Source organism: Hemitrygon akajei, chromosome 18, assembly GCF_048418815.1.
Source record: "Hemitrygon akajei chromosome 18, sHemAka1.3, whole genome shotgun sequence".
NCBI classification, from domain to species: Eukaryota; Metazoa; Chordata; class Chondrichthyes; order Myliobatiformes; family Dasyatidae; genus Hemitrygon; species Hemitrygon akajei.
Window position 1 is genome coordinate 44,600,760 of NC_133141.1, and position 72,089 is coordinate 44,672,848.

General features: G+C 42.6%; 1 long non-coding RNA gene across 2 annotated transcripts; it reads left to right on the forward strand.

Annotated features, from left to right (window-relative positions):
• The first annotated feature begins 4,575 nt into the window (after positions 1-4,575).
• Positions 4,576-56,911, forward strand: LOC140741588 (uncharacterized). Of its 2 annotated transcripts, XR_012102084.1 has the most exons (4): positions 4,576-4,661; positions 12,497-12,568; positions 24,326-24,425; positions 56,713-56,911. It is a non-coding gene; the product is annotated as an uncharacterized lncRNA (long non-coding RNA). The 2 variants fall into 2 exon arrangements; XR_012102085.1 differs by lacking the exons at positions 24,326-24,425; positions 56,713-56,911 and adding an exon at positions 22,577-22,988.
• Positions 56,912-72,089: the final 15,178 nt, after the last annotated feature.

Here is a 72,089-nt window from a genome sequence, read left to right on the forward strand (position 1 = left end):
GCTAGTAAACCCTTCTTTGTCCCTTCTCCTGTCAGTAGAAATGGTTCTGCCAAGCTTAGTAGCTAAGTCACACGTAAAGGCCAAGAGCTGGACTTGGTAGTCAGAGGCTATTTGAAACACACACCATTAATAACTATTAAGCATTTAATTGTTATTCCCACTACCTCCCCAGCTATGACAACCTTAAGATTCAAACGTTAGCTAGAAATCTGGAGGTACTTCCTCTGAGCATCTTGTATGTCCTATTGCAAGAGAAGTTGGGATGGTCTTAACTCCTTCCATCCTGCATTTGAACTTAGGCCAACATTTTTGTGTTCAAGCCTTTGAAATGGGATTTGAATTCAGAACTTCTTGACTTGAGGCAAGCGGATTATTGACCTTGTTATGACTGCCGAACCCATACACTATCCGTATAACCCTGCTAATATTTCCTCGTTGTGTATTTATCTCATGCAATGGAATATGTTTCCACCATCTATTCAGCTTGTGCATTTCTGATTACTACATAATATTGCACCCTTGTGTAATCCACAGTTCGTTAACTAATTATTTTAAATATATGCAAGACACACAAAATGCTGGTGGAACTCAGGAGACCAGGCAGCAGCTATGGAAAAGAGTAAACAGTCGACGTTTCAGGATGAGACCAGACCCGCTGAAGGGTCTCTTTTCCATAGATGCTGCCTGGCCTGCTGAGTTCCTCTAGCATTTTGTGTGTGTTGCTTGGATTTCCAGCATCTGCAGATTTTCTCTTGTTTGTGATTTTAAATATATGTCTTCTGCCACTGGAAGTAGTTTAGTATTTATTGCCTTTATTGATGTCCTTCTTATTTTTAATTAACCTCTATCAATTCTAGTCTTAGTTTTCCCTCCTTTAAGAATAAACAATCTTCTTGTCTCTCCACATTAGTTCTTTCTTGCATTTATACTGAAATGTAAATTGGTCAGTTCAAGAGCTTATATACAGCCAAATTAAGCAGAACCCTTTCTAGCTACCAGCTGGCTTCCCTGATGGTGCCTTTCGACACCTACTGTTTATACAAAAATGATGCCAGAGTACAAAAAAAGGTCACACGTGATAGTCAAAGAAAATATCAAAAAGTGTGTCAGAGCTGAATACACTTCATCTGCTTAATTGTAGAGGCAGTCATTGATATGACCATTGCCTAAAATTACCACCCTGACAGCTCTTACTAGGAGTGCAAACTGGTTGTGGAGAATGGGAGGAGTTTTATATTTGAGAGACTAATCGAAGATGGCTGTTTTTACAGCACAGATTATATCTGTTCTCTGGAGGTGGGAGGTATAGTCAAGACTAGGGCTGCAACAGATATCTATGCAGTCACAATTGGGAATTTCCTGTGAAGCAGATGGCAGTTGTAACAAATGCTAAATGCCAGCTGAGGAGCTGAGAAGATGATGAGTAGTTTGTAATCCGTTAAAAGGGCACTAAAATCTAGGCAACAGTAACTCTGAAAACACTGGAAAGAGATACAGTGGATTCTGGTTAATTGGGACACACTGGGACCAGTACATTTTGGCCTACTTAAGTGGCTGCCCCAATTAGCTGAAGTTTCATGGAAATAGTTTAAAAAGATATAAAGAAGTCAAGCTACTATTTGACTGATTTAAATGAAATACAGAGCAAATTTTAAACATTACCTATATTACTACATTACTATAAAAATTGCATTAGTTCCTAATATTTATCGACAGAGGAATTAATCCAATGTACGCTGCTGTGTTCTTTTGATAGACTGTAAATGAACAAAATTAGTGCAGGCACCTAGTGCAGGTAATGGACTTCCTTCAGACAGTGCTTTCGATTATTGCATCCTCTGAATCTTCACTTTCATTGTAACATTCAAGATGATTGTTAATATATTCAAACTCTTCGTAGTGCTTAACTTGTTGAAGTACTGAAATCATTTCATTTTCACTGCCGGCTGTTTCTGGCATCTCCAAGCCTGAATGCTTGAAACTGCAGTGGACTAAACAGTTCTGAATTGCCTTGCTGCTTATTTCTTAGCAACTATCAGTGACAAAAGTCACTGCATTTCAAACATAAATACATCAACTGATGCTACTTAAAAATAGTTCACTGTAAGCACAGAATTGTGTCTCACACCCACACAAATGCTGACATTGTAAGAAACTGTCTCAAATATGTGGCTGCCCTGATTAAGCAATGGTCGAATTAACTGGAATCCATCCATTGATGGAGCAACGGGATCTTCATGTTGCAAAATAAAATCAGAAATAAGTGGAAGCACTCAAGAAGTCTGGCAACATATACTGGTAAAAGGTCATTGACCCAAAACATTTACTCTGTTCTTCTCTCCGCAGATGCTGCCTAACCTGCTGAGTAGTTTCAGCATTTTATATTTTTTTACCCATTAATCTCAACTCTGTTTCCAGTTCATTAGCTAATGCCCTACCTATGCTAGTTTATTCTCTTCAATGTCACAAGCCCTTGCCTTAACTCCATTTCTCTCTGCACAAATATTGCCTGATGTGTTGAGTATCCCAAGCATCCTCTGGTTCTGTTTCCCACAATCAGCTTCTGCAGAATTTTAGTTTGATTATTGCTTATGTGTTGCGTTGTGAAGATTATTCACAGTCAGATCATAGGGGTTCAAGGAAACAGTTTGTTGAATTTCAATTTAAGAGAGGTATAGAGCAATACAGCATGGAAGATAGCCTATCATCCCAACTTGTCCATGGTGCCCACCAAGCTTGTCCCCTCTCTCTCTCTGTTTGGTCTTTCCTATCAATCTACCAGTCCAAATGTCTTTTGAATCCTATTATCGTACCTGCCTTAACCACTTCCTCTAGCAGCTTATTCCATATACGCATCTCTGAGGGAAGAACTTGACCCTAAGACCCCTTTGAAATCTTTCACCTCTCGCCTTAAACCAATGTCCTCTAGTTTTTTGTTTCTCTGCTCCCGAAATAAAGACTATGTGTATTCATCCTATTTCTGTCTCTCATGATTGTATGCACCTTTATAAGGGCACTGTATAGCCACTGTTTTCCATTCTGATTGTGGCAGTGTCCTTTGCTTCACAGCCCATTTAAAAGTTAATTAGCAAACCCATTGGTTCCTTATGCTGCATTGCGATGTTAAGATTGGTCAGGTTTATGTGTTAAAGACACAAAACTGCCTTTACAATGTGGTCAACTTTCCATTATGTGTCAAATTGCTGTGGATTTGGCTACAGATATAAAATGGTGAAATCAAAGACAGAAGTCAAATGCCAACTATAAATTTGCTGATGACACCACTGTTGGTAGAATCACAGATGGTGATGAGGATGCATACACGAGCGAAATAGATAGGCTTGGTCGAGTGGTGTTCCAATAACAACCTTGCACTCATATCAGCAAGATCAAGGAAATGACTTTAGACTTCAGGGAGGGGATGTTGGGAGAACACACACCAGTTCTCATTGAGGGGTCATCAGTGGAAAGGGTGAGCAACTTCAAGTTCCTGGGTGTCAATATCTCAAAGGATCTATCCAGGGCATCATAAAGAAGGAATGCCAGCAGCTATATTTCATTAGGAGTTTGAGGAGATTTGGTTTGTCACCAAAAGCTCTAGCAAATTTTTACACATGTACTGCGGTGAGCGTTCTGACTGGTTGCATCACCACTGGTGTGGAATTTATTCCAATCATCCCCATCCTGACAATATGCCCTCCTTCTCTCTTCCATTATCTCTTTGAATCTGATTATTGATTCTTCCCATCCCACGTTTGTCCTGAAAGCGTTCAAGTTCAAGCTTAAGCTCAAGCTTATTGACATTCAGCTCTACATATGTATACAGCTAAATGAAACATCATTCCTCTGGGACCAACGTGCAAAGCACAGTACATACAGTCACACACAGCATATATAGTTAGTTATAATCTAGCACATCCTTTCTCTCTCCAGTGCCACAACTCTCCTCTTTGGTCCATGATCTTGATCTCCTCCATCCTCAACTGCTTCCATGCTCAGTAATATGCTCCAAGTTTTCCAGGAATAATCTCCCATTCATTCAGCAACAGAGCTGAGCGAAATGGCTTAAGTGCAGTGGTACCACTTCTGCTGGATTTCTACACACATTCTTGCAATTTTTCTCCAGACTACCAGGAGCCTCTGACTTGTATCTGGTGACTGAATGGACTCTTGAGGTTCACTATCATAATTTATGTATCATGAGACAATGGAGTGTCTTACAGCATTTCAACACCTATCCAGTTCACACTGCTTTAAAGTTGTGACAATCCCCTTTTACTTAGTTCTATAGTTTAATTAGAAAATTGGAAGTACATATCTTGTATTTAATGTACTTAATGAGAACAAATTGTAGTTTCCATTTGCACAACAGTGAGAGATCATTGCAAAGGAATGCTGACAGCTCATTCCAAAGAATTCCTGCGTCATTCGGGTTCTCCTTTAGAAATGCTTTCTTCACTTTAAAGTAGGTTGCGTTTGGGCAATGACAAGAAGTGGCATGAAAATAGGAGAGGCAAACATGTAGGCTTAGGTCAATTGCTGATCAACTGCAATTCAATTGCATAACTCAAGACGTTTCAAGTGTGCATTTGAAAATTGAAAATCATCCGATCAAACAACCAGTAAGCGGAAAGGACTGTCATATTGCAGCCGATCTAAAGGTATTTATACTCTGGGTCTTGATTTTAGTAGAAGAGTGGATTTGGATGTCAGATACTATAAGTTTCAAAAGGGGAGTCGCACAGGGACACCCATTTGTTAAAACTAGTGGAACAGAGCTGGAAATAGTATTCCTAATGGTTTCATAGGATTATTATTCATGGAGATCAGTCAGTTAACAGGGAAAACTTACATTGATGAACTTTATCAAAGAAAAACATCTAAAGACACATGCAAAATAAAATCAGACAGACATTTGCACCAAACCACACAGCGAACTACTGATCCTTTGTCAGAGAGTCAGTCTTTAAGTAACATCAAAGTTGACTAAAAGTGAGAACGGTATTGGAAGTTCAGTTCACCACTGCATTGTTGTATTGCTGTGATGTCCAGTGGAATTCAAAAACCTGAGACTGTGAAATGTGAATAGACTTATTGTTCATGTTCTCAGTATTATTTATTTATCTATTATTATTATTATTGTGCTTGTGCAGTTTGTCTCTTTTGCAAATTGGTTGTCAGTACTTGTATGCAGATTTTCATGGATTCGATTGTTTTTCTTTGTTCTACTGTGAATGCCTGTAAGAAAGTAAATGTCAAGGTAGTACTTTGATAATGAATTTACTTTGAACTGTGCTCTCAACACCCACACACTAAGCTCTTGATCCATTTGGATAATCACAAGCAAAACTTACTAAACGATTCTGTAAAATATTTTGTTGGTGTCCCAAAACATTGAAGTAAAGCACCTAGCTGGCAACTGTGGCTGTAAACGCTGTTAAAGTGATATCTTCTCACTCTCTGAATTTGAGATGACTACATCAGTATCGGGTTTCCGAAGATCTAACAAGTGTCTTTCATAGTATAAAGACAACTCTTGATAATATGCGGTGCATTTATCGTTAAAAGTTCCAGTCTTAAACAATCATTCAATGCTTCTTTTATTAGAGCTAAAGGACACATCATTAACCACATTAATGAGAAATGAAGTTACACAGCCGGGAATTTCTTCTTCATTATCCTCATTTTGTTTGAAGCTTACAAATTCTCTCCTGTGTGTTGAATTATGGTTATAATGAGAATGCAGATAGCTTTAATGGAGCTAATGTTAATGTTATTTGCTTGGATATTTAGCAACCTGAGAGTGATTTGATTTTCTTTTCCTGAAGACAATATTATGAGCTGCTTCTTCCCATTGCTAATCTCTGCAGTGACATTAACCGCTGTGGTTGTTGATGCTGCATGTTGCTGGCTGGCAGGGAGCTCTTTACTGAGGTTTCTTTCTATTTGCTGTTTCCTCCACCTTTGTGCTGATAACTCGGTTCTTACATCTTGGACAGGGAATTAATTGGAAACTGATAGAAACCTTTCCCTCCTTTCCTCTCCCATGTCAACCAGTTATTTCCCAAATGTTCCCTTTCACTCTGAAAGAATGGTGACTAAGTACCTTACATGATGGATTCGGTGAAATTAGGATCATCCAGTACTCTCCCCAAGCAGCTGCAATTAGTAAGTGAGCAGTATAGAATGAGGTCGACATGATAATAATGCAAATATGTTTCATTAGAAGATAATGAAACATTGGATGATGGGAACAATGTGCACCCACTACTAATTTGCATAAGTGGCTATTGATGGCTTTAGATCCTTACATAACAGAAGGACCTCATCAGTCCATCATGTCTGTACTAGCTTTTTGAAACAGCTAATGTAATAGAGTCATAGAGCACTACGGCACATAAACAGGCCCTCAGCCAATTTAGTCCATACTGACCTGTTATTCTGTCTAATCCCATTGATTCACAACCAGACCATAGCCCTCCATACCCCTCCCATCCATGTACTTATCCAAATGTAACACTTACCCAACAGGCTGGTATATGTCTAGGGGAAAAGGAGATTCAGTCACTCACCAACCCCGCCTCCCGTACACGCAGGTGCTGTGAGAATCGCGTTTATGCCTCGTGCCCACCAACAGTATCAAACCCACAACAAATACCGGTATGAAATACACTTTAAAGAGTTTACTAAAATTAAAAGAGTATTAGGCAATACAATATATATATATATATATATATATATATACAAGAAAAAAACAAAAGGCGCCAACTTATCAAAGTTCAGTCAGTTTAGTGCACTCGTTGGAGCTCAACCAGCGAACCATTCAACCCCTCGTCGCTTGCCTCCGACTTCCACGTCTTCCACCTCGGACTCCCGGTGGTCTTCCGAGCGCACGTCCTCCTTCCTCGGCGTCTCCCTCCCGACTCCCTTCACCCCCAAGCCCGCGCAACCCCTCCCCCAAGTTCCCAGCCTCACAAAACACAATAACATTCCCCATTGATTAACAAATGAATACAATTACCATATCAGCCATTCTAAAGTGAAACAACGGCGAGAGAAACATTTAACAGACAAAGAAACATTCCTACTCGTAACAAACCAAAGAAGCCCTTTTTAGTAACATACACAGGACATTGTACACAAACTTCTCTTAAATGTTGAAATAGAACCTGCATCTGCCACTTCCTCTGGAAGCTCATTCCACACTCACACCACCCTCAGGCAAAGACGTTCCCCATCAGGTTCCCCTTAAGCATTTTACCTTTTACATTTAACCCATGACCTCCAGTTCTAGTCTCACCCAAACTCAGTGGAAAAGGCCTGCTTGCATTTACCCTATCTATACCCCTTACACTTTTGTATATCTCTAACAAGTCTCCTCTCATTCTCCTACACTCCAGGGAATAAAGTCTGAACCTTTTCAAACTTCCCCTCAAGTCCCAGCAACACCCTTGTAAATTTTCTCTGATAACACTTTCCACCGCTATTCCCCCGGTCCTGCAATTATCTTTTTAAGTAATTCTCCAATTCCCTGTTGACAATTTCTGTTGAAACTGCTTCGGCAGCTCTTGCAGACCTTCCAACTACTCCTCCTCCTCTCCCCTCTGTACCCTTTGGCAATAATTTTAAATCCATGCCTTGTGTTTATTAACCTTCCTACAAGTGACAATGGCTTCATTTTACTTATTCTGTCAGAGCTCTTCATAATTTTCAACACTGCAATTATAAATGCTCGAAAGGGGGTTCTTTCAGATCATTTAGTTCCTCAGTATAAAGCAGTTGTCCCTTCCTTAGCTGGACTGTTGGACTTGCTAGCATCATATCCTGGGGGAGCTTGTGGAACTGGGATGCGTCTTGTCCTGTAGAGTGGAGTCAGAAAGCTCTATAGCTGGCAATATTTTCACAGATACATAGGCTCCAGAGGCTGAGCCTATTAGACATGCTTGTTGCTTGCAGAATGCTGTATGATCCAGCTGTGTGTGTGTGGGAGTGTGGTCTCCTTGGAGTGGACCAGGCTGCACACTTTTGAATACTCTTTATTCATGAGAAAGGGAGACTCTGATTTCCTTAAGATATGTGTTTATTTTTATAGTGAACCCAATTTTCACTTCCTGGTGTTAATGGGCATTCCCAGAATTTTCTTGATTAACAAAGTCATCATGGTTAGGAACCTATTCGCCTGTTGGGACAAGAAAATATGACTTGTTTCTTGATTCACGATTTACAGTGAAAGCAATTTCTTCAGTCACGCTGGTTAATAATGAGAAGGGAACTTCACTTGAATCCAAGTGAACAACCTTGATCCAAAGTGTTGACTAGCCTTTTCCCTCCATAGGTAATGCTTGTCCCCATTGAGTTCTTCCAGCACTTTGTATGTAACTTCACTTGAGCGGTACCCTACATCAATTAAGGCTACTTATTGCAACTTCATAGCTTAAAATCAACTTAAGTTGCAGTTTAATTAATTTTAAAGTCCCTCACATGTTCTATATTGCAATTGGCTGGCTGGATGCCTACACTGGTACAATATCAAATAATTATTATAAAAGCATCATCTCATCTCAGGCTAGGCATTAAATCTTGTTTGTACTTAACGATAAAGTATGATAAGAAAACCATCACAACCATTATTAAATTGCATTAAATTAAATGATTTTCTTTAAATGCTTATTTGAGTGCAATCTAAAATTTCAATCAATATGTGCTGGACAGACAGTTTGGGAGAATCAGCTCCAGGTTGTTTCTTGATAAGGTCATTATTAGTGATGTCAAGGACATTAATTGACATACCCAAATGTCATTCTGCGTCAAGGACATTGGATTCAGCCACGACTGACGTGTTCTTAGAATCAATGCTTGCCCAATATCCGAATAAAACTGAAACAATGTATAAATAAAGATTGAACTGTCATGATTTGATGTCACTCAAGCATTTATCATTTTTAAACAATACAAAAGAGCATTCAATACAGAACTGGAACAATAAGAAGCACAGAGTAGAATAGCCAGCATAGGGAACTCCAAAGAGTTACACAATGTAACTTGAATTGAATTCTGTGCTTGGAAGGATAAACCAGACAGAGATTATTGAATTCAGAACAAGCAGCCGAGTAAGGGCAGATGGATCCCAAAACCTAATGTTTGACAAACTCTAGATTAACACTGGGGAATAGCCTTAAAAGCTAATGTACACTCAGTGGCCACTATATCAGGTACACTTATACACCTGCTCATTAATGCAAATATCTAATCAGCCAATCATGTGGCAGCATCTCAATATATAAAAGCATGCAGACATGACCAAGAGGCTCAGTTGTTCTGACCAAACATCAAAATGGGGAAGAAATGTGATCTAAGTGACTTTGACCATGGAATGATCGTTGGTGCCAGATGGGGTGGTTTGAGTATCTGAGAAACTGCTGATATCCTGGGATTTTCACACACAACAGTCTCTGGAGTTTACAGAGAATGATACGAGAAACAAAAAAAAAAATCTAGTGAGCGGCAGTTCTGTGGGTGAAAATGCCTTGTTAATGAGAGAGGTCAGGGAGAATGGCCAGACTGATTCAAGCTGACAAGAAGGCGACAGTAACTCAAATAACCACACTTTACAACAGTGGTGTGCAGAAGAGCATCTCTGAATGTACAACATGTTGAACCTTGAAGTGGATGGGCTACCACAGCAGAAGACCACAGACACTCTGTGGCCACTTTATTAGGCACAGGAAGTACCTAATAAAATGGCCACTGAGTGTATTTTCTGTATTGGATTTCAGACCATTTCATACTGATGGGCCAGAGATTCATTTCTCTACTGGCTGTAAAACTGTTGAATAATTTAAACCCTATATCAAAGGACATGGATAACTGTACATCCTACTTTTAAGTTAATATAACATGGAAATAAACCTACAGATCCACTTAGAAATACCAAAAAGGTGGATGTTGCAGGAACAGTGCTTGTGAGATTGGCATCGGAGTATATTATTGGAAAAAGGAAGGAGATTTATTCAATATTCAAACCTGATTAATTTGTTTGGTATTTACATCTTGCATTTGGAGCAAGATTGTCTACATTGGCTTCTTTCAACTTGTCATACTTCTGACATGAATAAAATGAACAGCGTGACAAGGTGATCTTTTGGTTCTAGAGCGCAAATGCCTGATTCCATCTGGTCTTGCAAGCTAAGCAAGCTCAGGCCTCCCCCTCGCTTTGTGACAGTGTCCATATGTTCCAGATTCTCTTGTCAGTGAAAACATCTACACCTGTCATGCCAATAAGATTAGCCTTGTTTCATATAAACTCCAAAAAATATAGATCTTATCTTTTCTTCCCAGCAATTAGCCTAGTGAATCTCTCTTGGATTGCCTCCAATGCCAGCATATTCTTTCTTAATGAAGGGACCAAAACTGTGCACAGTATTCCAGATCTGGCCTCACTAGTACATGGAAAATAGAACAGGTCAGCAGAGGAACAGCCCTTCGGTTCACAATATTGTGTGGATCTAATAAACCTAGTAATTAAATAACTAACTAAACTAATTCTTTCTGCCTATGCAGTGTCTATATCTCTCCATTCTATGCACAATACCCTGTTTAATTGTAACAATACCTTTCTATTTCTAAACTCCAACTCTTGTGCAATAGAGGCCAAGGTGCCATTTGCATTCCGAACCATTTGCTGCATTTACCTTTTCCTATTTAACTAACAGTTTGCCTTTCAATTCCACTTACTGAAGTGCACAAACTCACTTTCTCATGTTAAACTCCATTTGCCATTCGTTCAATCAACCCATCTACTGTATATCCAGTTGCAGAGATTTAATATCCCACCATAATATGCCCACTCATTGCACCAAATGAATTAATGGCGGTTATACAAAAAGAAGCTATCTAAATTGCAAATAACCACCTGAAAAACATATTTTCATAGGATGATTATTAAAAGTGAGGGGATAAGAATTTGAAATTCAGATAGTGTTCTTGGCCTTCGCCTGACAATAATACCTCCCCAGTGACTATGCCTATGCTTTTCTTCATTAATTTATTTTTTTCAAAGTGTGCAGCAAAAATGTTCTTTCTATGTGGCATTCAGAGAATGTGAGAACATGCCTAACAGATGCAGTTCACCCAAGTCTGACTAATTATTTAACAAAAATCAGTCACGCAGCAATAAGGTTGGGTCTATGCCAGTTGATAGCAAGGCCTCATGGGCCTATTGTGACTTTAGCAAGACAATGAGCTGTGACTACAGGAGAGTAATTGAGCGGAAGAGATGCTTATGCTGCTTCACAGCATACAGACCGGTGGCAGCCAACACAAATGTGGCAAATTACAGTTTTATTTTCACTGGAGCTGTGGTCATTTTTCTTTTATTTTAAACATCCGATTTCCAGAACACTCACACTCCCATTAACCTTATGCATCATGAACATGTTGAGCAATGATGCCTTGCTTGGCCTTTCCTCTCTCCTCAAGGTACTGACTTATGCTGGGGTTCGGATACACTCTGCCATCTGCTCCCTCAACAATTTTGTCATTCTATGTGTGAGATTGTTGAGAAGTTGTTCGACCATGGAAGGGGGTGGGGAAAGGGAGAGGGCACCATAGCTGAGCCCAATCTGTCCTTTGGAAACACTCACACAGCAAAATTTGCAACAATATTTCAATGACTATCAGTGAAAGCACTTCTTTCTCATTTATTTACCCCTCTCCACAATTTGTGTGTGCTTCTGTCAGTCAGAGCAACGTTTCAACAGAAATCAACTAACTCAGTCTGGCTGGGACTGAACACAAAATGCTGGAAATGCTCAACAGGTAAGTGGAGAGAGGGAGAAGCACAGTTACCATTCCAGCTCCATCAGTCTTGTTTATTTTGTTATATTCCACATTCTTTACCCTGGGAAAGTAATGCTAACATCTCATTAATGTAGGAAATACTTTTTCTCACTTTACATTTAGTAATTTTATGCCGCTGTTAGTTATATCTCCACCACATAAAATTGCGCATTAAAAACAGCGCATAGAATTCACCATTCATTTAACTTCTAGAAGTGTGACAGTGACCTGATTTCACCTGTTCGTAGTTGCCTGGGCTTCATTCAGTATTTATGTAACCAGGTGACCATTGAATATCATTTTTTATTGTTAAAGTGCTTGTGTATTCACCCTGGTAATACTAAAATAGCTGCCTGTGCCTTTAAGACAAAATGGTGATGTCATTATGCATGGGTGGAGTAGAATGAAGAGTTGCAAGGTTCTAGAATGACATTGAATGCTAGTCATATGGCGGGGAAAGATTTTCGCGAGTAAGGTGTTGGCACTGAATAGCGTGGTTGTGCGAAGGGCCAAGTAGGTTAGTCTTTTTAGTAATTTAAACTCCAAGGCAATATATCGTAAAAGTTTTGGTAGAAGTTTATTTTTGTCTTTCTTTATTGTTTCATGACCGAATGCGAACATGATGGAGTAATGTGAATGTGTTAATCTCTGTTTACAGAGCGTGAGTGAGGAGAACTCGTTTCAGGGTCTAGCCTATATGTGTTTGGAAGTTAAGCATGTGTGTGCCAAAGTGAGTATATTTCTTAATTAAGATGAGATGTATTTACTCATATTTTTGATGTTGTGTATAAGGTAAGGGGTTGGTGGGATTCTAATGTTTGCATTGTGTTTTTTAGAATTGCCACTACCATATTGGTTTTATATATTTTGTTTTATTTATTTTCATACTGCATATGTAACAAGGGTGTGGGCCGAAATTAAGCTGCAATTGTAACAGCAGGATCTGTGTTTCTCTTAAATTCACTTTGTCATTTTTATTTTGATACCCTCTTTCTGCATTAAAACATCCAAAACAGAGAAAGGAATTAAAGACCCAAAAAAGTATTTGTTGTCCTGCGTGTGTATTTTTCCCCAGGCTACAAAATTTATCAAAGCTATATCATAGCTTTATCATAGGCAACAACCTATGTTCACACACCCGGGAAAAGCATCTCAAGGTACATTATAGAGGCTTGAGGGGAAACAAATGCTAAGCGAAAGAAGAATTGGCGAACAAAGACTTGATTAAATAGGTGACTTGATTAAATAATGAGAGAGTGATGAGGACACAAAGTGATATTGGAAAGGCAATCCAGAGAGAAGAAACAAGGCTGTTGACAGCATGGTAAAGGAATCGGTGGGATGCATAATCAATCACTGTAGATTTGGAAAGCACAAGGCTACAGAGGATTCTAAGGACAAGAGTGACAGTTTCAAATTTTTTGCATAAATAGGTAGAAATCAAAATAGTTATGTACAACCTATTAGCTATCCTATTAGACTGTAGTATAGCATGCCACTAAATAATGTGTGTCACTTTTGATATAGTTTTCCTTTCCAAGGGCAATGGGACAAGAAAATTAGGTCAAAAGCAATCATTATAAAGGGATATACAAATGTAACTTCCCTCTAATTAATTTGCAAATTAGATCTTTTGTTTACTCTGTAGTGTAATTGTCTTCAATCCAGGGGTGCCCTTAGTTAGAAAAGATGACACTTTGGAGAAAATGTGTTCATTGGGCAACTATTACGTTTTTCAAAATGGAAACAGAAAAAAAAGATTCTGATGCGGCAAGATGGTTCAGTTATTTATTCTTGTACGTGATGTGCAGCAGGGCCTTGAGCTCTAAGATCTAGGCTGGTAATCCAGTTCAATACCAAGGGAATGTTATGCTCTTGGAGATGCAATTGTTCAGATGAGATGTTAATTGGAAGCCTTGTCCACCCTGCAGATGGATGTAAAAGATCATTTGGCACAGTTATGAAGAAAAGCAGCTGTCTGGCTGATCTGCTGCTTGACAATACTTAAGCAGATGTCATTATCAACTGCTGTTTGTGGGAGCTCCCTGCCTGCAAATTGGCTGCCTTATCTTCTACATTAGCACAGTGACTCTTCACCAAGCTACTTCGTTAGTGCCAAAACGCTTTGGGAGAACATAGCGCTATTTAGTCCAAGTCTTTCTTTCTTTCCAATTCTCTTTTGGTTGAATAGTTTGGCAGCTCCTTCAGCATAGGAGGAAAGTAAACCTAATGGAAAACAAGATTGACTGATTGTTGTGAGATACAATGCCAATATTCCAAGAAAAATAGAAATCATCCCTTGACTATTTTTACCTTCCTTCATGACTGCACATTCAAATCAATATACGTACGCACAAACATAAATGTAATCTTGATATATCCAGACAAGCTCATACATGCAGAGGCCAGAGTCTGACAAATGAACTTTGCATGCTTCAATAAAGGCTGTCATTTAAACATACCAGTGCTGTAAGTGGGGTTCCACAGCAAACACATTCAGCCAGCAAAGGAATCAAAACTACCTTATGCCTTTGAAAATCTAAGAAATTTCTTGCAAGCTTAAATAAATTGGGTAGGTCAAAGGGATTAATCTCCCATTCCTCTTTCAACAAGAACAGAGAAAGAAGTCTGATTGAAATTATCATCAGGGAGCAGACTGCACACATATTGACTGCCGCAAATCATGAAATGATCAAATTTTTATACCAGGTCTATCTATAAGCTTCTTTACACTTCTTGGTTCAGGATACTTCCTTCTAGTCTTTCACCAGTGATGCTGCATTGCTGGAAACATCTATTGAGTGGTTGGAATTACACTCTTTCTCTTCCACTTTGCTTTCTGGAATAGCGCATTATTCTTCTCCAATATAATGAAACCAATTTCATTCTCCTGTTATCTGGGATCTGGAATTTCACAAGACTACCTCAGGTTTAAAAGAACCATTGTGTTTGGAGTAAACTTGAAATCAGGTTGGCATGACAAGTCATGAATACAAACAATTTTAAACACACATGTAAGGATGGAGTAGATATGAAGTCTGATGCCCTTTCCAAAGCACTGAATGTGAGTGTCACTTTTTAAATGAAAGGAATTACTATACCATTATCTTTTAATAAGAGGAGTAAAATACTTAAACATGCTTGTACATATAGTGTTTGCAACTGTTCATATGTCTCTGTGAAGAAAATGAAACATACTGCTCTTTTAGTCTACACGATAAAATACAAACAGTATATAAATATTACTTCTGCCAGTATTTACTAACATCTTTATGATAAAATTTTGCATCCATGTTTATAATAGAAACTATGTCAACCGTTCATCTAATGGCATTCTGCAGTTTGGTTTCAGTACTAACACATCAAAGATGTCACTGCAGCACAGAGTCAATCTCAGCAGAAGAGATAGATTGAATTTTTTTGGCAACTGAAGTCAAAATTCTCAAAATATGATTCATGCAAGTTGTGCAAAGCATTTCAACTAACCTTTAACATGTTGACAAATAAATGTAAGGAATCGTCTGGATGAAGAGAAAGGATTCCATCTGGGCCCCCAAGTGAGTGAATGGCATCTAGGGGGTGAGCCCGGGACGCCGGGATTCACTGCTGAACCCTCTGGAGGTGTCGTGGGCCTATCAGCGAAGAGGGCGCCCACTTGATAACCCAGAAGATGCTACCGCTCACTTGGCTACCCTGGAGAGTCTAGGCAGCATGTATCAGGAGTGCAAATAAGGGATATTTGCTACGGTCAATTATGGATAACTCTGAACATCCTGTACATAGCACCATCCAGAGACAGAGAAGCAGTTTCAGCGACAGGTTACTATCGATGCAATGCTCCTCAGACAGGATGAAGAGGTCAATACTCCCCAATGCCATTAGGCTTTACAATTCTACCGCCAGGACTTAAGAACTTTTTAAAAGCTATTATTAATGCTTTTGAGATAGTGATTTAGATGCATATCATATTTTTTTTTACTGAGTTAAGTATTTATGTAATTAGTTTTGCTACAACAAGTGTATGGGACATTGGAAAAAAGTTGGAATTTCCCCATGGGGATGAATAAAGTATCTATCTATCTATCTATCTATCTATTAGCATCTAGTCCTACATGACATACCTGATCATTTGGTGAACCAGTGACTGCTGTGAAAGAGCAGCTGACAACTAGGGAAAGACCTTGTGACAGCATGGAAAGACAGCTGGCAGGAGGGAACAGACCCCTCTGGGGCTTCCGCGGGCTAGCTACCCGGGGCAGCGGGATCCAGCGCGCAAAGGTGTGTGGTTACCACCCACCCTTGGCTGCGAAAACTTGTAAGAAGAAGATACCCCCTGAGTCAGTGAGAGCAGGGGTGGAGGATAACTCATTGATAGACAACCCAGCAACTGTCACAGGAACGGAACAGACAATGAGTTGGATGACCAGCATACCTGAGGCTACAGCAGGACACAAACTCCAGACCTGCATATGTGGCTGGGCAAAGGTTACTTCCACTACAGGCCTGAAAACACATCAGGGCAGGAAAGGATGCCTGAAGAAGGGGAAACAGGGATCTTGCATCGACAGCTACTTTTTGAGAAGCAGGCCGAGTCAGTCGGCTGAAGTTCAGCAGCAGGACAAAACCCAAAGTCTGCATGACATCAATGTCCCTGTCCCAGCGGAGGAAGAGCAACCCGAACCCAGCCTGTTACAACCTGCAACCGAAAAGAAGACCTGTTGATCAAGTGGCCACAATCCTGCAAGAAAGCAATCTGGGAGGAGGTCAGTGCTGACCTCTGCAACATCTTAGAGATGCTCAGAGGTACCACCATGAAGACGTTGGAAAGAATGGGGGAATTAATTTATAGGTATGGAGCAGAACGTTTTGGAGTGCTAGAGAGGAAGAAAACTGCACCGATGATCTCCACTAAGTCCAGGAGGCAGAAGGAAATAGATTGTCTAGTCAGAGAGAGGAGGCAGCTGAAGAAACAATGGAGGAAGGCCACAGAGGAGGAGAAGGAAGGCATAAACCTGTTGCAAGCAGACATCCGGAGCAGGCTTGCAACACTCAGGAGAGCTGAGAACCTGGTAAGGAAATGCAGGAAGAAGGAGCACACAAGAACAAGCTTCTATAAAGATCCCTTTAAACCTATGAAGGGTCTCTTCACAGGAGAGAAGAGTGGAAGTCTCTCAGTGTCAAAGGCAGAACTGGAAAAACATCTGGAAAAATTCTACACAGACAACCGACGCCACGAAGAGATTACTCTCCCACCTGACATGCCACTAATTCATCCACCGGAACACCAACTAGATATCAGCCCACCTAGATGGAGTGAGGTGGAGAAAATTGTGCACAGAGCAAGGGCCACATCAGCCCCAGGTCTCTGCGGAGTGCCATACAGGCTCTACAAAAATGCACCAGGTGTCCTGCAGTTCCTCTGGAGGCTCATGAAGGTGGTATGGTGTAAGCAGGAGATACGAACATCCTGGCGGAGAGCCGGAGGAATCCTGATTCCAAAGAAAAGGGTTCATCAGAAATCGCCCAATTCCGCCAGATCGGTCTCCTAAACGTCGAGGGCAAAGTCTTCTTTAGTGTGGTGGCTCATCAGCTGTCAAGATATCTGCAGAGAAACCATCTGATTGATACATCAATCCAGAAATCAGGGATCTCGGGCTTCTCTGGCTGTCTGGAGCACACTTGCACCATCTGGCATCAGATCCAGGTCACCAAGAAGGAGGGAACAGATCTTCATGTGATGTTCCTGGACCTCGCAAACGCCTTCGGCTCAGTCCCTCATAACCTCCTCTGGACTGCTTTCGACTGCTTCAGGGTCCCAGTGGCCCTCACAAGCCTCGTTAAGGCCTACTTCCAGGATGTGCAGCTATGTTTGACAACAGCGGACTACACCACAGTGTGGAAACATCTGGAAGTGGGAATCATGGCCAGTTGTACCATCTCCCTGCTAGCCTTTACCATAGCCATGGAGGTGATCATTAGAGCCGCCTATCAAAGCATATATGGACAATCTCACAACGCGCACCATGACTAAGGCTTGTACTGTACGCCTGTTGAGAAAGCTTCAAGAGAATATCGAGCAGGTTCGGCTGAAGATCAAGCCGAGCGAGTCCAGAAGCATCTCCATTGTCAAGGGGAAGCTGGTAGACCAAAGCTTCTACACGGGCGATGAGACGATTCCAACAGTCTCAAGAAGCCTGTGAAGAGCCTAGGTCGGTGGTATAACACATCCCTCAAAGACACAGAGCAGGTAGATCAGCTCAGGAAGGATGCCGTCAGTGGCCTTGAGAGCATCAACAGAACCACACTCCCTGGCAAGTTGAAGCTCTGGTGTCTGCAGTCTGGGCTCCTTCCACGTCTCATGTGGCCACTAACCCTGTATGAAGTTCCAGTCTTGAAGGTGGAAAAGCTGGAGAGACTGATCAGCTTATATGTAAGGAAGTGGCTTGGTCTTCCCAGGGGCCTCAGCAGCAAAGGGCTCTACGGCAAAGGAGTCCTCGAGCTACCCACTTCCAGTCTTTCAAAGGAGTACAGGTGCGCCAAAGTAAGACTGGAGATGATGTTAACAGAGGCGAGTGATCCACTTGTAGCACACGCTGCCCTCATCCTGGATACTGGGAGGAAACGGACTCCATCAGAAGCAACCGAGCAAGCAAAGGCGGCACTCAGGCACAGGGACATCGTGGGCTGAGTGCAGCAAGGGAGGAGTGGTCTTGGCCTTGGGGACAGTACACCAGCCTGGAACAAGGCTGCTCCATCTCAGAGATGCAGGCTCGTGACGCAGGAGATATGTCGGCAGGAGGCGGTAGCAATGTGCGCAAAGGCCATCGCTCAGGCAGGGCAAGGGCAATGGGTGAGATGAGAGGGAGTGGAGAAAAGAGAAATCTCCTGGAGGGAGCTGTGGGAGATGGAGACATTCAGAGCAAGCTTCACCATCAGGGCTGCCTATGATGTCTTGCCGTCTCCCATGAATCTCAGCCAGTGGTACGGAGAGGACCCCACGTGCTCCCTCTGCCTAACTTCAGCCACACTAAGACACATTCTGGTGGGCTGCAAGACTAGCCTCACTCAAGGCCGATACACCTGGTGGCACAACCAGGTGATACGGTGTCTTGCAGCAGTGCTGGAAAGTCGGCGGATGAGCGTCAACACTCTTCCTCCCCCTTCATCCCGCCGGCCATTAACAGCATTTGTCCGGGAAGGTGAGGCCAAGCCAGATTCACCACATCAAGACCAGACGCCGGGCGGCTAGGCGGGGCACGTGATTGGAAGATGGTGGCAGACTTAGGCCAGAGGATCTGCTTCCCAACTGAAATCACAGAAACCAACCTCAGACCAGACCTTGTGCTATGGTCGGCCTCACTCCATTTTGCTTACATCATCGAGCTTACAGTGACCTGGGAGGATGCAATGAGCTGAGGTACGCTGAGCTCGCAGCCGATGTACAGCAACGAGGCTGGAAAGCAAGGGTGCGACCGGTCGAAGTAGGCTGCAGCGGATTTGTAGCCACATCAACATCAAGGCTACTCTGGGAGTTGGGAGTGCGAGGGAAGACAAACCGACAAGCAGTCAGAGACCTCTCCAGAGCTGCTGAAAAGGGTAGTCTCTGGCTCTGGATGAAGAGAAAGGATTCCATCTGGGCCCCCAAGTGAGTGAATGGCATCTAGGGGGTGAGCCCGGGATGCCAGGATTCACTGCTGAACCCTCTGGAGGTGTCGTGGGCCTATCAGCGAAGAGGGCGCCCACTTGATAACCCAGAAGATGCTACTGCTCACTTGGCTACCCTGGAGAGTCTAGGCAGCATGTATCAGGAGTGCAAATAAGGGATATTTACATCTAGTTCTACATAGCATAACATGTTGACAAATGTAAGGAATCGTCAAATAGTTTAAATTGGTGACTCATAGTTTAACTTGTATATGTGATGGAGACAAAAAGATTTTAAAGTGTCTGTCTGGATTACCAGATAAGTAGTATGCATAGTAGGCAATCATTCCTCTTATCTCTGTTCAGTACATTCTAGTTGAAACCAGTAGGAGCTGTTTGATGCATAAACATTACAGGAGACTTAATCTGGAGGCGTCATAAAAGTAACAAGAGAAAATGATGACAAAAAACACGTAGACAACTCAGAAAAATACACTACTAAATTGTAAAGAATTACAGATTTGACAGGGTCTGACCATTCTTGTCATAATATAAAGCAATTATGTGCCCTCTCCTTGTGTACACTAAAATTGGCCATGCAATTTTCTAATTAGTTTTGATTCTTTGCATATATAATATATAATTGAAAATTAAATCCTATTTGTACTCTGGAAATACCAGTTATCAAATTTGTGCCAAGTGTGGATTGTTGGTTGAGTTTGCAACCCTCCAAGACACATGCTGTCTTTCCACAGGTGGGTAATGGATGTATTTCAGTTTCATTGTAACAGTTTCACTTCCTCCCGTGATACTCTAACAGTACTTCCACTCACTTTTGTCCTCAAACGTGTTCCCCCGTGATGAATTGACATGACATACACATTGCAATTTTTGATGCAGCATTTTTGAACTTGCATTTATGAAGTCAATGGTTCACTCTGGGAATGGTAATGGTAGAACTGTGAGTCAACGAGACTTGCGATGCTATAAGGTAAACATTCATTCCATTCCGGCTTCTGATCACAAGTCAACTGGTTAAGAACGAATATGGTGAAATTAGGTGGATGGATTTAAAATTGGCTTTTGGGTTCTCTGTGAACTCATCTTGGACGGTTTCAGTCTAATTCCTTGCTGATATACAAAGTGCCTTAATGTCTGTCAGGGAGACTACAGGAAAACTGGTGTGGGAAATAGCCGTGCAACAGAAGCTCTTTATTCTGAGATAGGTCAAGCATGCAGTATGGGACCTGCTTTTTGTATCCCACGCTACTGTTTTTTCTCAGTTTTGTAAACAAAAATTTATTAATAAGTAAAGAAATATCCATATAATTCAACATAAATCTAAAGTGGACCTAACAAATTGCCAGATCATTTCACATTCTGTTTTTCATCCTTGTCTTGTTACATTCATTTGAAGAATCTTATTAGATGTGTCTTAATTATTCATGATTTCATTGTTCAGGATGCCAGCCTCATTTTGCGTATATGTCACTTTTCAGAAAAGGGTACTCCTAAAGGTTTATTAGGGTAAAAACTGCAATCAATCATAGTAGAAGAATCATAGTAGTACAAATATTTCATTTGATTTTAAAATCAAAACTCTTGATTCATACAGTTTGATTGTAACAAATTTCTCTCTCTCTCTTGTTCTCTCTCTCTTTCCTCCCTCTTCCTTCTCTTCCCCTCCCTCTCACTCCCTCCTCTCTCCTCCAATCTCTCTCCCCAACTCTCTATCTCTCCTCTCTCCCCCTCTCCCCCTCTCTCCCCTCTCCCCCTCACCCCCTCTCTCCCTCTCTCTCACCTTGCTCCCCTCTCCCCCTCACTTCCTCTCTTCCCTCTCTCTCCCTCTCACCCCCCTGACTCCCCCCTTTCACTCCCCCTCTCCCCTCCCTCTCCCCCTCTTTCCCCTCCACCCTCTTCCCTCTCTCTGCCCCTGTCTCCCCTCTCTGCTCCCCCCTCCCCTTTTTTCACCTTTCTCTCTCCCTCCTCTCCCTCTCTCATTCACACACACACAGATGCACATAAACACACGTTAACCCGAATGTGCACGTAGACACACGTTGTTCAGCACATAATCATGGCAACATATATTCTAGCAGAGTATTGTTTTAACTTTTTGAACAGGAATGAGTATGTAATAGAAGAGAAAATGTCTGTGTACTCATTTACTCCTCTTTCTCACCATTTCTACCCACTCCTGGAGATGAGCAGCTGGACTGTTCTAATTGGCAGTGCAAGCTACCCACTCGTAATTTAATAGAGTGGCCTATCTACTAGTAAAAACAAATCTGCTGTTGCTGTTAAAATATTCTTTGCACACTAATGATTCTCTGGACAACATAATATTGTTTTAATCAATCTGTGCCACCCTTTAATTTTCTTCTGCCCCTTTAAGCTCTGTGGAAAAGCAACCAGATTTTCTTTCTCCACCATCTTCAGAAGTCGCTCAGAAATAGTTGGGCAAGAACAGATCAAATGAGAGTCATTCATAGGAGTCAGACCATGAAAGTGATTGGGGCATCAAACCGGTTGTGTATTGGCCTAGTAAACCCCACCTTCCATCAGATATAGCGGATCATATGAAAATCTAGCCTATCGGTCCTGCCAAATCATTATGAGGATGAAGGCATGAAGATGCCTAGTCAGTCATATCCAGAACTATACATTGTCAAAGCACATACACAGTTCCATAATGCTCCCTGCTCTGGAACTGGGAGAACATGTTTGAAAACTCTATAAAGTTCACCTATTAACGTCAATGGACAGAAAAGCAAGGATGTGTAAGTATGCTCTCAAATACAATTCAGTGTAGAAAATTGAACAGCGGTATTTTCAGGTACATTGTTCAAAAAGATCTCCTGTAAAATAGCAATTTTAATAAAAATAAAATAAAAATTACATCTATATATCAGTTATCCAGATCATATTTATTGATTAATTAATTAATTATGTTCTTAATTGGATTTAGCCCTTCTGATGCAATGAAAGCTAAATTAATGCTAAAAGAATGGCAACACAAAATCTGCCTATGCGATAAAGCACACTGATGATTCTAGACTAAAACAACAAAGAATTCCTTGCCTTTGTTTTACAGATACACTGGGGAAACCAAGGTGGTCTGTTGTCTGAAGTATGAGAACAAGCACCAGGTGGATTGAAACTGATCTTTTTATGATATAATGTAATTGAGTTGTGACGGTTGGCTTGGTACCAGAATTCTGATTATTGAAATCTTCACAAATAAAATTACCTCCCTGGCACCATTAGAACCTTAATCCATGTCATTAGAAGTGGATGAAAGCACTATTATTCCTGTTTGCTTTAGAATTATATTTGAAAATGTATAGGCCATATTGGACCTAGTTTTCATTACTGGGGTAATATTGTGGGAAAAAAAAAGCTTGAGACTTATATCTGTGCAAATAATTTTGTAAGAGGTCATGTTGTTATCTTGCACTGAGGTGTTTCTGTATTGTCAAGAACTGGAGCTGTCGTTAACCACTTCTCTGTTTGTCCAGCCCTCTGACCCAGTTTTGCTTCATATTCAAATTGACATGATGGTGAAGGGAGGAGATGGTACTGTGTTGAAATATCACTTGAATCAGAAGTATTTCCTATGCACCATTTTAAAGAAGCTGTCATTTTGAAAATGACATTATTTTTCATAGGGATTGAGATTATCATAGACACAACCACAATTCATGTTGTGTCGTTGTGGTGAACTACATATACCTGTCTGGACTGCTCCTGTGGCTCCTCCCACAGACCCCTGTATAAAGGCGACTGAGGCCTGTTGCCCAGCCTCATTCCCCAGGATGTAGTGTTGTTCATTCTTCCAGTCAATAAAAGCCGATACCTCGCTTCCTACGTCTCAGAGTGAGTTATTGATGGTGCATCAGTCGTTAACCTTTCCATTCTATTTAATGCTTCTTAATAACATGGTCTCTTTAGTAGGTAAGATTACCTCCCAATCTCAAACAAGAGAATATCTGCAGGTGCTGGAAATCCAAGCAACACACACAAAATGCTAGAGGAACTCAGCAGGTCAGGCAGTATCTATGGAGAAACGTACGGTCGACGTTTCATCAGTCAAGACCCTTCAGCAGGCCTGGAACAAAACAGATGAGGAGTCAGAGTAAGAAAGTGGGGGGAGGGGAAGTGATGGGTGGAACTGGGAGGGGGAGGGGTGAAGTAAAGAGCTGGGAAGTTGATTGGTAAAAGGGATACGGGAGGGAGGGGGCATTATGGAAGTTTGAGAAATGTCGACTGTACTCTTTTCCGTGGATGCTGCTTGGCCTGCTGAGTTCCTCCAGCATTTTATGTGTGTTGCTTACTTCCCAACGTAATCTGATTGAGCACTGACGTGACAGCTAGAAGAATTGCCAGACTGACCCAAACCGTACATGATGGTACTGAACAGAAGTACAGAATTTAAACGCTTTGGTTTGTGGGACGATACGGTAGTGTAGTGGTTAGCTCAGTTGTTTTACAGCACCAGCAATCACCCATCGGGGTTTGATTCCCGCCACTGTCTGTAAGGCGTTTGTACGTTCTCCCCGTGACCATGTGGGTTACCTGCGGTTCCACCCACAGTCCAAGGACATATGGGATAGGGAGTTGTATGCATGCTATGTTGGCACTGGAGCACGGTGATACTTGCGGGCTGCCCCCAGCACATCCTCAGACTGTGTTGGTCATTGACACCAAACGACACATTTCACAGCATGTTTCGATATTTTGATGTCCACGTGACAAATAAAGCTCATCGTTAAACACAATCAATAAAGAAGTTCTCAATGAAGGAACTTGACCTGAAATATTGACTGTCCATTTCCCTTCACAGATGCTGCCTGACTCCCTGAGTTCTACCAGCAGCTTGGTTTTGGCTCCAGATTTCAGCTTCTGCAGTTTCTTGTGCCTCTAGTTGTGGAATTTGCAGTCAGGTAATTAAATCCAATAATTAAAACAATAAATGATGATGAGTACAAAGCCACTAGTTTGGTGTAAGAGCCCAGCTGTTCATGAAAGCCATCTCCACACAGTCTGACGTATATGTGACTGCAGACAAGGTACTCTGTTCCAGGACAGTCAGGGACAGGAGATAAACGCTGGCCTTGCCCGTGTTGCTTAGATTTGAATGAATAAAAAAAAAGCTGGATCTGGGTTGCTGAGTTCAAATCTTGCCATGACAACCAATTAAACAAACATTAAAAAAAATACTGGTGATTGTTAAACAGCTGGAGTAACATTTAAAAAATTCTACTATTTCAGTTTACTACTGAGCCATCTGCCAGTCTTACTTAATCTGCACGTGACTCCAATTCCCACGGCAATGCAGTTGATTCTTACTGGCTCTCCTGCTCAGATGGATGAATGGATTAAACAAAAGGATAGTAATTGATAGAAACAATATACCTTGGCTCTCTGATCCCACAGTGTGGTGGCAAGCTTCTACCCTACTGTTATTAGACTATTAAATAGTGCAATAGTGCGATAAGATGGACTCTTGACTTGCGGTCTACCTTGTTATGATCTTCCATCTTATCCTCTGTCTGCTTTGCAGCTGTTATACTTTACTCTGTATTCTTTTATTGCTTTGCCTTCCACAACTTTAATACACCGTGTCATGAAGTGGCCCACATTTACAAGATCGCAGGAGGGGTAGCCATTGAGCTAGAGACTTCGGGTTGATAATTCTGTATGGACAAGTTCAGGAACCATCACTGATCCCCTCACTGGGGCACTCGAGAGGATGGTCCTTAGATTGAACACATGCCAAACAAGGGTTCTCTCCAACCTGGCAGTTGATTAAAGGTAGGGACAATGCCCAAGGACTGACGTAAATTCAATGATGGAATATATTGAATGGTCAATAGTGTGCAAAAATTGTGGAATAATTCACCATCATTATTACTCATTGATACATCCAATACTGTGTGCTGTTCCAAATGGCACAGCACAAAAATGATATTGAAGTTATTGTAATGATATAAAAGCAAGTAACTCGGTGATGGAGAGATTGGAATATGAGGAGCAATTATGTAAATTGCTTATGTTCACACTGGAAATAGGAAGATCGAGCTATGATAAGAGCACCTTATTTAGGATTTCATACAATACAGACTGGAATAAGCTATTTCCGTCTGCATTATAATGGAAGGAATATAGACAGCAGCTGAAGGGGGTGGCTGGGGTAGATTCAAAACTAATCTATGGAGAAGTGGTATATCTGTGGATAGGCATCATTAGGAAGCTGGTAAGATCAAGTAGTTTTCCTTCATTTAAATGCAAATTAGATGACTCCCATAAAATAATATTGTGATTTCAGTACAAGAGTAATTTGAGACATTAGTGGGAGAGATTTGTCTTCAGTATTGAATGTACAATGTTTTCAAGTTGCACTTGGTTTGTAAATTTTAATTTCATTAATCTGGTATCGATTCTATTTTTGTAACAATCACTCATCTTAAGAATCAAGAGAGTGAATCTGAAGGGAGAATCTACCTTAGAGGAGATGGACGGCTCCAGCTCCCCACCTGTGACCTAGCTAAGACTTACCCCTTCCATAATCCTCTATGAGTGAATCCTAACCTTGCTTTGGAGTGACAGGTCATCTGCAGTGCATGTACAGACATTCTTTCTGTGCAGTATCAAAATGTATTTGGAACTAAAGCCTCCGCTCGTGTTCAGTAACCTTTGTACACATACAAGTCACACACACGGAGGATCCTAAGAAAAATTTGGAAGTGTTACAAATATGCTCCAAGTATGACTGAATTTTGGTGAAAAGTCTATCATGTGGCACACAAAAACATTGCATTACACGACAAAATTCTCTTGACTACATTTCTCCATATTATATTCAAACCATCACCTTCTGCTCCCTCTTTAAGCTGTCTCTATCATTTTGCAGCCACTTTATGCCCTCCTCGCGATACAATTTCCTAATTGGCTTTCCATCATCAGCAGTTTTAGAATATCTTATAGCTGATCACTTTATCTGCAATTTATATCAACTGCAGGGACACAAATACTGAGTCATGTCCTACAAATTACAGCCCACCAGGCTGAAAGTGACCCATTTAAAGTCTCTTATATGACACCTTATTTCTATAAGGTCCCATATCAGAACTTTCAATTAAATTCCAGATGACTTGCTGTATATGCATATGTGGAAAAGATTTCACCTTTGATGTTAAAACCACAGTACTTACACATCACACTCAATTTCTTTCAATTTCCCCTTATCTGTCATGCTAGTTCAAGTCAAGTCAAGTTTATTGTCATTTCGACCATAAAACTGCTAAAAATGAAATGACGTTTCTCCAGGACCCTGGTGCTACATGAAACAGCACAAAACTACACTAGACTGTGTGAGACTGCACAAGGCTACACTAGACTACGTAAAACAACATAAAAACCTGTTGTTGTACAGACCTGCACAGGACTACATAAAGTGCACAGAACAGTGCAGGGCAGTACAATAATTAATAAACAAGACAGTAGGCACAGTAGAGGACAAATTTCAATATAATAATAAATGATGTAGATGTCAGTCTAGACTCTGAGTATTGAGGAGTCTGATGGCTTGGGGGAAGAAACTGTTGCACAGTCTGGTCGTGAGAGCCCGAATGCTTCGGTACCTTTTGCCAGATGGCAGGAGGGAGTAGAGTTTGTGTGAGGGGTGCGTGGGGTCCTTCACAATGCTGTTAGCTTTGCGGATGCAGCGTGTGGTGTAGATGTCTGTAATAGCGGGAAGAGAGACCCCGATGATCTTCTCAGCTGACCTCACTATCCGCTGCGGGGTCTTGCGATCCGAGACGGTGCAATTCCAGAACCAGGCAGTGATGCAGCTGCTCAGGATGCTCTCGATACATCCTCAGTAGAATGTGGTGAGGATGGGGGGGGTGGGGGAGATGGACTTTTCTCAGCCTTTGCAGAAAGTAGAGACGCTGCTGGGCTTTCTTGGCTATGGAGCTGGTGTTGAGGGATCAGGTGAGATTCTCCACCAGGTGAACACCAAGAAATTTGGTGCTCTTAACGATCTCAATGGAGGAGCCGTTGATGTTCAGTGGGGAGTGGTCGCTCCGTGCCCTCCTGAAGTCAACAACCATCTCTTTTGTTTTGTTCACATTCAGAGACAGGTTGTTGGGTCTACACCAGTCTGTTAGCCACTGCACCACCTCTCTGTAAGCTGGCTTGTCATTCTTGCTGATGAGACCCACCACGGTCGTGTCATCGGCGAACTTGATGATGTGGTTCGAGCTGTGTGTTGCAGCACAGTCGTGGGTCAGCAGAGTGAACAGCAGTGGACTGAGCACACAGCCCTGGGGGGCCCCCGTGCTCAGTGTGATGGTGTTGGAGATGCTGCTCCCGATCCAGACTGACTGAGGACTCCCAGTCAGGAAGTCTAGGATCCAGTTGCAGAGGGAGGTGTTCAGGCCCAGTAGGCTCAGCTTTCCAATCAGTTTCTGAGGGATGATTGTGATGAATGCTGAACTGAAGTCTATGAACAGCATCCGAACGTATGTGTCTTTTTTGTCCAGGTGGGTTAGGGCCAGGTGGAGGGTGATGGCAATGGCATCATCTGTTGAGCGGTTGAGTCGGTATGCAAACTGCAGGGGGTCCAGTGAGGGGGGCAGCAGGGTCTTGATATGCCTCATGACGAGCCTCTCGAAACACTTCATGATGATGGATGTGAGTGCAACGGGACGGTAGTCATTGAGGCAGGACACTGAAGACTTCTTCGGCACGGGGATGATGGTGGCAGCCTTGAAGCACATTGGACCTGTGGCGCTACTCAGGGAGATGTTGAAGATGTCAGTGAGAACATCTGCTAGCTGGTCTGCACATCCTCTGAGCACTCTGCCAGTAATATTGTCTGGTCCAGCAGCCTTCCGTGGGTTGACCCTGCAAAGAGTTTTCCTTACATCGGCCACGGTGAGACACAGCACCTGGTCATTGGGAGGAGGGGTGGACTTCCTCGCCGCCACATCATTTTCCGCCTCAAAACGGGCGTAGAAGTTGTTCAGCGCATCTGGGAGAGAGGTATCACCCACACAGTCAGGTGATGTTGTCCTGTAATTGGTGATGTCCTGGATGCCCTTCCACATGCGCCGCGTGTCGCCGCTGTCCTGGAAGTGGCTGTGGATTCGCTGGGCGTGTGCACGCTTTGCCCCTCTGATGTCCCGGGACAGTTTGGCCCTCGCTTTTGTTAGGGCTACCTTGTCGCCTGCCCTGAAGGCGGAGTCATGGGTTAAGTTATAACCTTAAAAGAACAAATTACTCAAAACCAGTTTTACTTTCATAAATCATGAAGGACTGCACTCAATCACATCATTGTTTTTGAAGACCACAAGACAAAGGAGCAGACTGAGGCCATTCTAGATGCCCTGATATCCAATAACAGATTTTGTGCTTTCCTTTCTTCTATTGGCTTTTAGTTTCCTGTTTGTTTTTCTTTCTTGGTGTTGTGGCATTATACTTTCATCATCCAAGCCATGGACACTATTCTAAAATCTGGGAAATTTTGAAAAATCAAGGCAAAGCATCAACACATCCTTGAATAAAGGCCAGTGGCTCCAGGCCACGTTTGCCTTTAGCTTCCTTAACTTCTCCACTATTACTCATACACCAATAATAATTCTTTTAGACTCCTGATGCCGACTAAAACTTTAGTTTCCTACTATATATGCCGGCTGGCGGCGTAGTGGCATCAGCGCCGGACTTCGGAGTGAAGGCTCCCGAGTTTGAATCCAGTCGGCTCCAAAAACCTGGAGAGGGATGGGCTCCGCCAGGATTCAAATGCCCAAGACACGCCGTATGATGAGCAATCACCAAAAAGATCATGTCATGATGGTGCCCCGACGAGTCTACCAGGAGTTAAGGGCACACACACACATATTCAAAACACATTTTGTCCCTTCTACTGTGAGGGTAGACTGGAATTTAGGAGAACGAGGTGTCACCTAACTGAAACCTATCAAATGGTGAAAGGCCTTGATAGAGTGGATGTGGTGAGAATGTTTCCTATGGTGGTAGAGTCTAAGACCAGAGGACACAGCCATAAAATAGAGGGGCGTCCTTTTAGAATGGAGATGAGGAGGAACTTCTTTAGCTAGGGAGTGGTGAATCTGTGGAATTCATTGCCACAGACAGCTGTGGAAGCCAAGTCTTTATGTATATTTAAGGCAGAGGTTGATAGATCCTTGATTGGTCAGGGCATGAAGGGATACCGGGAGAAGGCAAGAGACTGCGGCTGAGAGGGAAATGGATCAGCCATGATGAAATGGCGGAGCAGACTTGATGGGCCAAATGGCCTAATTCTGCTCCCATATCTTATGGTCTTATGATGGAAAGCTTGATTCACTTAATGTTCTTGTCAATTTTTTTCTTCACATTATCATTTCTCCTCTCTGCCATTAACAGACTCACTTTTATTTTTCCATCACATGCAGTTAAATTATGTTTTGTAACTTCAAAACATTAAATTACTTCAAAGTCCAGCAACGTAGGTTTAATTTCATGTTTACTTTAAGCCAGGTGCACACGTATCACATGGTAGTGTGATGGTGTATGCAATTCACGTATTTATGCATATAACCCATAATGGATTATTTAAGTGAACAAGAATGCTTAATCAAACAATATATACAGAAGATTACTCAAATATTACTGAAATATTAAACACACAACATGCAGTATTTTTTAATGAAGGAAAAGCTCATTTGATGGGCATTCCTTTTTCATAACATATAGAGCATAGAACAGTACAGCACATTATGGGCCATTTGGTCTACAATGTTGTGCTGACCTATATAAACCCACACCACAATCAATCTAAACATTCCCTCCTACATAACTCATAACCCTCCATTTTTCTATCATCCATGTGCCCATCTAAGTGTCTCTCTCTTAAATTTCCCTATTTGATTAACCTCTATCACCACTCCTGGCAGTGTGTTCCAGACACCCCTGTATTTTAAAAAAACTACCTCTGACAATCAATGACACTACAGTGATTGGCCTAATCTCAAATAATAATGAGGCAGCCTACAGAGACGTCATCACCCTGACACAGTGGTATCAAGAAAATAGCCTCTCCCTCAATGTTGCAAAAACAAAGGAGCTGGTTGTGGCCTACAGGAGGAATGGAGATGGGCTAACCCCTATTGACATCAATGGATCTGGGGTTGAGAGGGTGAACAGCTTTAAGTTCCTTGGCATACACATCACCGAGGATCTCACGTGGTCTGTACACGTCGCTGTGTGATGAAAAAAGTACAACAGCGCCTCTTTCACCTCAGACAGTTGAAGAAGTTAATTTGGATACTCTTGGGGAGAGGGGGGTGGCTTACCTGGGACAAGCTGCGGCAGCCGGATCTCTGGCACTGAGTCTGGTTCTGCAGTGCAGAAAGCAGGGAGGAAGAAGAGGAGAGCGGTAGTGATAGGGGACTCCATAGTCAGGGGTACAGACAGGAGATTCTGTGGTTGTGACAGAGACTCCCGGATGTTTGTTGCCTCCCAGGTGCCAGGGTCAGGGATGTCTCTGATCGCATGCACAGCATTCTGAGGTAGGAGGGTGATCAGCCAGATGTCGTGGTACACATCGGTACCAATGACATAGGTAGAAAGAGTCAGGAGGTCCTGAAGAGTGAGTACAGAGAGCTTGGTAGGAAGTTGAAAAACAGGACCTCGAGGGTAGTAATCTCCAGATTGCTGCCTGTGCCACGAGCCAGAGAGGGTAAGAGTAGGATGCTCTGGCAGATGAACACATGGCTGAGAAACTGGTGTAGGGGGCAGGGTTTCAGATTTCTAGATCATTGGGACCTCTTCTGGGGCAGGTGGGACCTGTATAAGACAGATGGGTTACACCTGAACTACAAGGGGACCAATACACTTGCAGGGAGGTTTGCTAGTGTTAATGGGAAGGGTTTAAACTAGATTTGCAGGGGGATGGGAACCAGAGTGCCAGAGTAGATAGTGGAACGGGGTAAAAATAAATGATGTTAGTAGTTCATGCAAAGTCATAAATAGTAAGGTTGTGTGTGGTGGTAACAATCTTCTGAGGTGTGTATATTTCAATGCGAGGAGTATTGTGGGAAAGGCAGACGAGCTGAGGGCCTGGATTGACACTTGGAATTATGACATCATAGCCATTACTGAAACTTGGCTACAGGAGGGGCCGGACTGGCAGCTCAATGTTCCAGGGTTCTGATGTTTCAGACGTGATAGAGGCAGAGGGACGAAGGATGGTGGGGGGGGGGGGGGTGGCTTTGCTAGTCAGGGAAAATATTACAGCAGTGCTTCGGCAGGAAAGATTAGAGGGCTTGTCTACTGAGGCCATGTGGGTGGAGCTGAGAAACAAGAAAGGTATGACCACATTAATAGGGTTGTATTATAGACCATCCAATAGTCAGCGAGAATTGGAGGAGCAAACCTGTAGAGAGATAACAGACAACTGCAGGAGACAGAAAGTTATGATTGTAGGGGATTTTAATTTTCCACGCTTTGATTGGGACTCCCATACTGTTAAAGGTCTAGGTGGATTAGAGTTTGTGAAATGTGTTCAGGAAAGTTTTCTAAATCAATATATAGATGTACCAACTAGGGAGGATGCAATATTAGATCTCCTGTTAGGAAACGAGTTAGGACAGGTGACGGAAGTGTGTGTAGGGGAACACTTTGGTTCCAGTGATCATAACGTCATTAGTTTCAACTTGATCATGGATAAAGATAGATCTGCTCCTCGGGTTGAAGTTCTAAACTGGAAAAAGGCCAAATTTGAAGAAATGAGAAAGGATCTAAAAAGCGTAGATTGGGACAGGTTGTTCTCTGGCAAGGATGTGATTGGTAAGTGGGAGGCCTTCAAAGGAGAAATTTTGAGAGTGCAGAGTTTGTATGTTCCTGTCAGGGTTAAAGGCAAAATGAATAAGAATAAGAAATCTTGGTTCTCGAGGGATATTGGAACTCTGATAAAGAAGAAGAGAGAGATGTATAACGTATTGGCAACAGGGAGGAAATAAGATGCTTGAGGAGTATAAAAAGAGTAAGAAAATACTTAAGAATGGAATCAGGAGGGCTAAAAGTAGACATGAGGTTGCTTTGTCAGTCAGGGTGAAGGATAATCCTAAGAGCTTCTACAGGTATGTTAAGAGCGAAAGGATAGTAAGGGATAAAATTTATCCTCTTGAAGATCAGAGTGGTCGGCTATGTATGGAACCAAAAGAAATGGGAGAGATATTAAATGGGTTTTTTGCATCTGTATTTACTAAGGAAACTGGAATGGAGTCTATGGAAACAAGGCAAACAAGTAGGGAGGTCATGGAATTTATACAGATTAAAGAGGAGGAGGTGCTTGCTGTCTTGAGGCAAATCAGAGTAGATAAATCCCCAGGACCTGACAGGGTATTCCCTTGGACCTTGAGGGAGACTAGTGTTGAAATTGCAGGGACCCTGGCAGAAATATTTAAAATGTCGATATCCACGGGTCAGGTGCCGGAGGATTGGAGGATAGCTCATGTAGTTCTGTTGTTTAAAAAAGGCTCAAAAAGTAAGCCGGGAAATTATAGGCCGGTAAGTTTGACATCGGTAGTAGGTAAATTATTGGAAGGAATACTAAGAGATTGGATCTACAAGTATTTGGATAGACAGGGACTTATTAGAAACAGTCAGCATGGCTTTGTGCATGGTAGGTCATATTTAACCAATCTATTAGAGTTTTTCGAGGAAGTTACCAGGAAAGTGGATGAAGGGAAGGCAGTGGATGTTGTATACATGGACTTCAGTAAGGCCTTTGATAAGGTCCCGCATGGGAGGTTAGTTAGGAAGATTCAGTCGCTAGGTATACATGGAGAGGTAGTAAATTGGATTAGACATTGGCTAATGGACATTGGAAGAAGCCAGAGAGTGGTAGTGGAGGATTGCTACTCTGAGTGGAGGCCTGTGTCTAGTGGTGTGCCACAGGGATCAGTGCTCGGTCCATTGTTATTTGTCATCTATATCAATGATCTGGATGATAATGTGGCAAATTGGATCAGCAAATTTGCTGATGATACAAAGAATGGAGGTGTAGTGGACAGTGAGGAAGTTTTTCAAAGCTTGCAGAGGGATTTGGACCAGTTGGAGGAATGGGCAGAAAAATGGCAGATGGAGTTTAATGCGGACAAGTGTGAGGTATTGCACTTCGGAAGGTCAAACCAAGGGAGAACATACAAGGTAAATGGTAGGACACTGAGGAGTGCAGTAGAACAGAGGGATCTGGGAATACAGATACAAAATTCCCTAAAAGTGGCGTCACAGGTAGATAGGGTCGTAAAGAGAGCTTTTGGTACATTGGCCTTTATAAATCAAAGTATTGAGTATAAGAGTTGGAATGTAATGGTGAGGTTGTATAAGACATTGGTGAGACCGAATTTGGAGTATTGTGTGCAGTTTTGGTTACAGAGAAAGGTTGAATAGGTTAGGACTTTATTCCCTGGAGCATAGGAGAATGAGGGGTGATTTGATAGAGGTATATAAAATTAAGATGGGTATAGATAGAGTGAATGCAAGCAGGTTTTTTCCACTGAGGCCAGGGGAGAAAAAAAACAGAGGTCATGGGTTAAGGGTGAAGGGGGAAAAGTTTAAAGGGAAAAGTGAAGGGTGAAGGGGGAAAAGTTTAAAGGGAAGTTTTAAAGAGGGCTTCTTCACACAGAGAGTGGTGGGGGTGTGGAATGAGCTACCAGATGAAGTGGTGACATTTAAGAAAAACTTGGACAGGTATATGGATGAGAGGGGTTTGGAGGGATATGGCCCAGGTGCAGGTCAGTGGGACTAGGCAGAAAAATGGTTCGGTACAGCCAAGAAGGGCCAAAAGGCCTGTTTCTGTGCTGTAATGCTCTATGGTTCTAAGTTTGGTAAGGGCCCCCAAATCCTAAGAACTTTCTACAGGGGCACAATTCAGAGCATCCTGTCTGGATGCATCACTGCCTGGTATGGGAACTGTACTTTCCTCAATCACAGGACTCTGCAGAGAGTGGTGCGGACAGCCCAGCACATCTGTGGATGTGAACTTCCCACTATTCAGGACATTTACAAAGACAGGTGTGTAAAAAGGGCCCAAAAGATCATTGGAGACCTGAGTCACCCCCAACCACAAACTGTTCCAGCTGCTGCCATCCGGGAAACGGTACTACAGTGTAAAAGCCAGGACCGACAGGCTCCGGGACAGCTTCTTCCACCAGGCCATCAGACTGATTAATTCACGCTGATCCAATTGTATTTCTATGTTATATTGACTGTCCTGTTGTACATACTATTTATTACAAATTACTATATATTGCACATTGCACATCTGGACGGAGACGTAATGTAAAGATTTTTACTCCTCATGTATATGAAGGATGTAAGTAATAAAGTCAATTCAATTCAAATCCACTAAACTTTTCTCCACCCACCTTAAAAGACCTACTCCGCATTGTATCTCAATGAATAAATTTGAAAATATTTTCTCATGATCTTAAAAATTCCAAGACTCTGTTTCCACCTAATATTTTCTTTCTTTTGCAATCTTGAGCTTTTAAATCCTGGGCCCCATTATCTAATCCTTCATGTGGATATTTCCTATCAACTTTAACCTTGATAGCGTCCTGTATTTGCATTCAGCTCTTCACCTTGACTTGGCAAGAATAAGTAAATAAGTAAAGGGGCTTTGACATTCAAATAGCTGCATAATAAATGTAGCTGTTCCCTGCCACGCTGTCGTAGGATATGTCTTTGGCAAGTTACTGTCAAGTGTCAAACACTGAAAGATTGATTGTTTCTTTGCTGTCACATCCTTTGTGAGCAATGTCAATCAATATGTGCCTATTATGTGATTAAAGAGATTAAGGTGTTGACATTTTGTTTCCAGACAAGCTCTGCTCTTTGTTTCTTAACCTCGATGTAATTAATACAAATAAGGAAAGAAACCACACCATCAGCATACTATTAAAGAAAGATGTAAGAAAATGTTACAACACATAAACGGAGGTATGAACCATAATTTGAAGCCTCTGCTCCAGATCTTTTTACTGCTTGGTCTCCTGTCCTTAAGTTTCATGTATGAAAGATTGCATCAGATAGAATGGTAGTTTCACTGGAGCAGGTTGACATATGGGCCACACTTGTACAGAGATCATGATGATTATTTCTTACTGAAGCTGGGGAAGAGAATACTACTGATAATTTCCAGTACTGGGCAAACAGATACATTTTTTTTGGTTAACAAATTGTAATCACTACTTTAATTATTTAGTCCCTTTAGTTTGTCAGGAAATCTTTCAATTTTTTGGAGATTTCTGACATAAATGTTCTATTCTAATAACGTGCTGTCAAGTATTCAAGGCCTCCCTCCGCATGGTGCATCGCAATCACACGTCAACACACAGCGCCAATTTTACTGAAGAGCTGCATTTAATGCTTCCAGCCCAGTTCCCCTGGCAGTTTTACATTAATATAAAACTATTACTGAAATTTTATACTACATTGACAGTTTCATTTGGACGACTGTTTAAAAAGATTGTCTTCCATATCACTGCAAATGACAGTTATTTATCTCTCTAGTAGGCCGTCTCTTGGTGTTGAGCATTTCTGCTTTCCATTCCAGTTCTGTAGCATTTGAGGTGAGAAGTGGGTCTGATCTTGACCTGCAGACTCTGCCACAGGTGGGGCAGTGGGTGCTTGGCTGAGTGCATGGGTGGCTCACTCCATCTGTTGTTTAAACTGACCTTCTGTGTGCTCAGTTTTTTCAATATCTTCCAGAATATTCCTTCTCCACTTTGAGCAATCATTGGAGAGGGGTCCTGGGAGACAATAGTGCTTTCAGAATTTTCCTTGGAGTCTTTAACAATACTGTATCCTTAAATTATTTCCTTTATCCTCCTCAAAAGTTCTTGTTAATGACAAGCGGACTTGTCCAATGGAGCTGAATGAGTGAATTTTGGGTCTCATAGCTGGGCTGTCAGCCTGGAAGAGCATTTGCACATTGGTTTGCTTATCCTTTCAGATGGTGGACAAAAGCTAAATTATGTTATTAATATGTGTGTGTAGGTTGGAGCGGAGGAAAGGGGTTTGTTATGCTGTTGTTTTGTTGCTTGTTGTGTTCTATGTTCCTCTGCTGAGCATTGTGGGCTTGCTATGTTGGCGCTGGAACGAGTGGTGCCACTTGTGGGCAGCTCCCAGCACACCCCTGGGTGTGTTGTCTGTTAATGCAAATGAAGCATTTCACTGTATGTTTCAATGTACAGTACAGGTGATAAATAAATCTGAATCTGAATCTGGATACTGACCTTTGCTGAAAAGTGGCCCCATTCTTCTGGGGTTTACCACAGAACTTTGTGGCTAGAGGAACAGCAGGCACCGGCACCTTGTTATGGTCTCCGTCAGGGTCCAAAAGGATGTCTGTATCACGTGTCTCCAAGGAGGTAGCATTGACTGCCATACTAACTACTGCTAAATCCAGTCAGTTATCTTCACTTGTGCCCTCAAAATGTCAGTAGCAACAGAAGCATAGCTGCAAGAAAGTCAAAATTGAAGCTCTCAAGCATGTAAGGGTATATTTAAAGCGGAGGTTGATAAGTAAGATTATGAGAAGAATGCAGGAGAATGGCGTTGACAGGGATAATAAATCGGCCATGATGACTCAATGGGCCTAGTGGCCTAATTCTGATCCTGTGGCGACCCACTTTCTGCGCAGACGAACCGGCTCACAAATAGCCAGCGCATGGGGGGAGACTTTGGTAATGCACCTCTGATGTCATTTCCGCCCGGAGAGGGCGGGCGCTAGGGATTAAATGCCAGTGCCGCGAAGTTTGAATAAACTAGTCTCGAAACGACTTACCAACTGCGTGTCGTTATTTCAGCGCTGTGTGTAGCACATCACTACATTGGTGACCCCGACGGTCCAAACGGGATTTGGACCAAAGATGACCGACTCTTCATCTGTTCACACAGTTTCACTAAAACTGCCGACTTTCTGGACGCTGCGACCACGCGTGTGGTTTAGCCGAGCAGAAGCCCAGTTCCAGATTCGGCAGATATCCTCTGATTCCACGCGTTACTACCACGTGGTGAGCGCCCTTGACCAGGAGACGGCCGCCCAGGTTGCGGATTTCATACAGTCGCCCCCGGAAGAAGGCAAATATGAAGCATTCAAAGTGCTGCTCATTGGGACCTTTGGCCTCTCACGGCGTGAGCGAGGTGCCCGCCTGCTTCACCTGGACGGTTTGGGAGACAGACTGCCGTCAGCATTGATGAACGAGATGCTGTCCCTGGCTGATGGACACAAGCCCTGCCTCATGTTCGAGCAAGCGTTCCTAGGGCAACTGCCTGGGGACATACATCTGCTGCTGGCCGACGCAGATTTCAGTGACCCCCGGAAGGTGGCGGCCCGGGCAGACGTGCTGTGGAAAGCCAAGAGGGAGAGTGTGGCGTCTGTCGGACAGATTACCAGGCCACGCGCCCAACAGCAGACCAGACCAGGCCCGGCAGGGGGGTGCACACAACACAGAGGCAAGAGTGAGGAGGCCAGTGAACAGTGGTGTTTCTACCACCAGCGGTGGGGCACAAAAGCCCGCCGTTGTCACCCGCCCTGCAAGGGCCAGGGCCAGGGCCAGCTGCCGCTAATGACTATGGCGGCTGGCCACCAGGACAGCCTCTTGTACGTCTGGGACAAACAGTCGGGACGCCGCTTCTTGGTCGACACGGGAGCAGAAATCAGCATCTTGCCCCCGACGGGGTACAACACCCGCAACAGGAAGCCAGGACCCACCCTGAGGGCCGCAAACGGCAGCACGATACGGACCTACGGCACCCGCACAGTGCAGCTGCAGTTCGGCACCAGCCGGTTCATGTGGGACTTCACACTGGCCGCGGTGGCCCAACCACTCCTGGGGGCAGACTTCTTGCGAGCTCACAGCCTGCTGGTCGACTTGCAAGGGAAAAGACTGGTACACGCCAAGACTTTCCAGACGTTCTCCCTGGGTGAAGCCAAGTTGCCGGCCCCACACCTGAACTCCATCACGCTGTCGGACAACGAATTCACCAGAATCCTGGCGGACTTTCCATCGATTCTGGCACCGCAGTTCACGGCAGCCATGCCCAGACACGGGGTACAACACCACATTCCGACCCAGGGACCACCCCTCCATGCTCGCGCACGAAGGCTCCCCCTGGAAAAGCTCCGCCTGGCGAAGGAGGAGTTCAAGAGGATGGAGGAATTGGGGATCATACGGCGGTCCGACAGCCCATGGGCCTCCCCCCTGCACATGGTGCCCAAAGCAGCCGGGGGTTGGAGACCATGCGGCGACTACCGCAGACTAAACGAGGCTACCACTCCAGACCGCTACCCCGTGCCGCACATACAGGACTTTGCAGCAAACCTGCACGGGGCAAGAATCTTTTCCAAAGTAGACCTCGTCCGGGGATACCATCAAATCCCGGTGAACCCTGAAGACATCACCAAAACAGCACTCATCACCCCGTTCGGCCTGTTCGAGTTCCTCCGAATGCCGTTCGGCCTGAAGAATGCCGCACAGACGTTCCAGCGGCTAATGGACGCAGTGGGACGCGACCTGGACTTTGCGTTCATCTATTTGGACGACATCCTTATAGCCAGCAGTAGTCGCCAGGAGCATATGTCCCACCTCCGCCAGCTCTACTCCCGCCTGAGTGATTTTGGCCTCACGATCAACCCGGCCAAATGCCAGTTCGGTCTCGATACCATCGACTTCCTGGGCCACAGGATTACCAAAGACAGGGCAACACCTCTGCCCGCCAAGGTAGACGCGATCCGCCACTTTGCCCGGCCCAACACGGTCAAAGGCCTGCAGGAGTTCATTGGTATGATGAACTTCTACCACCGTTTCCTCCCCTCAGCAGCCCGTATCATGCGCCCTTTGTACACCCTGATGTCGGGTAAAGGCAAGGACGTTACTTGGGACAAGGAGGCCGCGGCCGCTTTCATTAAAGCCAAGGAAGCCTTGGCAGATGCCGCGATGCTGGTGCACCCCAGAACGGACGTTCCAACCGCCCTCACGGTGGACGCATCCGACACAGCAGTCGGTGGGGTGCTGGAGCAGTTCATCGAGGGGCGCTGGCAACCCCTGGTGTTCTTCAGCTAGCACCTACGACCACCCGAACTCAAGTACAGTGCTTTCGACCGGGAGCTGTTGGCACTGTATCTGGCAATCCGGCATTTCAGGTACTTCTTGGAAGGCAGGCCATTCACCGCGTTCATGGACCACAAACCGTTGGCCTTCGCGTTCACGAAGGTGTCCGATCCCTGGTCGGCTCGCCAGCAGCGACATCTGTCCTACATCTCCGAGTACACGACGGACATCCAGCATGTCTTGGAAAAGGACGACGTTGTGGCGGACGCCATCTCCAGACCAGCTGTCCAGGCCCTGTCCCTGGGGGTGGACTATGCAGCACTGGCGGAGGCGCAGCATGCAGACGACGAGATGCCCAGCTACAGGACCGCAGTCTCGGGTTTGCAGCTGCAAGACTTTCTCGTAGGCCCAGGTGAGAGGACCCTCCTGTGTGACGTGGCTACCGGCCAACCTCGCCCCATCGTCCCGGCAGCCTGGAGGCGGCGAGTTTTCAACTCCATACACGGTTTGGCGCACCCATCTATCAGGACAACCGTCCGGCTGGTCTCCAGCAAGTTCGCGTGGCACGGACTTCGCAAGCAGGTCAGTGAATGGGCCAGAATGTGCGCGCAGTGCCAAACAGCCAAGTCTCAGGGGCACACTAAAGCCCCGCCGCAGCAGTTCGAACCCACCCACCGGAGGTTCGACCACATTTATGTGGATATTGTGGGCCCCCTACCAGTGTCCCGAGGAGCACGGTACCTCCTAACTATGGTAGACCTGTTCACGAGGTGGCCAGAGACGGTCCCGCTCACCGACACATCTGCCAATTCCTGCACCCGAGCACTGATTGCAACCTGGGTAGCAGGCTTTGGGGTACCGGCCCACATTACCTCCAACAGAGGCGCCCAGTTCACCTCCAGCCTGTGGTCGGCTGTGGTCAGCCTGTTGGGAACGCAGCTACACCACACTACTGCCTACCACCCACAGTCGAACGGACTGGTGGAACGCTTCCACCGTCACTTGAAGTTGGCTCTCATGGCCCGCCTGAGAGGACCTAACTGGGTGGACGAGCTTCCCTGGGTCCTGCTTGGAATTCACACAACGTCCAAAGAGGATCTGCACGCCTCGTCGGCCGAGTTGGTGTACGGCGCACCCCTGGCCGTCCCGGGAGAGTTCATACCAGGCCCAAGGGGGCAAGAGGAAGAACCCGCAGCAGTTCTGGACAGTATACGCGAAAGGCTCGGCAACCTGGCCCCCGTACCGACTTCACAGCACGGACGGACCCCGATCCATGTACCCAAAAACCTGCAGAACTGTAAGTTTGTGTTTGTATGAAGGGGCGGACACCGGGCACTGCTACAGCGGCCGTACGAGGGGCCTTTCAAGGTGATCAACAACAACAGGTCCACGTTCGTGCTGGACATTGGGGGGAAAGAGGAGGTTTTCATGGTGGACCGACTCAAACCAGCCCATGTGGACTTGGCGCAGCCGGTCGAGGTTCAGGCACCGCGGCGCAGAGGCAGACCTCCCAAACAGAGGCTGATCCAGACTGTGGACATTGGGGGGTGTATCGCCAGTTCTGGGGGGGGGGGTTATGTGGCGACCCACTTTCTGTGCAGGCGAACCGGCTCATGAATAGCCAGCGCGTGGGGGGAGACTTTGGTAATGCACCTCTGACGTCACTTCTGCCCGGAGAGGGCGGGCGCTAGGGATTAAATGCCAGCGCCGCGAAGTTTGAATAAACCAGTCTTGAAATGACTTACCGACTGCGTGTCGTTATTTCAGCGCTGTGTGTAGCAGCACATCGCTACAATCCTATATCTTAAGGTCTTAAGCACTCAGGAAAGGTAGTTCTTCAAAGTAAATTTATTATCAAAGTACAGATATGTCACCATAACTACCCTGTGATTCATTTTCTTGCAGGCATTCACAGTAAGTACAAAGAAGCACAATTAAATCAATGAAGAACTGCACAAACCAAAGATGGACAAACAACCAATAAGCAAATGACAATAAATTGTGCAAAAGAAAAAAAAACAAAATAATAATAATAAATATTGAAAACATGAGTTGTTGAGTCCTTGAAAGTAAGCCCATTGGTTGTGGAATCAGTTTAGTGTTGGGGTGAGTGAAGTTATCCACTCTGGTTCAAGAGCCTGATGGTTGAGGGTAATAACTATTCTTGAACTTGGTGGTGTGGGTCCTGGTGCTCCTATAAAGCACTCTTGCCCTTAGGTCTTCAACAAACACACACAAGATGCTGGAGGAACTCAGCAGGTCAGGTAGCATCTATAGAAATGAATAAACACTTTATGTTTCTCCCCTTCCCTCTTCTTCTTTTCCACACTCTGTCCTCTTACCTCTTCTCCTGATCTGGCTATCATCTCCCTCCGGATGCCCCTCCTTCTTCCTTTCTCCCATGATTCTCTCTCTTCTCCTATCTGATTCCTCCCTCTCCAGCCCTTTACCTGTTCCACTTATCATCTCCCAGCTTCTTACCTCAACCCCCTCCCCAGCCCACCTGGCTTCACCTATCACCTTCCAGCTTGTTCTCCTTATCCTCCCCCCACCTTATTCTGTCATCTTCCCCTCTTCCTCTCCAGTCCTGATGAAGGATCTCGGCCTGGGCCATCGACTGTACTCTTTTCCATAGATGCTGCCTGACCTGCTGACCTCCTCCAGCACTTTGTGTGTGTGTGTGTGTTGCTTTGGATTTCCAGCATCTGCAGGATCTTCAGTCTTCAGGCCCTCAGTCTTGATCTCCAGTGATGGTACATTTGCTAACAAGATGCTGGGCAGAGGATGTTTTAGTCAGGCTTGGAGTCCATCCCACCTTCCTCTCTTTCAGCAAAGGTGATGGCCAATCTTCATTCGCTTAAACGTACAGTACCTGCATTCCTGAGAGTCAGGTCCATTGAGTCCTTCAGGAGATCATCAATCATTGCATCACAGACAACCTGATTCCAACCTACAAGAGTTGCAGAGATCCCAGAGCATTGGTAATACTGTGAATTCCACCATGAAGAGACACATGGGTTCTCTTCCACAAATGGTTTTGTAGGTCAGTACAACATTTTGGGCCTAAGGGCCAATACTGAACTGTACTGTTTGATGTTATAAAACATCAGGACAGTCTTGCTGAAAGTGACCAGGATGATTCAGAAGTAATTAAATGCAAATGCACTGTCCAACAATAAACCCAAAGAAAGAGCAGAGGAAGTCCTGCAACTTGATGATGATTAAGCACCCATGGATTCTTGAGTGTTGATGTCCTAGCTTAATCAGTCAACAGTAACAGGCAGGCCACATTGTTTGCATCAGATTTCTGAAACTGACACTCTATTCCAAGCTCCCTCACAACAACAGAATACCAATGGGCAAAAAAAAATCAATGATGGTCTCAAGGTCTTCTTGGAAAAGTGCAGCACCCCTGTAGACCTGTAGGAATCATTGGTCAGTCACTGGTCTGAAAGAATGGGAACCATTCTGGATGGCATTGAGAGCCCCAAGTTCAATCACTGGGGCTACACAGAAGCATGGGGATAAACAGTAGAAGAAGTGCACCACCTCCCAAACTTGCTTCATGAAGCACCAGCCCCAGCTGCAACAAAGTCTGAGGGTCCCACTATGATCTCGCCAGCCACTCCAGAACCTGCAGAAATGGAATGGAAGTAAGCCATCCCCTTATTCTCTTACTCCCCATCTGTGGGATTGCCTAAGAAGATAAGCCAGGATGTAAAGACCTGTGAGGATTGCAATAATGCCATTGAAGATCTGTCTTGCTTGGCGTCATTATAAAGACTTTAGAGCACTTCCAGGAATTCACAGATTTTAACCAGGAGCCAGCTCCTGTGTTTTCCTTGGCATATCAAATGAGTTCAAAGTCAACTAAAGTTAACTGAATTATAAAGCTGTGCATGTTTCTAGTGATCTGTTGGTTCAGCTACCAGTTGAATTGCTTTGCTCTGATTGTAGTTGTGCCTTCCCATTGGAGGACCATGCCACCATCCAACATGGATATGTACACAACTCTCTTTATTTCTAGGACTAACTATGGAAGATCAGTTCTCGGCTCTATACAGGCTGCGAGGGGAATATTCTTTACAGATGTCTTGGCTTCTCTCAAATGTGCACGTCACTGTTATGGTTGACATATGTCCCAAAGGGAAATATACATTACTGTACATATGCTCTATAGTGGAGTATCCCAGTCCATCCCGATATCTGCCCCATTGGTGAAAAGAGGTGGATTTTTACTTCATACAACCTTGCTGCTTCCCCAACTTCGTTTCAAAGCACTGCAGAACTGGATGGTGATTTGACTTGAGGATTCTGTGTCCTGCACTGCTTTCACTTGCCTGTCAAATTCTCATGATTACATTTCTGATATTTGTCTTGTTTCACTCTTGTTGAGTTCTTTTAGATCAGAGTGAGTTATTTAAAAATATAAATTCTTAGTGCTATGTATCTATTAATAGAACAATCCTATTAATGGTAATGTTCATGCATATCTTTTGATGCTGATATTTTCTTACTTATATGTTTATGGTAGGACATTGCTGGCATGGACAGTATTTATTGTCTTTCTCTAATTGCCCATGAATTATGTAGCCTGGGACCCATCCAATGGGTAGTTAAGAGTCATGATAGCGAATTTTTCTTCCTCTGAAAGGTTTAAGTTTTTGTCAATATTGTGGCAATTGTTATTATTGACCCTGCCTTTTTATTGCAGAGTTTAGAACCATACAGCATGGAAACAGGTCCCACAGTCCACGGCTTTGTCAAGGGCAGGTCGTGCCTTACGAACCTGATTAAATTATTAGAGGAAGTAACAGAACACATCGATGAAGGTAGAACAGTGGCTGTAGTGTATGTGGATTTCAGTAAGGCATTTGATAAGGTTCCCCATGCAAGGCTTATTGAGAAAGTAAGGAGGCATGGGATCCAAGGGGACATTGTTTTGTAGATCCAGAACTGGCTTGCCCACAGAAAGCAAAGAGTGGTTGTAGATGGGTCATATTCTGCACGGAGGTCAGTCACCAGTGGTGTGCCACAGGGATCTGATCTGGGACCCTTACTCTTTCTGATTTTTATAAATGACCTGGATGAAGTAGAAGAGTGAATTAGTAAGTTTGCTGGTGACACAAAGGTCGGAGGTGTTGTGGATAGTGTGGAGGGTTGTCAGTGGTTACAGCGGGACATGGATAGGATGCAGAACTGGGCTGAGAAGTGGCAAATGGAGTTCAACCCAGATAAGTGTGAAGTGGTTCACTTTGGTAGGTCCAATTTGAAGGCAAAATATAATATAAATGGTAAGACTCTTGGCAGTGTGGAGGATCTGAGAGATCTTGGGGTCCATGTCGATTGGACACTCAAAGCTGCTGCACAGGTTGGCAGTGTTGTTAAGAAGGTGTATGGTGTGTTGGCCTTCATCAACTGTGGGATTGAGTTCAAGAGTCGTGAGGTAATGTTACAGCTATATAGGACCCTGGTCAGACCCCACTTGGAGTACTGTTGTTCAGATCTGGTCACCTCACTACAGGAAGGATGTGGATACTATAGAGAGAGTGCAGAGGAGATTTACAAGGATGTTGCCTGGATTGGAAGTTGTACCTTATGAGAAAAGGTTGAGTGAACTCGGCCTTTTCTCATTGGAGCGACGGAGGATGAGAGGTGACCTGATAGAGGTGTATAAGATGATGAGAGGCATTGATCATGTGGATAGTCAGAAGCTTTTTCCCAGGGCTGAAATGGCTAACACGAGGGAGCATAGTTTTAAGGTACTGAGGGGATGTCAGGGGTAAGTTTTTCACACAGAGAGTGGTGGGTGTGTGGAATGCACTGCTGGCAACGGTGGTGGAAGCAGATTCAATAGGGTCTTTTAAGAGCCTCTTAGATAGGTACATGGAGCTTAGGAAAATAGAAGGCAATGCACTAGGGAAATCCTGGCAGTCTCTAGAGTAGGTTACATGATTAGCGCAACATTGAGGGCCGAAGGGCCTGTAATGTGCTGTAAATTTCTGTGTTCTATGTTCACCATATCCATGTTGGCCCAAGGTTCATTTACACTAATTCCTCACATTCCCACTAGCTTCCTCCCTCTTCACTATTCACCTAAATGGCAGAGACAATTTTCAGTTGTCAATTAACCTACCGACTCACACATTTTTATGATATGCAGGGAAATCTGAGCAGCCGGAAGAATCTAAGCTTTACTCGCTACATCGCTGTGTTGTCCATTTCATTGAATTTCTTTCCCATCTGTCACAGTGGGAGCCAAATGCATGCTTCCAGATCAACAGTCCAGGTCTTCACACATAAATCTAATAGCGTAACCACTGTGCCAAGTGGAAAGAGAATCACTTTAATGCCTTCCCTGTTCAATTAATGTCCACTTGCTGCCTTTTTAACCTCTCACAATCAGGTTTGTTATTACTGACATATGTTGTGAAATTTGTAGTTATGTGGTAGCAATACATTAAAAATGACTATATATTATAAAAGATATATATATATATATATAAAAGGGAGCAAAAATAGTGAGGTATTGTTCATGGGTGGGCTTACTATCTGTACAGAAATCTAATGATGGAGCAGAAGCTGTTCCTAAGAGGCTTCAGGCTCCTGCACCTCTTCCCACTCTGTTTCGTGTAAAATTCTATTCCCTTTTTTTTCAGTTTCCTTGTCTCTGCTGCATTTGTTCCCAGGATACGGCTTTTCTTTTCAGGACATCAGAGACGTCCTCCTTCTTCAATGAATGGGGTTGCCCTTCCTCCACCATAAATGCTGCCCTCACCCACATCTCCTCCATTTTACAAACATTGGCGCTTACCCCCCCCACCTTCCCGCCCCTTTAACAGAAATAGTGTTCCTCTTGTCCTCACCTACCACTCCATGAGCCTCTGCATCCAACACATCATTCTCCACAATGTCTGCAATCTCCAAAGAGATCCTATCACCAAACATATCTTTACCTTGCCCCCTCTCTCCACCTCCTCTGTATCTCCCTTGTCCATTTGTTCCTCTCCACTAATCTCCATTCCTGAAAGTGGCCTAAGTGCTACACCTGCCCATTCACCTGCTCTCTCAACTTCATTCAAAGCCCCAAACAGTCTTTCCAGGTGAGACACCACTTCACCTGTGAATCTGCTGGGGTCACCTATCGTGTTTAGTGCCTGCGGCCTCCTCTATGTTGGTGAGACCTGTCGTAAATTGGGGGTCCATTTCGTCAAGCCATCTGCTAAAAGTGTAACTTCCAGGTGGCCAAACATTTTGATTCCAATTCTCATTCTTGTTCTGACATGTTGGTCCATAACCTTCTCTTGTGCCGAGATGACACCACCCTCAGGATGGAGGAGCAACATCTTATATTCCATCTGGGTGGCCTCCAACCTGATGGCATGAATTTCAATTTCTCCTTCTGGTAAAAAAAATTCCCCACCTCTCCCATCGTCTTCTATTCCTCTCTTCACCTCCCTATCACCTCCTGTGCATCCTGTCCTCCTTCCCTTTCTTCTATAGTCCACTCTCCTCTCTTCTTCTCCAGCCCTTTACCTTTCCTACCCACCTAGATTCACCTATCACCTTCCAGCTATCCTCCTTCCCCTCCCCCCACCTTCTTATTTTGGAATCTTTCCCCTTCCTTTCCAGTCCTGAAGAAGGGTCTCGGCCTGAAATGCCATTTCCGTAGATACTGGCTGACCTGCTGAGTTTCTCCAGCATTTTGTGTATATTGCTCTGGAATTCCAGCATCTGCGGATTTTCTTGTGTTTATGACCCTGTGCCTCCTTTCTGATGGTAGTAATGAGAAGAGGGCATGTCCTAGGTGGTGGGGGTCCTTGATGATGGGTGCTGCCTTTTTGAAGCATCGCCTCTTGAAGATGTTACTAGTTACCACTTATACTGTTCCTGATGCTACACTGCAGAATTTAGAGGTGCTGAGTGACAGATAAGTGAAAACACATAGTTTTCCAATTTTTCAATTTCTTACCACAAGTAATTTAAAAATATAATTTTAAAAAAACTATTAGAGAGCATTCTTAAGAGACCATACTTCAAGTGTATAAAATAGGGCAAAGATGCTCCCAATTTAAAGGGTTAAAACCTTCCTTTCTGATATCTTATAATTCAGTGTGACAAAGAATATGCAAAGTTCTTCAACGAATGCTGGAGCACGTCCGGCCTTTGCCAACAGCAGACTTTAATTGATTCGGATTCCCTTCTACATATTCAGATGTAAGAGGTGTATTTACAGCAGACAGACAGAAGTATGTTAAGGTCAGGAAAGTATTCTCCCAGTCACCTTGACCTCATAATCCAGAACTGATAAACTGTGCAATGCTGATGGTATTTGAGGCAATTATGGAATATTGTTGAGGTTCTTATTGAAAGCAATTTCACCTCAAACATAAAGCAGAATGTTAGTCGATGTGAAGGGACTGAAAACCATGAAAACCCACAACCAATAAGGTTGAGCTTGCAGCAAAACAGCATTGAAACTAACACTTGAAGAAGTAAACATTATTTATTGGCAGAATCTCAGATGGACCTACTTTGGCCACAATTACTTTGAATGCTTTGAGATGATCTTCAGAAGGCGTGACGGCTTAAGTATTAAACTTGTTCATGCTATGATCATGCCCGTTCTGCTGGAGGGTCTTGACCCAAAACGTTGACTGTTTACTCTTTTCCATTGATGCTGCCTGGCCTGCTGAGTTCCTCCAGCATATTGTGTGAGTTGCTCAGATTTCCACCATTTGAAGATTTTCTCTTGTTTGTGATTGTTCATGTTATGATCAGGTTAGACACAAATTACAGCTATTGTAAAGGAAAAAAGTTTTAAAAGATTAGTTTCATTTGTCACATGTACATTGAAATATTGAAACATACCATGAAATGTGTCATTTGCTTCAAATCGAATCAGCAAACGTTGTGCTAGGCAGTCCACAAATGTCACCATGCCTCCTACACCAACATAGTGTGCCCACAACTCACTAACCTTAACTTTGGAATGTGGGAGGAAACCAGAGAACCCGGAAGAAACCCTTGCGATCCTGGGAGAATAGTCAAGCTCCTTACAGGCTGCAGCAGGGATTGTACCTTGATCTTACAGCTAGCGATTGTGCTAACTACTACGCTTCTTGCCACCCATAGTAATTTGCTGAGTTAAATTAGCACTAGCCAGACCACTTGTCTATCTGCTTGTTCTACGTGCTTCTGTGCTGAGTAGAAGAATGTTCCAGATGTCCCGCTCTGACTGTTAACCGGTGATGCTTCTTTTGAGGAGAACTTGATAGGTCTACCTGTCTCCACTCCACTGCTTTACACAATATAAATTACTCATATAAAGTATCTTTGATAGTATAAATTACCAACTATCAATATTTTAGAGCGCATAAGAGAAGACTCTGAGGTATACCTGACTTTGTGCTAACATAAGCCACACATCTGTGGATTTCAACCAGGTTTGTTACATTAAAATCATCTCCCCATCATCTGGGCTAAACTAACAGGATAGTTATATGGACAAAGTACCAGAATGCAGAAGATGTCGATGGAACTGTACCCCAGGGTGTGTCAGTTTAGAACATAGAACAGTACAGCACAGGAACAGGCCATTCAGCCCATAATGTTGTGCTGAACCGGCTAAAAAGCAAATCAAAAACACCCAAATACTAATCCCTCCTACCTACACCATGTCCATATCTCTCCATCTTCCTTATATTCATGTGCCTATCCAAACATCTCTTAAAAGCCTCTAATACATTTGCCTCCAACACCATACCAGGCAGCCCATTTCAGGCATCTATAACTCTCTGACTTACCCATCACATCCCCCTTGAACCTACCCCCTGACTAGTTGCATCACTGTCTGATATGGGGGCACCAATCCACAGGATTGGAAAAAGCTGTGGAGGGTTGCAAAGCTCAGCCATCTCCATCATGGGCACTAGCCTCCTCACCATCGAGGACATCTTCAAAAGGCATTGCTTCAAGAAGGCAACATCCATCATCAAGGACCCTCACCATCTAGGATATACCCTCTTCTTATTATTACCACCAGGGAGGATGAACAGAAGCCTGAAGACACCCATTTAATGTTTTAGGAGCAGCTTCTTCCCCTCCACCATCAGATTTCTGAACGGACATTGAACCCATGAACATCACCTCATTATTTTGCTCTATCTGGACCTAATGCTGTTAAGGGCCCTATCAGAATCAGGTTTATTATATGTCGTGAATTTTGTTGTTTTGCAGCAGCAGTGCAGTGCAATACATAATAAATTACTATAAATTACAATAAGGAATACATAAAAATGAGTAGTGCAAAATTCCTCATTGTAACTTATAGTAATTTATTATGTATTGCAAAACAACAAAATTCACGACATATAAAAAACCTGATTCTGATAGGGCCCTTAACAGCACTGAGGGCCAGAGCGATTTTGGGGTGCAGGTCTATAGTTCACTGAAAGTGGCTATGCAAGTGGATAAGGTAGAAAAGAAACTGCACAGCAGGCTTGTCTTCATTGGTCGGAGTATAACAGTAAGGAAGTCATGCTGCAGCTATATGGAGTATTGTGTGCAGTTCTGGTGTCCCATTATGGGAAGGATGTGGAGACTGTGGACAGGGTGTGGAAGAGCTTTACCTGGATTAGAAGGGATGAGCTGCAATGAAAAGTTGGCCAAACTGAGATTTGGAGGCTGAATGGAGACATGGTAGAGGTTTTTAAAATTCTGAGAGGCATAGATAGTCAGAATCTTTTCCCCAAACACTTCGAGGACATGCTTTTAAGATCTGAGGGGGAAGTATAAAGATGATGTGAGAGGTAAGTTTTTTTTTACTTAGAGAGTAGTAAGTATGTGGCTGGAATAGGTTCCCAGAGTAGAAGTTGAAGCAGGTAGTTTAGTGGAGATTGAGAGGATTTTAGATAGACACAGAAATATGAAGGGAATGGAGGGATATGGTTGATACACATGAGGACATTTAGCACAAATTGGTATTAAGATTGGCACAACATTATGGGCCCAATGGCATGTGCTGTACTGTTTGATGTTCTACATTCTACTATTGAAAGCATTTATAGAAGAAGAGTCCAAACTCAGAATTTCAAATGCTCGAGTTAAATATTTAATACTTCGTGGCCATTGGTAGCAAATAGCATTAGCAGCATACTACTTCTCTGCTCGAAATGTCCTTTGCACACAGGAAGCTTGAAGGTATTGCAGCAATAGTTAAAAAGTCCCAATGACAGACTCTCCTCATAATGAAATGGGTAACTATTAGTGACAAAGAATATTGTCCTTCCCTTTCAGGATATGGATCACCATGTTAATTACAATTGTCAGACACCAGGTAGCAAAACCTAGTGGCCTCATTTTCTTCAAAGCTCCCATCCTGGAAATAATTGCTTCTTTTCTTCAGCCAATGTAAGAATAGAACAAAAATGTCTTTTCTTTGGTGGTAGGGCAATTCAATCTTATTGTGTAGTGTGAAGAAATAATAAAGATCAACAATAACACCTCTTTATTCCCTCTTGACATGTGTTTTAAGTTGTTACTCCAATGATGAATACTCACTGGAAACTTTTCTCTTTTGACAAAGGCTGAATAACATAAATGTCTATGGCCTTTATCTTGTGTTGACCACTGTTTCCTAGCCCTTGTACAGATAAACTACTGACAAATGCCTGGTGTCAGGGCTGTCAAAATATAAGGCAGCCATTAATATGGAATCACTCCCATTTAATTGGACTAATTATTGCCAATGAAGAAGATTCATGGCTGAGTGTGAGAAGTGTGACAAGATCCAATTAAAATTGTCAGATTTATTTGAATTGCAAGCATCAATGCATTTATTCTTGTTCATCAATTTCCACAAATTCCAGTCTGTTAAATTAGGACTCAGAGATGTCTTGCTAGCTAAACTCTTTTTATAAGAGACCCCAAACAACACATCATTAAGGCATTAAGTCACTTGTTTAGCTCGGCAGATCAATTCCATTTGAAAATTCCTAATTATTTTCAGCCAAACCACGGCACATTCTACCAGGACAAATTTAAGCTTGGATCACAGCTGTAGTGAACTTGGAAATACTGAGGGCCTGCATAAAATTGCTATGAATATTCGAAGGGCAGGTGGGACAATGCAACGCTGTTTCAATGGACTGAGAAAATGAAATCAGCCATTAACTTTAAAGAAAGCTAGCCTGGTCCAATTCAGTTTGCTGTAGGCATTGACCTTTAGGCTAAAACTGTGCAATCCTGAAATAATTGATATTAATATCCTTAATTTTCTCTTTGTTATTTTTAGCAGTGTTTAATAGTTTCGTATGAATTCTTGCCTGCACTAATTTAGCAGTCATTTCCTTGCTTTAAGAAAATCTTGCTTATTTAACTATTTCAAATTGCTCAGGAAGAGACCTGCACAAATCGATGCACTCAAAGAAATGGATTAGGAAAATTAGGTGGGAAATTGGAAGTTGCCACAGGGAAATTATGTCAAGTCGTTGAGAAAAAGTAGAGTGAGCCGTGGTTACTCCGTGGTTAGCATATGACTTGTGTTTGATAGGACATGATCAGAGGATATGGGGTCCAGTTTATGATTTTGAACATCACCAAGTGGGTGACCAAAGAAAGAATGAAGTAGCAATAAGATCTGTATTATCAGTACAGAACTGAACAATCAGCGTGACGTGTCTGGATACACTTGTGGATCACAAAATCAGTGTCAAGTTATACAGAAGCATTCAGAAATAAGCAAGATCCATTGTGTCAGTGACGTAGTCCATAAGATGTATGTCATAGTCCTGCACACTGTGTTTTAAATTGTTATTCTTCAAGACAAACATTCTCAAAGATAAAGTAAATTTCAACTAAATAAGCAGAAACCCTCTCAAGCAAGCTTAATTTGAAACAGCACAGGGCTAAAATGATAGCACGGGATGTGCTATAAAGTTGATGTTGATGTTGAATCTAAAGTTTCTTTTGTTTGCTATCGTAGCAGAGGTAGATTCAGTGGTAACCTTCTAAAAAGGGTTTATTATCTCTCCACGAAGTATTGTGAAGAAGACTGGGACTCTGAACCAAATCGATAGTGCTGCCAGAGGCACAATCAGCCAAATGGTCTCCTTAGTTGTGTTATGCAATGACTTGGAGTGCATCTCCCATTTCATTTGTTTGAAACAAGTTTAACCTTTCCCAAAATAGCAGGAAGATGTAATCTATTGGCATGTTTCAATATTTGAAGAAAGCACACAGAATTTGTAGGAAATTTAAAAGCAAGCTATAAATAAAGCCTCAGATCTCATAGACAGTTAATGGTTGTGAATATTTGACTGCTTAGATTCTTCCTGTTATAAATTCACTACTCTGACTGCCAACACAACACTATTATAGCTCGAGGTGTCTGAGTTTGGCGTCATCTGTAAGGAGTTTGTATGTTCTCCCTGTGACTGTGTGGGATTCCTCTGGGTGCACCTGTTTCCTCCCATAGTCCAAAGATGCACTGGTTAGTACGTAGGTTAATTGGTATTTTAATTGTCCTGTGATTAGGCTAATGTTAAATAGGTGGGTTACTGGGCAGTGAGGCTCATTGGGCCAAAAGGGCCTGTTCCGTGCGGTGTTTCTAAATAAAAATAAATAAGCCCAGATCTTTCAATTTTTAGTGTTTGTTCCATTGTAAGCTTTCCAGTTACAAGCATTGTTTGACATGTCTATAAGGAGACACTGCCTTTGATTATATACCAGATCCACTTCGTTTTTTTTTCATATCTAATTTGCATTTCAAGTATTATTTTGAAACTGTGAGGAATCCAATTGAAGCAAGTGGTGTTGGATGATGAGTGTTTTTCCTGGACAATACATTTACTTTGTATACTATTGCTAGCAAGCACAAGTCTATCCGCAGTGTTATAATTTAATCAACATGGCATCCAGATCTCCAGTGGCACTGTGTGCTACTGGACTCACATTGCCACCAAATAATATGTTCCTGAAAGCTGAAGCCAATGTTGACGTAACCTTGGAGTTCTTCAAACACTTTATTTTCCTGTTCTCTCTGACAGAGGGGGAGGGGAGTCACCAAATCTTGATGGAATGTGTTCCATGAGTTGTTATAACATTTAGTTACATAACTACTTCAAGGCATATGAGGAGCTTTTCCTGAATTCCTTAAACATTTGGATGATTCTGACCTTAAAACTGGGCCTGTAACATTTCAAGTAGAATATCAGGGGCAGTTTAGTGAGGAACACTTGCCCGAGTCTGAATTCTATGAGAAATGTTGTAATGTGAGTATTATTAAAAGTAAGTTAATACTAATCGGGAAGCTGTTGGTAGCAAGAGGCGGGATCCGGGGTTGGCGGGGTCTTTACTTCCGCTCTTTTTACTCCCAGTATGCATTGTATATAGTTCCTCCACCCATGCCGCACGAGGTACCTGGAAGCCTCTGTATTGTAAATATCATTTGCCGTCCCAGATAAAGATGCTCTTTTGGCCATCAAGTTGTCGAGTGGTCTTTTTGTAAAGTAGAAGTTACCACAAGAAACAATTTGGCTATTGGTCAGGAGGAAAGTAAATGTACTGTGATACACAGCAAACTTACATCAGCATTGTTGTTGGGAGTGGCCTATCAACCTGAAGATGATCTCTGATCTGTGGTGAAACAGCTTGGTAATCTAATCCATGACCCACAAATATATTTGCATAAACTGAAAATATTTTCATGTGAGAGGAGAGAGAAGCTGCTGGCCAGAGATTCCTTCTGTCCCCTTTGGTTTTGAGGACAAAGTGTTCATCGTCAAAGTAGGGTTTGCTTGATGAAGATTTTGCCACCGTTGGGATTGGTTGGTGACTTGCTCCTTCCAACCAAATGGAGAGAGAAACTTGGGCAGATAGAAGCAGATAGAGGGAGGGGATAGGAGGGATGTTAGTATTAATTTCAAGAGGACTAGAATGCAAGAGCAAGGACATAATACCGAGGGTTTATAAGGTATTGGCTAGACAATATTTGGAGTATTGTAAGCAGTTTTGGACACCAGAAAGAGTGTGCTGGTATTAGGGAGGGTCCAGAGGAAGTTTACAAGAATGATCTCAAGAATGAAAGGGTTAACAAATGAGGAGTGTTTGACGGCTCTGGGCCTGTTCCAGCTGGAGTTTAGAAGAATGGGGGGGGGGGGAATCTTAATGAAACTTATTGAATATTGAAAGGTCCAGATAGAGTGGACTTAGAGAAGATGTTTCCTATAGTGAGGGAATCTAGGACCAGAGGGCACAGCCTCAGAATGGAAGGATGTCCCTTGAGAACAGAAATGAAAAGGAATTTCTTTAGCCAGAGGGTGGTGAATCTGTGGAATTCATTGCCATAGATGGCTGTGGAGGCCAAGTGATTGAGTATATCTAAAGTGGAAATTAATAAGTTCTTGATTAGTAAGGGCATCAGAGGGTATAGGGAGAAGGCAGGGGAATGAGTTGAAAAGGAAAATAAAGCAGCCATGATGAAATGGCAGAGCAGACTTGATGGGCCAAATGACCTAAATCTGCTCCTATGTCTTATGGTGTTTTATTTGTTCACTGTCGAGTTTTCTTTATGTCGTGTAGAAAATACAACACAGATGGAAGCTACTTGGCCCAAACATGCTATGTTGGTGTTCCTTTTCTACACAAGCAATGGTCCAAATCTCACATGACCATGTTATACATATCTCTACTCTATTTACCTCTACTTTGCCTTAACTATTTAACTAAACCTTTCTCTATAACCTTTCCAGCTGACACCAGGCCCCAGTCTCATGACTCTTCTTAGCACCAATTTCAGTTCTCATTGGGCTCAGTGACTAATTGAATTTAATATAGAAAGTGCAAACAAAACACGGCACAATACAACACAGTGATATCAGACTCAGCTCACTGGTGGTGGCATGGTAGTATCGATCTTTGTGTTTCACGGTGCCAGCGATTACCCATCGGGGCATGATTCCTGCTGCTGTCTGTAAGGAGCTTATACGTTCTCCCTGTAATCATGTGTGTGTTACGTCCTCATGCTCCAGTTTCCTCCCACAGTCCAGGTTAGGGTTAGTGAGTTGTGGACGTGCTATGTTGGTGCCGGAAACGCGGTGACACTTACATGCTGCTCAACACAACCTGCACTGATTTGATTTGACGTATTTCACCGTGTTCCGAAGTACATATGACAATTAAAGTTAATTTTTTAAAATAGTCTTGAAAAAAACCATCACAGCTCAGACATTCTGTTTGTTTAGATGATTGCGCTTCCATAGCAATTAAACATGGCCAGTGATGAATCCAAATATCCTTCACATGACATTACTCATCCTTGAGGTTGAATCACCAGCTCTCATTTCCTGATGGAGTGGAGGCACTGCATGGACGAACGCTGACCTCTTAAAGTTACAGAAAGTTGTCCACAATTTTGTTGATTGATGATAATTGGCAGAAAATTTAGAGGAGAGGTGGGAAGCTTTTTTTTTGTCTCAACTAATTGTTATGTTCTGAAGTGCACATTACATTGAAATGGGAACTGGCTAATATCAGAAAAGGGGAAAATGAGCAGAGATGTGGCAAGAGATAAGGGTAATAAACTGAACAGAATGATTAAACGATTAGCTTTACTTGTCACATACATCAAAGCCTACAGTGAGGAGGATATTGCTGGGCAGCCCTCCGTTGTTGCCATGCTTCCAGTGCCAACACTGAATGCCCACAACTCACTAACCCTGAACCATACATCTTTGCAATGTAGGAGGAAACTAGAGTGCCGGACAAAACCCATGTGGTCATGGGAGAACGTGCCAACACCTTTCAGACAGCGATGGGAATCGAACCCCGATCTTACAGTTTGCCGCTGTAAAATGTTACACTAACCTCTACACTACCGTGCACCCGCTCCCCATTCCCTTCAATACAAGAAGATTATAGCAAATAGGCTCCAAATTTTCACTGTAATTTAATTATGGACGAGCTCACACCAAAGAGATGTCATTTGGAGCCAGTTACTCTTAGTCACACTCAGAAGCTGTTGGTTTAATACAGCAAGTTAATTGGTTGAGGCATTGTTGTTAACAGAGCATGGCTTTGTGTTCTTTTTATATTTTCACAGGTCAGGCAGAAGCAGATGGAGAAGATTGCAAACTGTGCCACAGAATGGAAAAGGACTGCTTTCTCAAAATAATGCATTGCTTTAATATACACTGCACCATGGTGCAGGGTGCCTCTTGCTGACTTTTCAAATACATTACCTATATTTGGCCCTCAGGCTAAGCTAGATCGAGGAACTGCTTGTAAATCATGCTGTGCTGCTGTTGTATCAGACACGCTCGGCTGCCTTACTTAATTTTTTACCATACTGTGTCCAGGTTCATCTGCAGGCACTGAGGAAATAGTCAGGATGAGCCAGTTAATGCATGATTCAGAGCAGAGCTCCCTGTTCATTTACTTTGCCAGCTTCTTCCATCTTTCCATCTCTGGCCTTGTCTGTACTCATTCCTTTTCAAGCTGATTCAGGGACCAGATTCCAAAGTTCAGACTACACAATTACATCCTATGGGCAGAATCCCGATAGGGCAGCTTCAAAATATCACAGGGCCTTTCATAAAAGTTGCCATTGTTCTATTTCACCCTTGCTGTTTGTAACTCTGTTGGGAGCTAATTTCCTCAATCTTTTCCTTTTGATTTGACAGTTTGTTAGTTATCATAATTGTGATCAAGGTCGCCAGCTGATATGAAGCAGGACTAACGAACAGAGCCTGATAGAAGAAACATGTTTTCAATTCTTTAGTTTTGTTTTCAGGGAAGTCACTTCAGACACTCTATAGCCAGAACCTCTGTAACAGCTTCATTTCTGTACATCAGTCATCAGGGCAATCAATAGGTGGACTAAGTTTTTGCTTGTACAGTTTTATTAGAGCTGTATTGACCAGAGTTTTTAGCAAATCCTTTTAACCTGCAAACATTCATTATAATAATAGCTGTTAAATGTATTTGTAAAAAATAATACAGTAATGTTTTAAAATAAAAAAACTTGTTTTTTCAGAGTAACACTCAAAACATGCTGGAGGCGATCAGTAGGTCAGGCAGCCTCTATGAGGAGGAATAAATAGTTGCCATTTTGGGCCAAGACCCTTCATGCATTGTTCTAATGAATGATCTCACCCCAAGACATGACTGTTTATTCCTCTCCATAGATGCTGCCTGGCCTGCTGAGTTCCTCCACCATTTTGTTTGTGTAACTCTGGATTTCCAGCATCTTAGAATCTCTTGCATTAATCTATTTTTTCAGCAAATGGTGGATTCTTGAACCTGGATTTTGAATTGAGTGCTGCCTGATTTAGTTGAGTAGCTGTGGTGAACAGGATACAAGAATATAAGAAGTGTATTTAGGGCGTTCGCACTTCAAGCTACCACAAAGAGGACACACAAGCGACTTCACGCTCTTGGGTTGTATTCCCTGGAGTTCAGGAGAATGAGGGGAGATCTCCTAGAAACATTCCAACTGTTAAAAAGCCTGACCAGATTAGATATGGCAAAGTTATTTCCCATGGTAGGGGAATCTAGGACAAGAGAGCATGACTTCAGGATTGAAGAACATCCATTTAAAACAGAGATGTGGAGAAATTACTTTAGTAAGAGGGTGGTAAATCTGTGGAATTTGTTGCCATGAGCGCCTGTACAGGCCAAGTCATTTAAGGCAGAGATAGATAGGTTCTTGAATAGCCAGGGCATCAAAGGGTATGGGAAGACGGCAGGGGAGTGGGGATGACTAGAAGAATTGGATCAGCCCATGATTGAATGGTGGAGCAGACTTGATGGGCCGAATGGCCTACTTCTTCTCCTATATCTTATAGTCTTATAGTCTTTAAATAGATGCTGGAATTCTAATTTTTTTATTAGTGATTCTGTATGGTAACAGGCCCTTTAGGTCCAACGAGCCTGCACCACCCAATTACACCCATGTGACCAATTTACTAACCTCTACATCTTTGGAATGTAGGATGAAAATGGGGTACTGGGTGGAAACCCACATGATCACAGGGAGAATTTACAAATTCCTTATAGACAGTGGCAGAGTTGAACCTGGGTCGCTAGCGCTGTAATACAGTTATGCTAACTGCTACACAGAATGAATCTCTCAAGGCTGCTCAACCTCACACCATATCAATCTACCATCCCAATAATAAGTCCGGTAAATCTTTGCTGCAAATATATCCTAATTTAGATAAGGAGCCTAGAATTGTTCACAATACTCCAGACAGGATCTCACCAAAGACCTGTTTAATTTTTGTGAAGACACCTGTACGCTTGTATTCAAGTCCTTTTTCAATAAAGACCAATATGTCATTTCCCTTCTTCATTGTTTGTTGTACCTCTATGGCAGCTTCCATTGACTTGTCTACAATGACTACCAGATCCCTTTCTCAATCACATCAATTTAAAAACAAAACTCAGCATTTATGTACTTTTAAAGTGGATAACCTTACAGTTTTCCACATTGTACTTTATCTGCCACATTTTCTATCATACCTGGCTTGTCATAAATCCTTGAAACATCTTTGCATCCTTATCACTACTTAGTTTCTCACTTGGTTTTGTGTCTCCATAAACTGAGAAAGATTACATTTCTCTCCGTCATCATTAATATATAGATTTCGTAGCTCAGGCACAACCACTGATCTTTGTGGTACCCCATTAGCCACTGACTGTCAACTTGAGAAAACCCATCTATTTCTATTCTTTGGTTTCTTTCTGTCTTAATTCATATTGCATAAACCATAATTCCATGCGCTCTAACCCTTTTCACTAACCTTCTTAGTGATATTTCACTGGGAGCTTTCTGAAAATCCAAGTACACTACATTTGTTCCTCTCATCCACTCTATCACATTCCTCCTCTGTTAGATCAGTCAAACATGATTTCCCTTCCATAAGTGTTCATGGCCCCTATTCAACCATATTATTTTCTAGAGACAACAGAAAATTTCTTAGCCCCCAAGAACAGTCAAAGCTGTTGGTAGTTCTCTATTTTATTTCTCATTTGCAACCATTCGATTTTGCAGGAATCATTAGAATTTTTCAGAGCCTCCTCTATTTATGAGAGCATTTCTTTCTAAGCTCTGTAGATCATCAGGTCCTTGAGATTTATGAGTTTATGGGATTGGCTAACTTTTCAAGTGCAGTTTCTCTATGAATACTTGTTTCTTTTATTTCCTCGTTTTCAATAGACCTTGGTACTCCATTGTTTCTGTGAGCTCTTTTGTGTCTTCTTCTATGAAACTCACAAAGTATTCTCTTTATTCCTCTGCCATTTCCTGATCCTTCATCATAAATTCTCTAGTCTCTGTCTGTACAGAAGAGCCTGACTTTATATCACAGAGCATGCAGAAACCACTGATATCATTATTAAACAATGGGAAGAAGACGCGGCTGCCAGAGAGTTAAAATTTCAGATGAGGCCCATTGAATGATAGATATTTCCCCAGACAATATGATTTGTACGATACAATCAGTTGCAACTGATTTAAATGAATGACAAAAATCCCTGCCCCCCTCAATTTTCTGATTTTTCTCACGTGACTCCAGAAAAACTCCTCCCAGGTGATTTATAGAGCAAAGAATTATACAGTGTGTGTTGGTCATTAAGCACAGTCAGCACACCATCCAGGTTCTCTCCCATATAGTTTCTGCCTTCTGGTCATTAGATCTTCCACCTGTTCTTTGCTGTAACCTGCTGTTCTGTACCTGTAACGTCTTCAAAAATATAAGCACAAGGAGGTTAAAGCTGGTAAATTCATTCCGAGAGAATGCTTCCTGCCCTATGTTCAATATGGCATGCACAATTCAATTAGCTATGCCAGGGGCATTTTGCTACTTTGCTCATAGTGTTCATAATAAAATTTCCCTCAGCACACTGATTTCTCTGCAAAATATTATGATACCACTTTATGAGCTGTCTCATTTTAAGTTGTACATTTGTTCTCTGACCCTCAGTAGATATTTTAAGCTATTAGCCTTGTCTCATTAGATAACCTCCTAGCAACTGTAGTTTCTTAATGAATATTTAGGGACCATCCTTTCCTGCAAATAGATGTGTCGGTGGTTTTCTGTCAGTGGTGTAAAAAAGGTTTTTGCTTGGTCATAAGGTTAAGATATTTGTGTTCATCACTGAGTACCTTTGAGCAAGTAATTTTGTATAACTTGTCTGAAATCCAACAGGTACATACTGCTGGCAAAGTCCCAATCCCAATACCAGTGATAATAAGCCTGATTCTGATTCTGATTTTGACTTCATCCTCTTTGCTGCCCCTACCTTTCTACTCAACCATCCCTTCTTCTCCAAGCCCATTCACTCTCTTAGTTTCCTGTCCATCCTCTTCATTTAACCCTAAACTGTACACAGTAGTGGAATATTTATATCAGTCATAGTCCTATTTTGGATGTAAAATATGAAATATAAATTTGATCATTAATAATTTTCAAAATATCACATGTAATGTTCTGTTTTCCCTACAACTACATTCCTCTCCTTCTTACACACCACGTCCAATTCAAAAATCTTATCAGCCGTTCTATGAGCTATAGATTCTTTCCAATTTTGGTTTTGGTTAGAAATGAACTGACGCCATCATATTTTTCAATTACAGAATAATATTGTCCTACCAGACTGGAGAACAATTATTTTACTGAGTGCAGTAATTAGTCTGATATCCGTAGCATGGCTCAATAAATTGATCATGTATGTTTGGAGGGCTGAGATCAATCATACGCAAAGATTTCTTCCTAGTTAGAATCAATGGATGAGGTGTTAGAAGGTTAGATTTTCTTTTTTATTGAAGGGTGATGCTTACAGGCAATGAGTAATTGTTTCATCTATTACACTGGTGCTTGGGGACCCTTTTGATAGAGCTGACAGTTATTGATGAGCTGAAGCCTTCTATGTCTGCCATGAGGTCCAAATTTATTTGCAACTTTTGTAAAAAAAAAACTAGTTGACTGTTGGTTCCTATCTGCACCCAAGTTGTTTTCAGTTTTCTTTCTGTGTTTGAGTCTTCTGAGTACAGTGACATTTTTTTGAAACAGTTATGCCCTGGTTCCTTTTGTTGCCACACTTTTTTATTCATTCTTGCTCTCTTTCCACCTGCAGTTGATTTAAACCGAGGGAGAAACAATATAAACAGGTGTGTCACAGACTGCTCACTTTTACTCCCGCCAGTTTTCACACACAGGTGTCAACCACTTAGCTGCCTCTCTTGTGCTTTGATTTTCCCTCTGGTTTAGCTAATGGTGGGTGAGTCACATCAGATGTCAAATGTCAGATGTCAAACAATCAAATGTCTGCTCGTTCTGCAGGGCTGCGGGGAAGGAGTAACATCAATCTTCACTTCTTTTAAAGATAAAACTAATTTTCTTTGTCAGCCCAGCCAGGTGGAGCTATCAACATAAAACATGCTTTAAATCATGCCAGGTCATTGGGTATATTTAAAGCAGAGATGCATAGATTCTTAATTAGTAAGAGCATCAAAGGTTATGGGGGGAAGGCAGGAGAATGGGGTTGAGGGGGATAATAAATCAGCCATGATGGAATGGCAGGGCAGACTTGCTGGGTCGAATGGCCTAATTCTGCTCCTATGCCTTATGGTCTTATGATCTAAAAAATGCAAGCTGGTATTGTTGAAAATGCATTGAACCAATTAAAAATTGGACTTTCTTGGATTCAATAGTGCTGACAAATTTAGATCTGGGTTCGGGGCTCCCGCAATGCACAAAATCTAAACAGCACTGGAACATTTTTTCTTAAGTAGTCACAACATATTAACATCCATATAACCAGCTCCACACAGTGATTGAAAATGTTTTGTCCCAGATGTTGGACAGCGAATCACACTGAGCTTCATTTAAGGTACATATGTAATATATCTAGAAAGCTGCTGATTTGTACTGATATCTTGAAAAGAAAGTAAAGGTTTCTAAAGAAGGTTCTGCAACATGGATCTGTTTACAATTTACTAGTCACACTCATAAGCACATTCTTTCCACTCTCTGTACACAAATGAGATTCCGCTTCCAACCCACACACAATCCAATCAGGAATTAATGGGTAATGAGGGAAGGAGGAGCACCAGTAATTTTGTTTTCCGTGTGCAGTCTGACAACTCCTGATGTACAGGTTTGAAGGCAAGAACAACATAATAGCAAAAGGAATGCTGAGAAGAAACAATATTTATTTTATGATGCTTCAAAGCATCTTGCAGCCACTGAAGTACGTTCAAAGGGGGTTTGCTGCAGTAATGCAGGAATGTGGCATCTATTTAAAACAAAGACTACTGCAGCAGTTTTAGACCATAAGACTGTAAGTCAAAGGAGCAGAATTAGGCCATTTGGCCCATTGGATCTGCTTACTATTCCATCATGGCTGATTTATTATCCCTCTCAGCCCCATTCTCCTGCCTTCTCCCCGTAACCTTTAACACCCTTACCAATCAAGAACCCATCAACATTCTGTTTAAATATACCCAATGACTTGGCCTCCACAGTTGCCTGTGGCAATGAATCCAACAGATTAACTACCCTCTGGCTAAAGAAATTCCTCCTCATCTCTGTCATAAGGGATGTCCTTCTATTCTGAGGTTGCGATCCTGGTCTACGCTCCCCCACTGTAGGAAACATCCTCTTCATATCCATTATATCTAGGCCTTTCAACATTCGATAAGTTTCAATGAGATCCTCCCTCATTTTCCTAAAACTCCAGGCCCAGAGCCATCAAATGTTCCTCATATGTTAACCCTTTCATTCCTGGGATCATTCTCATGAATTTTCAATGGAGCCTCTCTAATGCCAGCACGTCCTTCCTTAGCTATGGGGCCCAAAACTGCTCCAAGTGCAGTCTGACCAACAACTTATAAAGCCTCAGGATTACATCCTTGCTTTTATATTCTAATCCTCTTGAAATGAATGCTAACATTGCATTTAACTTCCTGGCCACAGACTCAACCTGCAAATTAACCTTTAGGGAATCCTGAACAAGGACTCCCAAGTCTCTTTGCACCTCTGATTTCTTAATTTTCTCCCCATTTATAAAATAGTCTGTATCTTTATTCCTTCTACTAAAGTGCTTGACCATAGACTTCTGACACTGTATTCTATCTGCCACTTCTTTGCCCATTCTGCTAATCTGTCCAATTCCTTCTGCAAACTCCCTGCTTCTTCAACGCTACCTACCCTTCCACCTTTTATGTATTGTCTCCAAACTTGGCCACAAAGCCATCAGTTCTGTCATCCAAATCATTGACAGATAACATGAAAAGGAGCGGTCCCAACACTAATCCCTGCAGAACACCACTACTCACAGGCAGCCAATCAGAAAAGGGCTCCCTTTGACATCAATCCTCCACTTCATTGGTCTTTTTCAGGGATGGGTGCACCTCTAAAAATCCCCAGTGTATCCTGGATCCTGACATTTCTCTTTCCTATACAGTACTGTGCAAAAGTTTTAGGCACATATATATATAGCTAGGTGCTTAAGACTTTTGCACAGTACTGTGGAGCAGAGAGTGAGTGTTAGGGAATTGGAGCAGGAGCTGGATGAACCACGGATCATTCGGGAGGCAGAGGCAGAGATAGATAAGAGTTATCGGGAGGCAGTCACACCGAAAAGACAGGAGGTAGGCAAATGGGTGACAGTCAAGAGAGGCAGGGGGAGCAGACAGAGAGAGAAGAGCACCCCTGTGGCCATTCCCATCAAAAATAAGTATACCGTTTTGGATACTGTTGGTGGGGATGACCTACCAGGAACAAGCTGCAGTGGTCCTGTCTCTGGCACTGAGGTTGGACCCTCGACTAGGAAGGGGAGGAGGGAAGAGAAGAGAGCGGTAGTGATAGGGGATTCTATAGTCAGGGGGGCAGATAGGAGATTTTGTGGGGAAGATCGGGAGTCTCGGATGGTATGTTGCTTCCCTGGTGCCGGGGTCCGAGACATCTCAGATCGGGTGCAGGTTATTCTCGAGAGGGAGGGCAAGAATCCAGATGTTGTGGTCCATGTGGGGACCAATGACGTGGGTAGGATTAGTGAGGGGGTCCTGCGTAGGGAGTTCAGGGAGTTAGGTGCGAAGCTGAAGAGCAAGACATCCAGGGTAACAATCTCAGGATTGCTACCTGTGCCATGTGCGAGTGAGGCAAGGAACAGAAGGATTATGCAGATTAATACGTGGCTGAGAGGATGGTGCAGGAGGGAGGGCTTCAGGTTTGTAGATAATTGGGCTTTGTTCCAGCGAAGGTGGGATCTGTTCCGACGGGACGGTTTACACCTGAACTGGAGCGGTACTAACATGCTTGCAGGGAAGTTTGCTAGTGCTTCTTGGGGGGGGGGGGGGTTTAAACTAAATTTGCAGGGGGCAGGGATCCAGAATGTGAGAGAGGATAGCGAGAGGAAGAATAAAGGACAGGTGGGGACTACACGGTTCCGGAATATTAAGTGTGTAGTAGAGGAAGGTGAGGCGGAACAAGTGATAAGGAGGACTCGTGTACAGAGGGATGGTCTGACGGAACGTGGAGTTAAATGTGTTGAAAGAATAAGTAAATTTAGGAAGGACAACAAAATTCTAGGGGCGTATAGCCTGATGGGAGTTCGGGGAGCTGGGTTAAGCACAATAGGCAGCGATTCAAACAGAGAGAGGAGAAATGGGCTGAAAATTCTATATCTGAATGCACGGTGTCAGAAATAAGGCGGATGAGCTTGAAGCCCAGGTGCGAATGGGTAACTATGATGTACAAGGGTATACGTGCTATCGTAGGGACAGAAATGTGGGCAGAGGGGGTGGGGTGGCCCTGTTGGTGAGGAATGAGATTCAGTCCTTTGCAAGGGGGGACATAGGGTCAGGAGAAGTAGAGTCTGTGTGGATAGAACTGAGGAACAGTAAGGGCAAAAGGACCCAAATGGGTGTTGTCTACAGGCCACCAAACAGTAGCATGGATATTGGGTGCAAGTTGAATAGGGAGTTAACATTGGCATGTGGCAAAGGTAATGTCGCAGTAGTTATGGGGGATTTCAACATGCAGGTGAACTGGGAGAATCAGGTTGGTGCTGGACCACAGGATAGGGAGTTTGTAGAGTGCCTACGGGATGCATTCTTGGAACAGCTTGTACGAGAGCCGACCAGGGACAAGACTATTCTGGATTTAGTGTTATGTAATGAACAGGATTTGATAAGCGATCTCGCAGTAAAGGAGCCATTAGGAGGTAGTGATCACAATATGATAAGCTTTTATCTGCAATTTGAGAAGGATAAGGGCAGCTCGGAGGTGTCAGTGTTGCAGATGAACAGGGGAAACTATGGAGCCATGAGGGAGGAGCTGGCCAAAGTTAAATGGACGGATAGCCTAGCAGAAAAGACAGTGGAACAGCAATGGCAGGTATTCTTGGGAATAATGCACAAGGTGCAAAATCAGTTCATCCCCCAGAGAAGGAAGGATTCAAAGGGGGGAAGGGGCCACAGTGGTTGACAAAGGAAGTCAGAGATTGCATAGCATTAAAAAAAAGGAAATATGACAGAGCTAAGGTGAGTGGGAGGACAGATGATTGGGAAGTGTTTAAGGAACAACAGAACTTAACTAAAAAGACAATACAGGGAGAAAAAATGAGGTACGAACACAAGCTAGCCAGGAATATAAAGGAAGATAGCAAAAGCTTTTTTAAGTATGTGAAGAGAAAGAAGATAGTTAAGAACAACGTTGGGCCCTTGAAGAATGAATTGGGTGAAATTGTTATGGGAAACAGAGAAATGGCAGAAGAATTTAATGAGTACTTTAGATCTGTTTTCACTAAGGAAGACACAAGCAATCTCCCAGATGTATGGATGGGCCAAGGACATAGGGTAACAGAGGAAATAAAACAGATTGACATTCGGAAGGAAACGGTGATGAGAAGACTGATGGGACTGAAGGCTGACAAATCCCCAGGTCCAGATGGTCTGCACCCTAGGGTACTAAAGGAGGTGGCCCTGGAAATTGCGGATGCATTGGTAATCATTTTCCAATGTTCCTTAGATTCAGGATCAGTCCCTGAGGATTGGAGAATGGCTAATGTTATCCCACTTTTTAAGAAAGGAGGGAGGGAGAAAGCAGAGAACTATTGACCTGTCAGCCTGACATTGGTGGTGGGAAAGATGCTAGAGTCCATTATTAAGGATGAAATAGTGGCATATCTAGATAGCAGTGATAGGATTGGGCCAAGCCAGCATGGATTTACCAAGGGTAAATCATGCTTGACTAATCTGTTGGAGTTTTTCGAGGATGTAACCAGGAAGTTAGACGGGGGAGATCCAGTGGATGTAGTGTACCTCGATTTTCAGAAGGCATTTGATAAGGTCCCACATAGAAGATTGGTGGGTAAAATCAAAGCTCAGGGCATCAGGGGGAAGGCATTGACATGGATAAAAAACTGGTTGGCAGATAGAAAGCAAAGGGTAATGGTGAATGGGTGTTTCTCGGAATGGCAGGTGGTGACTAGTGGGGTGCCACAGGGCTCGGTATTGGGACCACAGCTGTTTACCATTTACGTTAACGATTTGGATGAAGGCATAGAAAATAACATCAGCAAATTTGCTGATGATACTAAGCTGGGTGGCAGTGTGACATGTGATGAGGATGTTAGGAGAATTCAGGGTGACTTGGATAGGCTGGGTGAGTGGGCAGATACTTGGCAGATGGCGTTTAATGTGAATAAGTGTGAGGTTATCCACTTTGGGAGTAAGAACAGGAAGGCAGATTATTATCTGAATGGTGTAGAGTTGGGTAAGGGAGAAATACAAAGAGATCTCGGAGTCCTTGTTCATCAGTCACTGAAGGTGAATAAGCAAGTGCAGCAGGCAGTGAAGAAGGCTAATGGAATGTTGGCCTTTATTACAAAGGGAATTGAGTACAAGAGCAAGGAAATCCTCTTGCATTTGTACAGAGCCCTGGTGAGACCACACCTGGAGTATTGTGTACAGTTTTGGTCTCCAGGGTTAAGGAAGGACATCCTGGCTGTAGAGGAAGTGCAGCGTAGATTCACGAGGTTAATTCCTGGGATGTCTGGACTGTCTTACGCAGAGAGGTTAGAGAGACTGGGCTTGTACACGCTGGAATTAAGGAGATTGAGAGGGGATCTGATTGAAACATATAAGATTATTAAGGGATTGGACAAGATAGAGGCAGGAAATATGTTCCAGATGCTGGGAGAGTCCAGTACCAGAGGGCATGGTTTGAGAATAAGGGGTAGGTCATTTAGGACAGAGTTAAGGAAAAACTTCTTCTCCCAGAGAGTTGTGGGGGTCTGGAATGTACTGCCTCGGAAGGTAGTGGAGGCCAATTCTCTGGATGCTTTCAAGAAGGAGCTAGATAGGTATCTTATGGATAGGGGAATCAAGGGATATGGGGACAAGGCAGGAACCGGGTATTGATAGTAATTGATCAGCCATGATCTCAAAATGGCGGTGCCGGCTCAAAGGGCCGAATGGTCTACTTCTGCACCTATTGTCTATTGTCTATAAATCTAGCAGGAGCAAAGGAGGTTGGGAACAGTGAGGGTGGAGTGCCACAGGAGGGGTGTGGGACAGGTGGCAGAGAAGGTGTGCCAGGGGTGGGAGGGGTGGTGGGGTGTGTGCAGAGACCCTGAGACACCAGGCAAGGTGATTCCAATGATTGGTTTACTGATCATTACAGAATGTCTCTCTGATTCTTCCCTCTCCCTCCCTTCTCCCTTCCCCCTTTTCCAACCGTGATTCCTCTCTCCCTGCCCCCTACCCTCTCTCAGTCCACAATAGAGACCCATATCAGAATCAGGTTTATCATCACTCACATATGTCATGAAATTTGTTGCTTTTGTGGCAGCAGTACAGTGCGATACATAAAATTACTGCAGTACTGTGCAAAAGTCTTAGGCACCCTATCTATATATGTATATGTGCCTAAGACTTGTGCACAGTACTGTACCTTTCTTCTAGAACAATACTGCATTTTTCATTGAATATTGATTGAGGGTAATTGTGGATCAGGATGCACCCCTGGCTCTTCTTTGACATTTTATATCCAGTTTTAGGGGCAAGTTAAGTCTCAGATTAACATAAAAACCATAAGCAATGAATCCTTACTAAATGTTCATGCAACACTAACCAGAGAAACTCTTGCCTCTGCGTTTTATTTGTAGCTTAAATTAATTTAGACCATAGCTGCAGCTGGTGAGATTGATGCTCATGTCTTTTGTTGGGTGGTTAGACAACTGTGTGAATTGTTAGACTGCTTATCTTGTTGTTACACTGTGTGTGTATGATCACACAGTATCTACATTAAAAGCTTGTTTAGAAATAAAGGCAACCAATCTAGTTTGCACGGCTTGCTACTGACGAATAGTTTTTTAACCCATTGACCTGCATTTATCCCGCTGGGAATCCGTTTATCCTTTCCTTTTAATGGGAAAAGATAAGCTTAATGGAAATCCCTGTCAGGATGGACGTGGGCTGGCATCTTCTTCATCATCTTCACTCCCTGCTATTGACATCAGAGCCTCTGGAAGGCCAAGTCTCTATGTTTATTATTTATGCACCTTTCTGAATATAAAAACGTGATGCAGCTTCAAGAATTATGGCAAATATATATATGTTCCTTTTTAATTAAAGAAGAATTTTGTGGAGCATTTTGTTTTACTTTTCATGGTTAATGTGTATGACAGATAACATTTGCATATCACCCTGGAGCACATTACAGGGTCCTTTAAGTGAGGAAGAGGGTGATACAGAACAGAGTGCAAAGGTTGGATAACAGGCGACTGAAAGCAAGGCTAACAGGGAGGTTTTGAATAAAGAAGCTTTGACGAATGACTAATGCAAGACAAAAGGATGACCATGTGGAATATTTCTAGCATTGCTTTTTCAAGCAACTGTAGGATAGATCTCATGTGTTAGTAATACCTCGGATGAAGCCTGAGAGGGTGGAAAAATCAAAGGCATTTGACCTATATAACAGGCCAAGCTCAAAGCACTTGGGGGATTTTCTTCATTCTAGCTTCTGAAGGATTGCAACGAGTATTTAAAAGGTTGTCATCTGACATCAGGGCTCAGATGACACCATAAATAATACAAGAAAAATTTGAGTAAGTTATTACTTGCTATCTGAACCACAGCGCTGGGTTAAGGCTTTGAAATTGTCCTTCCATTTATCATTATCCATAACTTTTTTGTCCAGTCTGGTAAGTTTTCCCATCTTTAGCTGAGGTCCTGTGGCAGTTTTCACTGACCTATGCCTGACCCTGTAAGATCATAGGGACAATGATGTAGCACGTTCATCTGAAATTCCTTTGTGCATTATTTTTATGCAAATGGTTCTAAAAATAATGAGTGAAGCTCAGCTGAAATACTGTATATGAGAGTTTGTGAAAAGCACAGATTATAATACATGATTGAAAGAGATTTTTATTTTGCTGAAGTTAAGCTATTGGGTCAATCGTTACTTTTTTTAAAAAGTGAATCCATTGAGATGAAGTCATTCCTGACTGTGGACACACTCACATTGATGAAATGTTGGGAGCAGCACAGTATATCAGTGACTAGGCATCTTGGCTGCATTTCATGTCATTGCAGCAGAAGCTCCAAGAAAAAATCAAATCTCTGCCTTTTCCTCTTTTCCACTTTAAAATCTTTTTATTAATTATTATTGAAGATTGACAAAAAAACATACATTAAGTCAATATGTCATTATGTGCAATAAGGAACTAAATTAGCAAATAACTGATTAACAAAGCTAAGCAATATATCAATAATAATAAAAAGTAAAGTGTTAAGAATATTTTTTTTGAAAGAAAAAGGAAAAAGAAGAAAGCGTACTAACTAAAAACAACCCCTGCTAACTAAAAAAAAGCCCCCAAAAAACCGTTGGGGGCACAACCCCGGAGCTATACATCATACAAGCTTCCATAGAAAAAGACATCAAGCCACCAACTCAAATCCACTTAAAGAAAAATGGGAAGGAAACCATATTAAATAACTCAAATCAGATGATAGTAGAGGGCGAATGAACTCCACCTTTTCTCAAAATCAAATCGAGGATCAAAAGTTCGACTTCTGATTTTCTCCAAACATCACCTGAGAGAACAATTGTATCAAAGTAGGAGCAGAAGCTACAAAATAGCCCTTCTGGCCAATAATGTAACAAATGCAATTACATGTTGGTCTGATGGAGAAATACCATGAACACATTGAGGGTTTATACCAAATAAAACAGTCAATTTATTAGGTTGTAAATTAATTTTTAAAACTTTAGAAATTGTAGAGAAAATAGACTTCCAAAAATGTTTCAATACAGAACGCGACCAAAGCATATGTGTCAATGTGGCTGTCTCGGTTTTACATCTGTCACACTGACTATCAACATTAGGAAACATTTTAGACAGTCTCTCCTTTGTCAAATAGTAACGATGCACAATTTTAAATTGAATTAAAGAGTGATTGGCACAAATCGAAGAAGAATTGACCAACTTCAAAATCCGCAGCCAATCTTCTGCTATCTAAGTCATGTTAAGTTCTCTCTCCCAATCTTGCTTAATCTTAAGTGAAGGGTAATTGTGTTGCTGTAACAATAAATTATAAAATTTCCCAATAAAACCCTTCATTTAAAAATTATCTAACAGGTCAGAATCTTGTATATATGGAAAATTACTTAAGTATTTTTGTAAGAAGTGTCTGACCTGAAGATATTGCAAGAAATGTGAATATGAAAAAGGGTATTTAGTTACTAATTTCTCAAAAGACATCAGTCGGCCATCTTGGAACAAATCCATGAAGGAATAAACCCCTTTATTCCTCCAAAAAAGAAAAGTAGGATCACTTAATGAAGGTTTAAATAAATAATTTCGATAAATTAAACTAAAAAGTTTAAATTTTTTAAGATTAAAAAAATTACGAAACTGGAACCAAATTTGTAATGACTGCTTAATCACAGGATATAAATTTAAATTAGTAATTTTGGCTAGTTGTACAGGCAAAGAAGCTCCTAATAATGAGGTTAAATGAAACTGTTTCACAGCATTCAATTCCAAATCAGCCCAAGGTGGTCGTTCATCTCTATCAGCCCAATATAACCAAAAACACATATAATGTATATTAACAGCCCAAAAATACATTCTTAAATTAGGCAAAGCAAGACCTCCATCTTTTCTTAATTTTTGTAAATGATATTTAGTAATTCTTGGTCTTTTATTATTCCAAACAAAAAATGAAATAATGGAGTCAACCTGATCGAAGAACTTCTTAGTTTAAAAAAATAAGGATATTTGGAAATACATATAAAAATTTTGGTAAAATTGTCATTTTAATTGCATGAATTCGACCGACTAACAAAAGTGTAAGTGGATTCCATCTACAAAATAATTGCTTCATAAAATCCACTAAAGGAACCAAATTAGCTTTATAAAGATCGTTATAATTTTTAGTGATAATAATACCTAAATATTTAAATG